The sequence below is a fragment of the Malaclemys terrapin genome, chromosome 13, assembly GCF_027887155.1.
Source record: "Malaclemys terrapin pileata isolate rMalTer1 chromosome 13, rMalTer1.hap1, whole genome shotgun sequence".
NCBI lineage: Eukaryota > Metazoa > Chordata > Testudines > Emydidae > Malaclemys > Malaclemys terrapin.
In genome coordinates this window covers 30,792,787-30,853,734 of record NC_071517.1, presented here as the reverse complement: position 1 = coordinate 30,853,734, position 60,948 = coordinate 30,792,787, and the positions used below count along the sequence as shown (strand labels likewise).

Below are 60,948 nucleotides of genomic sequence, written 5' to 3'. Positions count from 1 at the left end.
GGCACAGTAAGGACCGAGAGACGCTAAACAGGCAGACAGACAAGGAAATAGTGACCCTGGCTACAGGTGTGTGTGTGGTGCAAACGGATGAACACCAGTTGCTGGCTGAAGGCACAACCTTAATTCCCACATCTCCTGTCTGTCAGCTATCGTTCGCTTGGCAGCCTGAGCTCCGATTTCTAACGCAGCGTTTTGCTCTGGCCTATTGTGGTTCTCATGTCCGGGGGCGCCTTGGCCCCTGGTATCAGGAGCGGTGCTAAGGAGGCTGCTTTTCAAAGGTCCTTAAGTAGGGTTGTCAACTTTCTACTTGCACAAAACCAAACGCCCTTGACCCAACCCCTTTCATGCCCTTCCCCAAGGCCCCACCCCTACTCACTCCAGCCCAGCCCACCTCCCTCAGTCGCTCGCTCTCACACCCTCACTCACTTTCACTGGGCTGGAGCTGGGGGTTGGAGTGCAGGGAGGGGTGAGGGCTCCGGTGGGGATGCGGGCTCTGGGATTGGGCTGGAGATTAGGGGTTTGGGGTGCCAGAAGGGGATCCGGGCTGGGGCAGAGGGTTGGAGTGCGGACTCTGGGAGGGAGTTTGGGTGCGGGAGGGGGCTCAGGGCTGGGGTAGGGGATTGGGGTGCGGGTGGGGGTGTGGGGTCTGGGAGGGATTAGGGTACAGGTGGGGGTTCCGACCTGGGGCAGGGGGTTGGGGTGCCGGGTGTGAGGTCTGGGAGGGAATTTGGGTGTGGGAGGGGGTTCCGACCTGGGGCAGGGTTTCTCGGTGCGAGCTCCGGTCAGGCGGCGCTTACCTCAGCCGGCTCCTGGTCAACGGCACACCGGTGCTAATGCAGGCTCCCTGCCTGCCCTGGCTCCGCAGGGCTCCCAGAAGCGGCCAGCACGTCCCTGCAGCCCCTAGGAGGAGGCATGGCCAGGCAGCATTGTGTGCTGCCTGCGCCCACAGGCCCTGCAGCTCCCATTGGCCATGGTTCCCGGCCAATGGGAGCTGCAGAGCCGGCACTCGGGATGAGGCCATCGCGTGGAGCTTCCTGATCGCCCCTGCGCCTAGGGGCTGCAGGGACGTGCCGTCCACTTCCGGGAACCCCGCAGAGCCAGGTCAGGAAGGGAGCCTGCCTTAGCCCCGCTGCGCCACCAACCGGCCAGACTTTTAATGGCCCGGTGGGCGGTGCTGACCAGAGCTGCCAGGGTCCCTTTTCGAGCAGGCGTTCTGGTTGAAAACCCGACACCTGCCAACCCTGTGTCGAAGGCCCTGATTTGTGAGTGAGCTAAACCTCCAGCCTCCTGCGCTAAATGAGCTCCCTTAACCTTTTCCTGCACCCCATCCCGACCCCCCCCCCTTTTACCTGCTTCATCTGCCCGGTGTGGGGTGTTGTGACCCTAGAGCGTGAGTTCCTTGCCACAGGGCCTGTCCTCTTGTCCCTGGGGGTGCAGTGTCCAGTCCTAGGCACCCTGCCTCCAGACTGGGTGTGACGAAGTGGGAATGGTCTTATGTTTTCTCTGAATAATGTGGGTGCCTCAGTTTCCCCTATGCATTTCTTACGTATCTAGGTGATGGGATAATGGTGTGATTGTTGCAGAGCCCGAGAGGGCAGGGCCGTGCAGGGGTCTCCACAGAGAATGGCCGACACCCTGTCTCCTTGCAACTGATGGCCTGGGCCCCTCCCCTGCAAGGTGCCAACTGAAGGTGTTGGAGAACAAAGAGATCAGGTGACCTCCTGGCCCAGGAAAGAGACAAAGGCTGGAGGGTTTCAGTTTGGAGCTGGCTGGGGAAACGGAGGGAGGCCCAGCACCGGGGTCTGGGCCCCCTACCCCCAAGTTGGACCTGACTGAGGGGTCCTGTTCTCTGTACCTACAAGCTCTGTTTTGGACTGTGATCCTGTCGTCTAATAAACCGTCTGTTTTACTGGCTGGCTGAGAGTCCCAGTGAATTGCAGGAAGTGGGGGGTGCAGGGCCCTGGCTCCCCCATCCTCCGTGACAACTGGGGCCTCTGGGTAACGCTGCAGTAGGAAGATGTCACGGGTTGCTGTTATTACTGTCTGAGTCGTGTTATCATTATCTGTCCTCCGGCTTTGGGTGGGTCCATGCTGTGGATTTGCTTGTGTCCCACAGTGTCTAATGGGGTTGGAATCCCGCAGGTTTGTTATCCTGGGGGAGCTCAGCGTCCGTGTGACCAGTGCCAGGGACACATGCGTGTGTGTTCTCCTGGCCACATGGAGCCCACCCGGGCCGCCCTGTTCTGGGCACACCCTGGATCTGACTGTCAGCCGAGGGCCGAGCACTGGGCATATAACCAATGTTCTGACTTGACCCCAGCCTCATGGCCCGGCGATCCTGGCCTGTCCTCCCTCCCACCCCCCCGGGGACAAACACCCACAAAGATGGTTGGCCTGGAGGGGGTTTGGCTCCTGTAAGTTTTCAAGAGATGCTGGCAGGGCCGGACCGCAAACCACAGGCCAAGGGGCCACTGAGCACAATCACACGGTGACCACAGCCACAAGCTCCTCCCCATCCCTGCTGGATGAATGTCGGGTGAGACACAGAGACAGCGCTTGGGAGCCACAAACGCTCTGCCAGCTGGGCAAAGCTGGGAATGTGACAACAAGACAACACACCTGCCTTCAGATGCTTTGGGTGGAAGTTCCTGATTGCATGGGTGGGTCCCGTTAAGACGTTCAGGTTGTGTATTTCCAGGGTGAGAACTGGGGCTGACAGGGCCAGCAGGCCGGTGAGGAGCAGGAGACGAGGGCACCGGGCAGCTGCTAAAGGGAAGAGCCGGTGAGAAGCTGGGAACACAAACCCGTCCTTCAGGAGCCGCGACTCCCAGTTCCCTCTGCCAGGACAGTGTCCCTGGAGCAGCCAGCTAAGAGCACGCTCCGCGGCTCCGTGCTCACAGCAGCCCAGAGCGGAGGGGAGCTGGGGAGCCAGGCGGGGCGATTGGGAACGTGGGGGCAAGGTGGTGACCGGGATAAGGGGAATTATGGGAGAGAAGAGCATTGGGGGAGGAGTGTCTGGAGGACTGGACCAGGGTTGTGGGGGAACCTGTGGTTCTGGGGAGCCCCCTGCATGGTTGCTTGAAGCTGCAGCCTCTGTTCCCTGGCACAGCCCTATGGGAAGCCCTAGTTGCCTTACTGTGGAGACATTTACTGTTGCCCAGCCCAGATTCCCAGCTCAGGCCAATCCCACAGTCAGGCTCCCCCGTCCATCCCCCTACACACAGACATCCTCCCTACAGATTTCCAGAGCCCTGCTTAGCCCTGCCTGCCCCCACCCCTGCTCCGCCCATGGCCTGTCTCCCAGGGCCCAGCCCACACCCCGTGCTGCCCAGCCAGCATCCCTGGCTCACTGTGGCTCTGCAGGGCGCAGTGGGATCAGCCAATGCTGCTGAAGAGGGAAGATGAACATGCCCCTTTTCTGTTGGCAGCTTGCGTGTGAGCTCACGGCCTGGGAATGGGACTGGCATCAGTGCCAGGTGCGGCTCAGGAACAAAGAACAGGGATTTCGCTGGCCAGACCACTGTCTAACGTCCCAGGTCCCCATCCCCCCGTGTGCTCTGAGGGGAGTGTGAGAACCTGCCCGTGGCGACAGGCAGGGGCCGGCCAGGAGCCCCGGATTGGGAGGGAGCCGGGAGATTTCAAAGCATTTTCAAATGTTTCCTATGAAAGGATTGATCGGCACAAGCTGAATGATGGTGTTACACGGAGCAGCTCCACGGTGATGCCGAGGGAGGGGGCACTGATCCCTTCAGAAAACTGGGCCCTGCTGACTGCAGGGGCAGGACGGATGTAGAGATGAAGAGCCAGGCCCTGTGCCAGGTGGCATGGGAGCACCAGGGGCCTCTTTCCTCCCCTCCCCCTGTCTGTGCAGGAGTGGGGCAGGGTTCCTACCTTGGGCCCAGACAGCACTAGGGAAAGGGACCAGTCCTTGCACCAGGCCTGCGGGCCGCCATAGGGGCATTGTCCTCCGCCAAAGGGTGCGGCCAGACTCCTAGCTAACTAGTGTGCAAGCTGCCATGGGACCATGTGCTAGCTGGGGAAACAGGCTGCATTTTACCACACAAGCAGTGGGATGCATTCGGCCCAGTGGTCTGGGGCCTCCCCACCCGGTCCCTGCTGGCACATGGCTCCAGCCAGCAGGGTCCAACCCCACGAAGATGCCCTCGGCCCCAGCCCCTGGGCACCATTCTTTAATTTAAATGAAGTGCTGCAGAATCCAGGGACCTGGCCGCAGCATTTAGGCCCAGCGTGATACCCCATAGATGGGGGCTGCCACAGGATGCCCTGGTATGAGGCACCGCACTCCTGCTCCAGGAGTCTGCACGTGGCCATGCAGAGCTGCGGGCAGAGCCTTCAGTCTCAGGCAAGGAGCGGCTCCGCCTGCAGTGGGAGTGGGATGGACGCTGCCTCCGCCCTACAGGCTCTCTGGATGTGGTCCGGAGGGCAGGGGGCCCAAGGACTCCTCTCTCCCAGCACTAAGGGCCCAAGTCTCTCCTCCCGCTCACATCCCCTCTTTCTCCTCCCCCAGAAAATCCCTCTGGCCCCAGTCTCTCCTCCTCCCTGCCCCAAATGGAAGGGCTGGTGGCCTGGAGATTTACTCTTGCAGACCCATCCCAGCAGCCCCGAATGCTCTGCCTGTGAACCTGGTAACGCCAGGCATGTTCTCCAGCAGCGTGGTGCCCATGGGAGCACCCGGAGAGACAGTGACAGCAGGGCACAGAATTACCATCTGCAGACCTCACTGCTTAGAAGTGTGTGTTTATTTCAAAGCCTGGATCCCGAGGCAGGGCCATGCAGAGGGTGTTTGAGAAGCTCCCGCCATGCTTGGGATTTCACCTTTCCAGTGACCTCTAGGCCTGCTCATCGCATCGCCGAGCTAAAATGACGCGGAAGAGTCACTCCAGCCGAACGCTGGTGCATGGGAGTCAGCCCAGCGGAGAAAGGCCCAGTGGAAAAAAGCTCAGAAAGTCTGCAGGGAGGGAGAGGAGAAGGAAAGTGTCCCCGTTTCCTGGGTAACCCTGATACTTCCCCCAGCAAGGCCTGTGAAAGCGGGCGGGAGGTTTGGCCATGATACACTCTGACCCTTTTCCCTCCCTTCGTGGAGCAGGGGTTGGCCTCACTGCAGACAGGAGGGTGGGGAAGGGGGGACTAACAGTAGGACGCTGGTTTGATGAGGATGACGGAGGCTTGGCAGTTCCCGCTACAGAAACTACCCCAAGTGATGCTCCCTTTGATGTTCAGTCGAACAGAATGACAAGCCGAGTACCACTCGCCCCCACCAGAGCTAGACGCACAGTTCCCACTGGAAGTGTCCTGATCCAGGTCTTTAGCAGAGAACTTCATGTTGTCATGCATGGTGCTAGGATTGTATGAAGCCATGGCGTCCCCTGCAATCCCAGTGTAAGAGCCCAGCCTCAGCCTGTAGCCTTTGGACTCGTCTTCCAGACCGAAGAGGTTGTAGTCTGCGTATTTCATGGTGCCGGATGAATTGTGGATTGACAAACCTGACCTGGTAGACCTTCTGCTTGGCGATCCGATAGATGTACTCCGTTCCCAACCAGTAGTCATCCTGCACGTTGCCAAAGCCGTACTTGTAGGTGCTCCAGGACTCAGCCCAGGTGATCTGTGTGTTGTGCCGGTTCCGCTGGAGAACCGTCCAGCCCTCACTGGTGCTGTTCAGCTTTCAGTAGACCTCGAATTGATGGAGTCCTGTGGGCTGGATGACAAAGACGCCACTGACCCTGTTCCAGGTTATCTCGCTGCAGTCCTTGGGCCAGGCTGTGGGCAAAATGAAACAAGTTGTCAAGAACAAAACCTCATGGAACAAACCCCCCCTAAGAGTTATGATCACAGTGGAGTTTCCATAAAAACTTTCCTTGGCCTCCTTCCCAACTCCTCCACCGAGGAATAGCAGCTGCATCTTGGCCAGATCAGGCTGCGCTGAGGAGTCCTGGAGGTGAGCTCTGGTCTCTAGCCTCGCGCCAGACTGATGTCCCCATAGCTGTGTCTGAGGGAATTCTCACCACTGGCACTCTGCTCCCAGATCTCTGCAGTGTGTGTGTGTGTGTGTGTGTGTGTGTGTGTGTGTGTGTGTGTGTGTGTGTGTGTGTGTGTGTGTGTGTGTGTGTGTGTGTGTGTGTGTGTGTGTGTGTGTGTGTGTGTGTGTGTGTGTGTGTGTGTGTGTGTGTGTGTGTCACCCCTGTGAGGGGGGACAATGCAAGCGGGACACACTTACCACTTACCCTGGGCTACCCGCATGTCACTGGCTCTGCTGCGCCGGAGGCTCCCTTTCCCCTGATCTGTGTGGGGAGGAGAGAGCCGAGTGATGTGAGGGCTTTACAGAGGATATTCCCAGCTCCACAGCTGGGCGTATTCTCAGCACATTCGCCTCCCTGTCCCTCCGCTGGCCCAGCTGTAGGCCTCAGTTATCCGCTGGGCACTGGGGCGCCTCTCCCTGCTGGATTGCTCCAAACTCTGACACCCGCGGGGAGGCAGGAATTCACCCAGAATCCCTCCAGAGCAGAGACCCACCCTGGTACCCTCCTCAGCCTGGCCACAGCCCCGCGTCGCTGCCAAGAACCATCAGCAGGAGGGGGCCGGGCACCAATCCCAGAGGCCTGATAGGCTCTGCTTGCATCGGGCACCAACAGGCTCCTTCCCTCTGGGCCAGGGCCCGTTCGCACATGCGCAGGGCGGCTCCCTGGGCCCAGCTCCCAGCCCTGAGCTCAGGCTCCCCTGGGCCCTGCTGTGTCCCTGCAGGGACAGCACATGTCTCTCCGACAGCCCCTTCTCGAAGGGTGGGAGAAGGGCTGGCAGCAGGCAGGAGAGGCAGGATTTCCTGCCAGCTCTCCAGCCAGCCAGGGCTCTGAGGGACGGGGCGGGAGGTCAGCTTCTCCTGTGTGCCCATCCCCAGCCAATCAGGGCTATGGCGGCAGGGCCAGTCCTCAAAGCACTGCTCCTGATCCATCCAGTGCGGGTGTCATGACTTCAACTAACCCAGACTCCCCTTAGCTGCTCTACCTGGCTCCTGGCCGCTGCCCTCCAGTCTGGCCCAAATGCAGCCACCAACCTCACCGCCCGCTCCCGTGGCTCTGCCCACACCACCCAGAGGCCGATTAAGGTTTATTGGGGAGCTGGGTACAAAGAACATTTGGTCTCCCCAGCTCCCCTCACCATGGGGTCCTGCCTCTTGGTCCTCCTCTTCCCCCACAAGGCTCCACTCCCAGGCCTGGCCGGAAGCTGGCCTGTGGTAAGAGCTGCCCAGGTAGCCCAAGTCACAGTGGGGAGGCCCGGACTCTCCACCTACCCTGGGGATACAGACTGTGGGCTGCTCTCAGGCTCCCTGGCCCCCACCCTGGGCAGGTGAAGGGGCCAGGGCTCCCCACAACTGGCCCCGGCTCCCTGGGCGCCTCTTACCACAGCCAGGCTCCAGCTTCCAGCCTGGCAGGGGACAGAGCCACAGGGGAAGAGGACAAGCGGGGCCACAGTTCTGGAGCCAGTGGCACCCTCACTTCTGCACAGGTTCCGGCGCTCCTGCAGGGGCCCCCAAATTGGCTGGCGCCCCTAGGCACGGGCCCTGTGGGCCTGTGCATTAATCTCCCATTGGTTCTGCCACCCTTTACTCATACGGATAACAGCACTTCAGCACCCCTGCACTCAACACTATCGTGAACTGTACCCAACAGCAGGGCCGGCTCTAGGTTTTTTGCCGCCCCAAGCAAAAAAAATTTTGGCTGCCCCCCGTCCCAGCCCTGGGCTCCTCGCTGCACCCCCCTGCTGTCCCAGCTTTGGGTTCTCCCCACCCCCTGCCGCCCCAGCTCTGGGCTCCCTCATTGCCCCCCACACACACCTCCTGCCGCCCCAGCCCTGGGCTCTCTCCCCTCCTCCCCCACCTGCACCTCCTTCCGCTGCAGCCCTGGGTCACTGGTAACTCGCTCCCACGGCAGGTCATTCAGCATGAATTTTACATGTGCACAGAACACAGACAGGATTGGTTCCCATATGGTTACAGAACTGCAGTAAAGTGGAACGATTTTCAGCTTGTGTGATTGGAGGATATCTGGATGCATATTATAAGACTGACATACATAAATGAGGAAAAGTTGAGGTGCCTTTATTATTCTTTTCTTCCACTCTTTCTTTCTATGGGGAATTTGCCAATGCAATATCACTGTCTTCCTTTTAAACAAACAAACAAACAAACAAACGAACAAACGAACAAAAAGGCAATGGCTGTTGAAAATAGCAATTCCAGTCCTAATAACCACTGGGAAGCATTTCTTGCTCAGTTTTATCCTACTTTTTCTACAGCAAGTTACAGTGGATCAGTAGATTTGATTTGGGAGAAATGAAGTAACAGCCGCCCAAACTGAGCTTGAGCACTCCTGAATTTTGAGGTGTTCAAATCTGGAAGGCAGGTGCGGGGGGGAGCTGTGGCTCCGCAGGGGAGCACGGCAGCATGTATGCAGCAGTGTGTCTGGCGCTGCGCGGAGCCAGACAGGCTGGTCTGAGTGGCATGATAAGGGGGCTGGGGGGTTGGATGGGGCGGAGGTTTGGGGGGGCAGTCAGGGGCAGGGAGAAGGGGGGGTTAGATGGGTCAGGGGTTGGGATGGCAGTCAGGGGACAGGCAGCGGTTGGATAGGCATGGGAGTCCCGGGAGTTTGTCAGGGGACAGGTAGGGGGTGGGGTCCTAGGGGGAAAGTTGGGGCGGTCTCAGGAGGGGGCAGTTGGGGACAAGGAGAAGGGAGGCTTAGATAGGGGGTGGGGTCCTGGGGGGCAGTTAGGGAGAGGGGTCCCGGGAGGGGGTGATCAGGGAACAGGGTGCAGGGGGGGTTGGATGGGTTGGGGTTTCTGTGGGGGGCAGTCGGAGGAGGTGGATGGTGGCGGGGGGGGCTACCCTCCCTGTGGACTGTCCTATTTTTTGAATGTTAAAATATGGTATCCCTACCCTTCAGAGTGCAGCTCTCCATTCATAGCAGGCTGCAGCATGAGGTCTTAGCTACCTCCCTCCCTCCCCCTCTTTCCTGTTGGTAGTGGCCAAAGGAATGCTGGGAAATGTAGTTCTTTCCCTGCTCCAGGGCTGGCTCTATAGGAAGGGAGCTAACCAAGGATCTACAGCTCCTAGGACCCCCTGTTGGTTCTCAGCTCCCAGGCTGGATCCCTGCCGCCCCTGCAAATGGGCTGCCCCAAGCACGTGCTTGCTTTGCTGGTGCCTAGAGCCGCCCCTGCCCAACAGCACCCAAAACAGATCCCTTTGGCAAAACAGCTCCATCGGCTCATTACCTTAGGGTTACCATACGTCCGGATTTTCCCGGACATGTCCGGCTTTTGGGGGCTCAAATCCCCGTCCGGGGGGAAATCCCCAAAAGCCGGACATGTCCGGGAAAATCAGGAGGGACGGAGGGCTCGGCAGTGCTCGGCCGGGGCCTCTGGGGCTGGGGTCGGTGGTGCGGGGCCGGGCCAGGGCCGGCGGTGCTCGGCAGGAGCCGGGGGTGCGGGGCCGGGGCCGGTGCGGTGCCGGGCAGGGGTCGCGGTGCCGTGCCGGGAGCCGGGGTCGCGGTGCCATGCCAGGAGCCGGGCGCGCGGCCGGGCCAGGAGCCCGGGTTGCAGTACTGGGCCGGGGGCCGGGCCAGGAGCCGCGGCTGGGGGCGCGGTGCCGGGCCGGGAGCCGGGCCCGCAGTGCCGGGCGGGGGTCGCGGTGCCGTGCCGGGAGCCGAGGTTGCGAGGCCGTGCCGGGAGCCGGGCGCACGGTGCCGGGCGGGGGTCGCGGTGCCATGCCGGGAGCCGGGGTTGCGGTGCCATGCCGGGAGCCGGGGGCGCGGCCGGGCCAGGAGCCGGGGTTGCGGTATCGGGCCGGGGGCCAGGCCCACGGGGCCGGGCCGGGAGCCGGGCCCGTGGTGCCGGGCGGGGGTCGCGGTGCCGTGCCGGGAGCCGGGGTTCCGAGGCCGTGCCGGGAGCCGGGCGCGCGGTGCCGGGCGGGGGTCGTGGTGCCGTGCCGGGAGCCGGGGTTGCGGTGCCATGCCGGGAGCCGGGGGCGCGGCCGGGCCAGGAGCCGGGGTTGCAGTACCGGGTCGGGGGCCAGGCCCACGGGGCCAGGCCGGGAGCCGGGCCCGCGGTGCCGGGCGGGGGTCGCGTGCCGTGCCGGGAGCCGGGGTTGCGGTGCCATGCCGGGAGCCGGGCGCGCGGCCGGGCCAGGAGCCGGGGTCGCAGTACCGGGCTGGGAGTGGGAAGGGCCTGGCTGCCGGAGAGCACAGGGGACCTGAAGCAGAGCAGGGCTGGGGATGGGCAAGAGGAGCTGGGGAGCTCCAGCTTGGCAATTCCCCAGGCTGAGGCTTGGTAAGGCCCAGGGTGGTACTGGGGCTGCAGAGGTGCCACCTGGGCATAGGCAGAAGCAGCTGATCCAACCCCCTTGGCAGGGATGAGTGGCCATGACAGATGCAGTCTTAGGGTTACCATATTTAAAAAATAAAAAAAGAGGACACTCCACGGGCCCTAGCCCCGCCCCTTTCCCTCCCCCGGCCCCGCCGCAACTCCGCCCCTTCCCCAAAGTCCCCGCCCTAACTCCCCCTCCTCCCTCCCAGCCACGCGAAAAGGGCTGCCCGAGCGCTACCGGCTTTACGGTTTGCCGGGCAGCCTCCAGACCCTGTGCCCCCGGCCGGCGCTTCCCCAGCGCAGCTGGAGCCCGGGAGGGGAAGCGCCCAGCTGGGGGCGCAGGGTCTGGAGGCTGACCGGCCAACCATGAAGCCGGTAGCGCTCTGGCTTTGGGCAGCCCCTATGCCTCCGGACCCTGCGCCCCTGGCCGGGCAGTTCCTCTCCTGGGCTCCAGCTGCTCTGCTCCTCCCTGGACTCAGACTTCGGCTCTGTTTAACAGCCAAGCTGCCCGAGCCAGCGCTACCGGCTTCGGGCAGCCCCATGCCTCCGGACCCCAGCCGCCGGCCGGGCACTTCCCCTCCCCGGCTCCAGCTGCTCTGCTCCGACAGCTGGGGTCCGGAGGCAAGGGGGCTGCCCGAAGCCGGTAGCGCTGGCTCGGGCAGCTTGGCTCTTAAACAGAGCCGAAGTCTGAGTCCGGGGAGGAGCAAAGCAGCCGCGGGAGGGGAAGTGCCCAGCCGGTATTTTTCCTGGACATGTTCAGCTTTTTGGCAATTCCCCCCGGACGGGGGTTTGATTGCCGAAAAGCCAGACATGTCCGGGAAAAACCGGACATGTGGTAACCCTATGCAGTATGCCCCAGAGAAAGGGGGCTAGATGACGACTGGCAGTAGCCACTGAGGCAAGGTGGGCATGGGGGAGAGGGTTCCCCTGGGAAGGGAGAGCCAGAGTGTGGGGGCACTGCTTTGGGACAGCACCCCAAGGTAAGGGGCACTGGGGTCTGTGAGGGACATGGGGGCCTGAAGCAGGAGGCGCTCCTAGTGCTGGAATTGAACTAATTCCTGGATGACCAGCAGGAGGCGCCGCGCCAGTGAGTCAGCGATCTGCTACATGGCCAAATAAACTAGTTCCTTTGAAGCAGTAAAACAAGAATTCTGTGATTAAACCCCTCAGCCCCTTAGAAAGGCACAACGGGGCGGGAGCCTGGAGGGACGAGGGGAGGGTAGTGCACGGAAGGAGGGGTCGTGTGGGCATCAATGCAGAACGGTCTAGTTAACGGCCCCTAAATGCACTTTCTGCACAGAACTACTGCAGCTTCTCAAGCCCCAAACTGCACAAAGTCTGGAAACGGACAATTCAGGGATTCAGCCAGTTCCCCCCGGTCACATCACCGGGGTCACTCCACAGGCTTAGCCTGGCTGCTCTGCCCTCTGGCCAGGCTGCCCTTTGGTCTGTGAACAGCCCTGGAAACGGGGTGGGATGCACAGCTGGACAAGGGACGTTTTTAGGAAGCTCTGCAGTGCAGGTTGCAGAGCAATGGGAGTTGAGGCAAGGAAACTAGTTGGACGTGTTGTCAGTTTCAGGGGACAAAGTTGAGTGGCCAGTGTCAGACTGCTGGAGTGGAAGGTCCTAGACCAGTGGGGCGGTGCTGGGTTCCTTTCATTGTCCGTCTCCAGACTTCCTGACGTTCGGTGTCCAAAGGCCTCATTGTTTTGTCCAGAAAATGTAGCATTGTTTTGGACGGTAGATGGCCCCACTGACACACGTTCAGCATTAACTCTTCTTACGGGTTGTGGGGAGGGATTGCTGAACAGTTTGCATTCCCTTCTCTAGAGAACAAACAAAGCAATTCCCAGCCCGGAGCAGAGCAGATCCGTTCTCCTGTGTTTCTCTCTTGTGCTGTGTGTACATGAGCAAACGGCCTGTTCAGCTCTCATGCTGCCCCCTCTCCTGCCGTATTTGCCATTGCAACAAAGTTGACTTTTTCCCACAGAAAATTTTGCTTTCCCCGAAACCACATTTCTGCTGGAAAAAGTTTTGCCCAGCTGGAGCAATTTCCTTGTGTGATGGTGCCCCCCCCCCCAATGCTTTATGGAATGTGCTTATGAATGTATATATGACATAACTAGAATATGTTTTATGCTACATATGCCATGTAACATATCTCTGTAAAGGTTATGATCTACTGAATCTATTAATCCTCTTGGTGTGAATGTATCATTTTTGTACTTGAAGTTAGGAATATTGGCTGTATACTTGCTTGATTTTAACTAGCCTAGTAGAGCATTTGGTCAGCTTCCTGAGAAAAGTGCAAATTAGGTGCCCAATCAAAAACCACTTCAGCCAACAATGCACTTGAAGATGCCAATCCACATCAGAGCCTTCCCAGGATTGTGGCTTGGCTGGTAAAAACTGACTCATGCATGGACATGTGACTTGCCCATGTGACTCCAGAACTCCATCTTGGAGCTGGACTTTGCATAGAAGAGAGGAGGGGGTCTCCACCCGCAAGAGAAAGTCTATTTAACCCCCTGGGAGACCCCTCCATTTTGTCTTCAGCTGGCTAAAGGGATAGCCTCTCCACCCCCAAGAATACCTGAAAGAGACTGGAACAAAGGACAGTAACTATAGGGAGTGTGAGTGATTGCTGGACCCAGACTAGAAGGAGACTAGTCTGTAAAAAGGAGCATTCTGGAACTGGTGAGGTTTTTATCTGTACTCAGTTGTATTACTGTATTAGACTCAGACATGCGTGTTTTATTTTATTTTACTTGGTAATTCACTCTGTTCTGTCTGTTACTACTTGGAACCACTTAAATCCTACTTTCTGTATTTAATAAAATCACTTTTTCCTTATTAATTAACCCAGAGTATGTATTGATACCTGGGGGGGGGGGCGGGAAACAGCTGTGCATATCTCTCTATCAGTGTTATAGAGGGCAAACAATTTCTGAGTTTACCCTGTATAAGCAGGGGTGTGGAGAGGGGTCGAGGCAGGCAGGGAGAGGGAGCGGGGTGGTTAGATGGGTCGGGGGTTCTGGGGGAGCTGTCAGGGGGGCAGGGGGGTGGAGAGGGGTCAAGGAGGCAGGGAGCAGAGGGGGTTGGATGGGTCAGGAGTTCTGGGGGTCCTGTCAGGGAGCAAGGAGCAGTTGGATAGGGCATGGGAGTCCCGGGGGTCTATCTGGAGGTAGGGATGTGAATATGGGGTGGGGGTGTGGATAAGGGTCAGGGCAGTCAGCGGACAGGTACAGTCCTAGGGGGGCAGTTAGGGTGGGGGGTTCTCAGGAGGGGACAGTCGGGGGACAAGAAGCAGGGAGGCTAGATGGCGGTGGGATCCTAGGGGGCAGTTAGTGGCAGGGGTCCCAGGATGGCGCAGTCAGAGGACAAGGAGTGGTGGGGTTGGGCGTTCTGAGCGGGGCAGTCAGGGAGTGGGAAGTGGGAGGGCGTGGATGGGGGCGGGGCAGGGCGGGGGCAGGGCTAGAGCAGGGCTACCCCCCGTCCTCTTTTTTGATTGTGGAAATATGGTAACCCTAGGTACAGCCTCCCCCAGATAAGGCTCTTCCCTGGACCTGCCACCCATTGGAATCTGGAACGATTCCCTTGGAGGTAACACCCAGGGCAGCCAGGGCAGGGCAGGCCACGGCCTGCTCCGCTGGAGCGTTAGGGCTTTCAGGAGTCAGAGGTGTCAGCGGAGCAGGTTGTGATTGTACGTTAAAGCAGCGAAGGCAGTTGGGGGGCAGAGGAATTGGGTGCTTTGCCATTGCACTTGATCAGCTCAATTTGAAAATTCTTTCAAAGGAAATCCAGATGTATACATCTGACTGAGGTACATGTACACACATACACACGCACACTCACGTGCACACACTCATGTGCACATACACGTACACATATACATACACACATGTTCACATACACATATATACAGACGTACACACACACGCACACACGCTGTCACTGGAGCGCCCCAGGATGCGACTGACGGGGTGGCTGGCTATTATGGAGGCACAAAGGGGCTGGGAGAAAATAATCAAGAAGAACTTTTGCTGAAAATGCAAACCTAAGCTGGAAATCTGTGCAGGGCTGGGCTCAGCAAAAATGATCTTTTGAGCTGCTCTTATTAACCGTGGTCCTGTACTTCCTGGTTTGCGTCGGACCCAGGCAGGAGACTGGGCTGCTCTCAGCTGTAGAAGCCATTGGAATGAGCCAGGTCGGAATGAGCCAGGCCCTCAGAGCCTTCTGCCACCAATCGCCCCAGCAGTCACTGATCCACACCAAACCACGTCCTTCCAGTCAGGCAGTTTCATATGCACATGTCAGACCCTTGGTTTGCCACTCAGACACCACGGTGATGGGCACAGTAAGGACCGAGAGACGCTAAACAGGCAGACAGACAAGGAAATAGTGGCCCTGGCTACAGGTGTGTGTGTGGTGCAAACGGATGAACACCAGTTGCTGGCTGAAGGCACAACCTTAATTCCCGCATCTCATATCAGCTATCGTACGCTTGGCAGCCTGAGCTCCGATTTCTAACGCAGCGTTTTGCTCTGGCCTATTGTGGTTCTCATGTCCGGGGGCGCCTTGGCCCCTCGTATCAGGAGCGGTGCAAAGGAGGCTGCTTTTCAAAGGTCCTTAAGTAGGGTTGTTAACTTTCTCCTTGCACAAAACCAAACGCCCTTGACCCAACCCCTTTCATGCCCTTCCCCAAGGCCCCACCCCCACTCACTCCAGCCCAGCCCACCTCTCTCAGTCGTTCGCTCTCACACCCTCACTCACTTTCACTGGGCTGGAGCTGGGGGTTGGAGTGCAGGGAGGGTTGAGGGCTCCGGTGGGGATGCGGGCTCTGGGATTGGGCTGGAGATTAGGGGTTTGGGGTACCAGAGGCGGATCCGGGCTGGGGCAGAGGGTTGAGGTGCGGACTCTGGGAGGGAGATTGGGTGCGGGAGGGGGCTCAGGGCTGGGGTAGGGGATTGGGGTGCGAGTGGGGGTGTGGGGTCTGGGAGGGATTAGGGTACAGGACGGGGTTCCAACCTGGGGCAGGGGGTTGGGGTGCCGGGTGTGAGGTCTGGGAGGGAATTTGGGTGTGGGAGGGGGTTTCGACCTGGGGCAGGGTTTCTGGGTGCGAGCTCCGGCCAGGCGGCGCTTACCTCAGCCAGCTCCTGGTCAATGGCACACCGGCGCTAATGCAGGCTCCTGACCCCTGGTCTCCCTCCGCTGGCAGGCTCTGAGCAAGGCCTGCCCAGAGAACATGGATGACGAGCTCTCGATCCTGCTGACAGCACCCCCCAGCACAGACAAACTCCAGCACATCCTGGAGGTGAGCAGAATGGGGAGGGGCCGCAGGGGTTTTACCTTAGCCCTGGGGACTCCTAGAAAGAAGAGACTGGAAAATCCATGTTTCTATTGGATCCTTCCGAGTATGCATTCGTGATATAAACTCACTGGGTGACCTTGGGGTAACTCACTTCCCCCTTACGGCATCAGTCTTCTCCACTATCAAATCTACACTGGGGAAGAAGGACAGAAGCCCCGACAATCACCTTCACCTCTGGGTGTCTGGTCCTGGGAGCTGAAACCAACTGGACTATCTGCCCCATCTCCTAAACTGCCCTGTCTTTCCCTCCTAGGGCCTTGTCCTTAGTGCTCAGCCTGGCCCCTTCCCAGCTTGTCCCTGACCTTTCAAGGACTCTCCAAGCCCCTCCCATGCCTGCTTCCCTTGGGGTCTCTCTCCTGGCTGAGCACAGCCTGCCCTTCTATCTCTTAGCAGGCCTGGGTTCTAGTCACAGGCTGCGTCTTGTCACGTGACCCCCACACTTATTCCCTTCATCCTAGGGAGCTGCATCACCTGGACCAGGTGCAGTTGAGCTCCAACCTCTTTCCTGGCCATCTCACCCTGGGACAGGTTGAAACTGGTAACCTGTGGTAACAGTAACTGGTTGCTCACAAAGGTGCTGAAGACACAATGGAAGAGGAAATCCTTTGGCCTGGATTGAAATTATTCCGACTGAAAGTGAATGAGAGAAAATAGGTCCAGAGTTCTCTTCCTAGCAGCAGAAAATGTAGCGAATTGATAGAGGTTCAGGTCAGAAAGGACCATTATGTGCATCTAGTCGCCCCTCCTGTATAACTCAGGACCTAGAATGTCACCAAGTGGTTCCTTCAGCCAACCATCGCATGGGACTGAGCCAGAGCACGTCTTTTGGAACGACATCCACATGCAGGAGAGCCAGCTGGCTACCAGAAAATCTCTCTTCTGCAGTGACGTGGGGTTAAGGGACACGGGGGAAAAGACATGGAGGCTGTGACTAAACTGAGAGCAGCAAGGCCAGGAAAACCAGGGTTAGGTCCCAGGCCTGGCTATCAGATCTGCTGTTTTCTATTCCTGGCTTTGGGACCATGAGCGAGTCTCTGCACCTCTGGGAGCCTCGGTTTCCCCAGCTATCAAATGGAGCTAATCAAGGTTTTGTTTGTTCTCCCCATTTTACAGGGTGGGAAACCGAGACACACTTGGGACCTGTCTACACTACAGGTCTGTCGTGCGTTTGTAATCTGCTGACCCCCACAGAGCCTATGGACAACCCCGCTCCTAAAGGTACGTTTGTTCTGTGCTTATCCCCTATGTACCAGCAGGGCTGGACAGCATTTCTCACTGTGATGTGGGGAGCAGGTCCTGGATACTAAGGGTCTGAAGAAGCTCTCAAGGACTAATTTTTTTAAAATAATTGTTATCAATGAATTAAGAGAAAACATACAATCACTGCGAATAAGATTGGGGGGTGACAAAATACAGGCAGAGTGGTAATTCCTGATGGGGAGAGGGCAGTGATACAGAGCGATCTGGCTCATTCGGCCAGCTGGACCCATTCAAAGAAAACAAATTTGAGCAGAGCCCAATGCAAGGTCCTATACGTGGCAACAAGGCACGCCGGCCACACCTCCAGAATGGGGACGTGTATCCAGGAAAGCAGTGACTCTGAAAAGGATTTAGGGGCCAGAGTGGAGAAGCCACTCAACATGAGCTCCCAGTGCGATGCTGTGGTGAACAGGGCTAAAGCCATCATTAGACGAAGGAGCAGAGCCGTGAGTAGGATAGGGAGGTGACACAGCAGCAGTGAGACTGCTATTGGAATAGTGCCTCCAGTGTTGGTGTCCTCCTTTGAAAAAGATGGTCCTAGAAATTGGAGCTGGGCAGCAAAGAGCCACCAAATGTTCTGAGGGCTGGAGAAAAATGCCTTCTAGTGAGCTATTGAAAGAGCTCAACCTGTTTAGCTTATCAAAAGAAGATTGAAGGGGACTTCACTGAAGTGTTGAAGTACCTTAATGGAGAGAAAATACTGGGTATTAAAGGGCTCTTTAATTGAGCAGAGAAAGGCAGAACAAGACCCAATGGCTGGAAGGTGAAAAAAGACAAATTCCTATGACAAATAAGGCACAAATATTCAACAGCGAGGATGATTGAACCCAGGAAGAAGCTACCACGGAAAGTGGTGGATTCTCCATCTCTTGATGTCATTAATAAAGACTAGATGCCTTTCCGGAATGTGTTTGCCCCAAAAGTAGCTATTGTGGTAGACAGGAGGCCTCTGATATGCAGGGGGTCAGATTAGATGCTCTAACTGTCTCTTCTAGCCATAAAGTCTACTCATTTCTGAGAAACCGAGTGTAGCATTGGGAGCAGCCTCTGCTGTTTTACTCTCTAGCCGGCTTGCTTCCTACCTGTGGTAGGACATTAGCACTGCAGGGGAAGGGTGGGTGTGGCAGTGACATCACAAAGGCCTTTTGCAGGACCTCAGACTATTGGCCAAAGGTGCAGGGGAGGTGGTGACCTCACAGAGAGATGCTGACATCAGCCAGGCAGGACAGGGGCGCAGGGCCAGGGAAACCTCAGAAACCCCTGTGGCTTTGCTTCAGCAAGTCTCCTTCTCGAGATCTCTCTTTGAGGTCTGAGAGAGTATTTGAGTTCATGTATGTGACCACCAGGAGGAACCTCTTTTGAGTTTTCTCCTTTCTTTTTCCTGATTTCACTAGAAAACTGACGTTCCTGTTTAGAAGGTAAGAGCCTCCGAGAGGTTTGGAACCTGTTCAGTCTGCTGCATCTGGCGCCAGCTGAATTTTAGGCATGGAAAACACTAGCTTAAGGTGGTTGAATTTTATTCCCCACCTGGGATTTTGTCCCTTAGAATCTCTGGGGACATTAAGGTTTGTCCTTTTTCTTTTACCTTTTCCTCCATCCCTCCCTCCTTTCTCTTCATCTCTTACTTCTTTTGTCCTTTCCTCTGTTCCCCTCCCACCACCAGGACGGGGGTGTGTGTGTCGTGTGGGGTGTTCTACAACTCCCATTGTGGGAGGTCCACCGAAAAATGTGGGGCTGAAATAGTGCTCAGACAGTGATCCCCAGCGGTGACCTGGGCCATCCTTTGGGCTCTCTGGTGAGAACCCTCATCCTCCCGCCCCTCGGTCTCTACCCTGATTGGCTGAGCGGGGGGTTATTGACAGGGAGGAGACTCAGGTCCCTGTTGTTTTCTTTTAAGACCAAGTAAATAGTCATAACCAGTCATATGTTCGACAAATTTTGCTGCTTCTCTGCAGTTCAATATTTTCTCTACCATTCCAGTTCTCCTAAAATACTTGCTGAATAATTACTATGAACTCTTGCTGGTCTGCAACTCACCTGTTCAGTCTGATGCATCTGGCGCCAGCTGAATTCTAGGCATGGAAAACACTAGCTTAAGGTGGTCGAATTTTATTCCTCACCTGGGATTTTGTCCCTTAGAATCACTGGGGACATTAGGGTTTGTCCTTTTTGTTTTACCTTTTCCTCCATCCCTCCCTCCTTTCTCTTCATCTCTTACATCTTCTGTCCTTTCCTCTGTTCCCCTCCCATCACCAGGAGGACTCTGTGTGTGTGTCGTGGGGGGTGCTCTGCAGTGGGAACAGGGACAATTCTCCAACTTTGGGCAGTCGATAGCCTGGGTGAGATAAGGGGCGTTAAAGCCCTTTGTGAAGGAGAAAGGGGAGTTTCACGGTGTTGAGCACCAAGGAATTCTAAACTTTGCTAAAACATCTAGTCTGCAGAAACCAGAAATGGTCGAGGCCACATTGTAACCATTGTCTTTTTTAAAGCCCATTGAGGGATGTGAGTCCCACCCTTTTAGGTATCTGGGGTGCTGGGAGAAGAAAAGAGGTGCCTGTCTCCATTTTATGGCCTCAACAAACTAAGTGCTGTGCCCCAGTTCTCATCAGAGATCCCTGAAAAAGAACGTCTTCTCATCCATTAACATACCTGGAAAGACACTGGAACTCCTTATTAAACAATCAGTTTGTCAGCACCTACAGGACAATTTGGTTCTTAGGACTAGTGAGCATGGACTTATCAAGAACAAATCATTCCAAACCAATCCTAGCTCCTTCTTTGGCAGGGTTACGGGCCTAGTGGAGGTGGGTAAACAGTAGATGTGATCCATCTTGGTGTTAATAAGGACATTCTCACAAACAAACTAGGGAGATGTGGTCTAGATGCAATTAGTATAATATGTGTGCACAGATGGTTGCAAGCCCATACTCCAACAGCCCAGAACCAAACAGCAGGAAGCAGATCATGCAATGAACTCCTGCCAGTGCGTGTAGATTGCATTACGTACACCCCTGTGGGGGAGGAGGAGCTGCTCTGGCTGGGGCAGGGATGGGGAGGGACCAAACAGGCTGGTTAGTGAGAGGCTGCCTTGACCCCAGACTCACGCCCGCTCCCCGCTCGGTTCCAGGATGGCCAGGCTCCTGAGGATGTTCAGGAAGAAGGCTCTGCAGGTGGCCCCAGAACCTGAGGGAAGCAGCTGCCATCTTCCCCAGGAGCAGAGCGGCTCCTCCGTCCCCACTGGCGGGGAAGGAGCTCCCGGCCAGGCCAGGAGGTGGAAGTGCCCAGCCTTCTGACGGAGAAAACCCGCTCCCAGCGCAGGCGCTGAGGTGGGAGAGGCCAGGTCGAAATGGAGCTGGGCCAGGATGCGGCTGGGCAGGCAGGACCCAGCGCAGGAGGGGAGCTGGGCAGGGTGACTCTGGGCCATGTTGTGTGGGCATCAGCGGCCCCAGAAGCCCAGCCCTGATTCCCAGCAGGAGGCATCGCCCTGCCCCGTCAGTGAGGACCTTCCAGCCTCCCCAGGGCAGGAGGTGGAGGATCCCTGTCCCACCACCAGCAGCTCGGCCCGCTCCCCATGGGACAGCAGCAGTGCCTGGGACTCGGGCAGCAGCGAGGCCGATGGGCGCCGCAGCTTTGTTCCAGGTGAGGAGTCAGGCTGGGCTCAGGGAGAGGTGAGGGCGGGGCTGTGAACACCCGGGGCCCAGGCCCTCGATCAGTGCTATGGGGGTGGGTCCCCAGCCCAGGGGTCTGGCCTGAGCCACATGAACCGCACTGACACTAGATGCTGCCACTTTGGTCCTTGGTGCTCCAGTTCGGGGGAGGCACCTCTCAGGTAGTCCAGGACAGTCTGGGGGGGTCTCTTTGCTATGGGCTCCTGAAGGAGTTGGCTTTGGGAAGAGGCTCACTCCCAGGATCAGATACAGAGGGGCAGCAGGGTCCAGGGAACAGGTGCTATTCCTGCCCTGCCACTGTCTGTCTGAGAAACCTTGGCCTTGTCATTCCCTGGCTCGGTGCCTCAGTTTCCCTTCTTGCCAGCCTGTGCCTATTTCACTGCAGTTTCACCTGCGTGTTGGTGCCAGTCCCATCCCCGCACTGCACAGTCTAATACAGGCTCCTTTCTCTTGCCAGCACCATGACGCCTGCCCTGGAGCCAGAGCTGGAGACCCACCTCCTTCGAACTGCCCTGCACACCGTCTTCACCCTGGGTATGGAGAAGGACACCACCCAAGTGCAGGTAGATCATGCTAAAGTCATGGATAGATGAGCCAGCTGTCATCCTGCCATGAATCCTTGCTAATTGCCTGCAGTGGGATGTGAATGAGAGAGGCCAGGATATGTGTTTGGGGTCTCACCAGTGCTTCCCAGAGACCCCACTTCCCATCCTGTGGCAGATGTAGCCCCAGTTTCCCTAATTCTGACCCATGGCTCTCCCTTGCTTTCAGGATCTGCCTAGGGTCTTGCCAGACCTCCTGGATGCCATGCTGGGGAACCTGCTGGCAGAGTCCCCAGACACCGACAGGCTCCAGTACATCTTGGAGGTGAGCCCGATGAGAGGGATGGGGGCAATTTTACCTTCACTCTTAGATCCATTTTCCAGTCTGTCCTCCTAGCCGGGCCCGCAGTGGGCATCCTTGGTCAGGGCAGTCAGTGCAATGCCTCCTTTCCCCACAGCACATTAACTACTGGATCGTGTCCAGGGGGCCACGAGAGAGAGCCAGGGCCGTTAAGAGCAGCACGGCCCTGCTCAGATCCACCATCACCCTCCCTGAGTTTGACGTAAGTGACCTCTGACCCCAGCTTCCTGACTCCAGGGGTAGGTGGGCTGGCTCCGACGGGCTGTAGGATCTGCTGCTGCAGGGGCTGTGGGTTAGGAGTGTTCCTCTTGGGGAGGCAGAGGCAGAGCAGAGAGTGAGCCTGGCTTGAGTCAAGTTCTTCTTGTCCTAGTTAAGTGGTGACTCTGGGCTTTTAAGGGGGCTGTGCTCCAGGTTCATGCCTCCCTGTCATCCTGGAGCAGCGGGAAGCAAGTCCTCATGGAGGGCCCTGCCCACAGCCCTGTGCTCCAGGCTTCCTTGGGGGCAGAGGAAATTAAGGGTCTGGCTCTAGCTCCTATCCTCTAGCATCTCCTGCAGAGGGGCTGAGGGGAAGAAGAGTCCTGGCCCGGGGGGGACTGGGAGCTGACAGGAAAATGCTGATGGAGTCCCCTTCCCTCTCCCGTCCATTAGAACTCAGCGGAATTCCCCAGGATGGGTCACCACATGGCACAGCTAGCTCTGTCCGTCAGTGACCCAGCCAAGGACATCAGCCGGCAGGCCAGGGAGGGGGTTTACCGGCTCTACCAGCTGCTGCTGCACCAGAGGGGTAAGGAACCCAGCTGGGAAATGGCACCCGCTAGAAGAGTGAGACTGGGACCCCAGCCAATTTCTCTCAGACTGACCCCGGCTGGAGGATGAGTCTCTCTATCTCTCCCTGCAATTCTGTTGGGCCGGGCACGCAGCGAGGACTCTGCCCACTGTGCAGCCACCAATGGGATTGGAAGGACAGAAGCCCTGCAACCAAAAGGACAAATGTGTGTGTGTCTCTCTCCCTGTCACCTACTCCCTCCTGGGGGAAACCCAGCAGCTGATGGGGGACAAGGTGAGCAGCTGCATTAGACTCAGGAGATTGGGGCGGGGCCCAGGCCTCATTCCCATCCTGTGGCCATTCACTGGCCTGGCACAAGGAGCCTGGTGGGGAATGAAAGGGAGAGCAGGTGCTCCTGGGAAGGGAGATGAATTCACCTCCATGAGCAGGAGCGAGCCAGCTTGTCCGTGGAGCAGCTCCACCCAGCTCTTTAGCCAGGCTAATTAACGACAAGCTTTGCCTCATCCCAGACCTATGTTCTTAGGACAGGGTGCTATCGCTCTTGGGAAGGGCAGGAGAGTCCCCCAAGTGCCCTCTGGGAGACTCTCCTGTCCCACAGGGCCGCACCCAATTCCTAGTGGTCTGGTGTCTGTGTCACCCGAGCCACCACCCAGAGTTGCTCCCATCACTGGCAGCCTGGGAGGCCAAGGACTGATGGGTGATGGCGTCTGACCAGGCAGGGCTGAGGCACATGGACAGGGGACGCTTGTCCTGCTGCTGGCAAGGCTGGACCCGTTCTGGAGAGAACAGGAGGATTCAGTCAGCAGTAGGGTTACCATGTCTAATAAATAAAAAAGAGGAACCTCCATGGGCCCTGGCCCCGCCCATTTCCCCACCCTTAGCCCTGCCCCAACTCCGCTCCTTCCCCACCCTAACTCCGCCCCCTCCTCCCTCCCACTCCCAGCTATGGGGAAAGGGCTGCCCCAGTGCTACCAGCTTCACGGTTTGCCGGGCAGCCCCCAGACCCTGCGCCCCCGGCCGGCGCTTCCCCAGCGCAGCTGGAACCTTAAAGTCTGAGAGGGGAGGAGCGGAGCAGCTCAGCTGGAGCCGGGGAGGAGAAGTGCCTGGCCCGTGGCTCGGGGCCCGGAGGCAGGGGGGGCTGCCCGAAGCCAGTAGCGCTGGCTCGGGCAGCTCTGCTCTTAAAGTCTGAGAGGGGAGGAGCGGAGCAGAGCAGCTGCGGGAGGGGAAGTGCCCGGCCGGCATTTTCCCGGACATGTTTGGCTTTTCGGCAATTCCCCCCGGACGGGGGTTTGATTGCCGAAAAGCAGGACATGTCCGGGAAAAACCGGACGTATGGTAACCCTAGTCAGCAGGGGCTGCCGATCCGTCCCATTCACCAGGGCTGCCATCCTGCGGCTTCCGCATTAGTGGCTAGGGAAAGGGAAATGGGATGGGGGTGACTTGGGGAAAGGTCAACCTCCCCACATCCCACTTCACTGCTGCCAGAATCCCTCCTGCCCCGCCCCCGCTACAGTCCGCTCCCTACCCAACCTGGGTGGGGCTGGAGGAGAGGGGTCTGAGAACTTGAGCTGTGGATTGGAAGTGGAACAGCTGTCAGGGGCACTGAGGGGGAAGTGGCAGGAGCTCCCCGTACAAGGAGGGGGGTTGCCACTGGAGGTCACTAGGAAGGACAACAAGACTCCTGGGGGTCAGGAGGGGGAATCCATCCCTCAGAGGTGGGCAGGGGCTGGGTGGAAATGCTGCTGGTTCCAGGGGCCGTTAATCCCCCGTGATTCCTCGGAGGCGTCTGAGTCTCAGACAGGTTCTCGTTCCCTTGCAGCAGGAGGACGTCACGGCCAATGTGATGCGCCAGCTCCGTATCATGCGGCACTTGCGCCAGGTGCCCGAGGCGCTGCAGGGCCTGTGCCTCTGAGGCCACCAGCAACTCCCGCTCCCTGCTGCAGGTACTGCTCTGGCTCTCTGTAAATGGGGAGCTAGTGGAAGGGGAAATGGAGCCCCCTGGCACTCACAGAAACCCTCTCTCCTCTCTGTGGAGCAGGGTCCTTTCCTCTGCCCCCAAATTCCTTCATCTGGGACAGGAGCTCTTTCCCTCACACCCATTCCCCTCCCCCCTTTCCTTGATCTACCCCCATCCCATTCCCCCTGCACCCAGGCAGAGCTCTGCCTGCCCCATATGGTGCAGAAAGGCCTGTGATATGCAGGGGGTCAGATTAGATGCTCTAACTGTCTCTTCTGCCCATAAAGTCTACTCATTTCTGAGAAACCGAGTGTAGCATTGGGAGCAGCCTCTGCTGTTTTCCTGTCTAGCCGGCTTGCTTCCTAGAATGAACACTCATTGAGCGGGGTGATCCACAGGGAGTAGCTCAAACCTCCAAAGGGTCTGGCCTGCGGCAGGACATTAGCACTGCAGGGGAGGGGTGGGTGTGACAGTGACATCACAAAGGCCTTTTGCAGGACCTCACCTATTGGCCAAAGGTGCAGGGGAGGTGGTGACCTCACAGAGGGATGCTGACATCAGCCAGGCAGGACAGGGGCACAGGGCCAGAGAAACCTCTGAGTCCCCTGTAGCTTTCCTTCAGCAAGTCTCTTTCTCGAGGTCTCTCTTTGAGGACTGAGAGAGTATTTAGGTTCACGTACATGAGTGCAAGGAGGAACCTCTTTTGAGTTTTCTCCTTTTTTTTCCTGATTTCACTAGAAAACAGACGTCCCTGTTTAGAAGGTAAGAGCCTCCGAGAGGTTTGGAACCTGTTCAGTCTGATCCATCTGTTCCACAAATCCTTCAGTCCAATCCACTTCCCTAACTAATTTCCTTAATTTTTTAAAGTTAGCCCTTTTGAAAAAAAAACCCTAGTCACAGATCTATTTTTGTTTACCCTTCCATTTAGTTTAAACTGAATTAGCTCTTGATCGCTCAAACCAAGGCTGTCCCCTACAACCATTTCTTCTAAGAGATCCTCACTACTCACCAAAACCAAATCTAAAATGGCATCCCCTCTTGTTGGTTCAGCAACTACTTGGTGAAGGAATCCATCAGCTATCACATCTAGGAAAATCTGAGCCCTAGTATATTAATAGCACTTGTCCTCCAGTCTATATCTAGGAAGTTAAAATCTCCCATGATCACACAATTCCCATTAGTATTTACTTCATTAAAAACATTGAAGAGGTCTCTATCCCTATCCAAATCAGACTCCTGTTCTAACAGACAGCAACCTCCCCCGAAAGGCAGAGATAGAGCCCAGGAATCGACATGGTGGGGAAATTTCATTGAAACCGTTTCTGACCGAAAATCCTATTCAAACTAAACCAGTTTGTTTCTTGAAATCATAACAAGTGGCAATGAAAATTCTTTGTCACAATGTGTTAAATTGTCTCGTCGCACTCAAAGAGGAGACACTTAGATCTCAAAAATTAGATAAGATGCTTCAGTCTGAGCTAAGTAGTTGCTGCTCTTAACAATTGCAAAATAATACAATACAAATAAAATAAACTATTTCAGCCATTCTATTATGTCCTAATCTGATCTGAGTAAACATGATAGGACACCACATCTTATGCACTGCTCCTAGTGACACTCTCCAATAGACCCAGCAGTCCTTATTTCCAGGCACCTTCGCTAACCACTGCTGCACACTCCCTCCCACAGCTGGCAATTACAACCAGGCCCTCATGTCCGGTCCCCCTGCTTTGAGAGGGAGTGTGCTCCGCTGGAGTGATTGGAGCAGGGAACTGGGAGTCAGGACTCCTGGGTTCCATTGCTGGTTTCCTATTGACCTGTGGGACTTGGGGTAAGTTGCTGCCCCCTCTAGGCTCTGTCCCCAGCAGTCAAATGGGGATTTCATACTTTCCCACTATTGGAAAGTGCTGGGAGAATCCCCCAGCAAAAGCTGTTCTGACAGTGCTAAGCAGCATCTGTTTGCTTGTGAGAATGTCCTATGGGACTGTGTCAAAAGCCTTATTAACACCAAGATAGATCACATCTACTGTTTACCCACCTCCACTAGGCCCCTAACCCTGCCAAAGAAGGAGCTAGGATTGGTCTGGAATGATTTGTTCTTGACAAGTCCATGCTCACTAGTCCTAAGAACCAAATTGTCCTGCAGGTGCTGACAAACTGATTGTTTAATAAGCAGAGGCTGCTCCCAATGCTACACTCGGTTTCTCAGAAATGAGTAAACTTTATGGGCAGCAGAGACCGTTAGAGCATCTAATCTGACCCCCTGCATATCACAGGCCTCCTGTCTACCACAATAGCTACTTTTGAGGCAAACACATTCCGCAAAGGCATCTAGTCTTTATTAATGACATCAAGAGATGGAGAATCCACCACTTTCCATGGTAGCTTCTTCCTGTGGTCAATCATCCTCGCTGTTGAATATTTGTGCCTTATTTGTCATAGGAATTTGTCTCTTTTCACCTTCCAGCCAGTGGGTCTTGATCTGCCTTTCTCTGCGCGATTAAAGAGCCCTTTAATACCCAATATTTTCTCTCCATTAAGGCATTTCAACACTTCAGTGAAGTCACCTTTCAATCTTTTTTTGATAAGCTAAACAGGTTGAGCTCTTTCAATAGCTCACTAGAAGGCATTTTTCTCCAGCCCTCAGAACATTTGGTGGCTCTTTGCTGCCCCAGCTCCAATTTCTAGGACCATCTTTTTCAAAGGAGGACACCAACACTGGAGGCACTATTCCAATAGCAGTCTCACTGCTGCTGTGTCACCTCCCTATCCTACTCACGGCTCTGCTCCTTCGTCTAATGATGGCTTTAGCCCTGTTCACCACAGCATCACACCGGGAGCTCATGTTGAGTGGCTTCTCTACTCTGGCCCCTAAATCCTTTTCAGAGTCACTGCTTTCCTGGATACACGTCCCCATTCTGGAGGTGTGGCCGGCGTGCCTTGTGGCTACGTATAGGACCTTGCACTGGACTCTGCTCAAACTTGTTTTCTTTGAATGGGTCCAGCTGGCCTAATGAGCCAGATCGCTGTATATCACTGCCCTCTCCCCATCAGGAATTACCACTCTGCCTGTATTTTGTCACCCCCCAATCTTATCCGCAGTGATTGTATGTTTTCTCCCAAGTCATTGATAACAATTATTTTAAAAAATTAGTCCTTGAGAGCTTCTTCAGACCCTTAGTACCCAGGACCTGCTCCCCACATCACAGTGAGAAATGCTGTCCAGCCCTGCTGGTACATAGGGGATAAGCACAGAACAAACGTACCTTTAGGAGCTGTGTTGTCCATAGGCTCTGAACAACATGTGGGGGTCAGCAGATTACAAATGCACAAGAGACCTGTAGGGTAGACAGGTCCCAACTGTGTCTCGGTTCCCCACCCTGCTCTAAGTTTAGTCACAGCCTCCATGTCTTTTCCCCCGTGTCCCTTAACCCCACGTCACTGCAGAAGAGAGATTTTCTGGTAGCCAGCTGGCTCTCCTGCATGTGGATGTCGTTCCAAAAGACGTGCTCTGGCTCAGTCCCATGCTATAGTTGGCTGAAGGAACCACCTGGTCACATTCTATGCCCTGAGTTATACAGGAGGGGCGACTAGATGCGCATAATGGTCCTTTCTGACCTGAACCTCTATCAATCGCTACATTTTCTGCTGCTAGGAAGAGAACTCTGGACCTATTTTCTCTCATTCGCTTTCAGTCGGAATAATTTCAATCCAGGCCAAAGGATTTCCTCTTCCATTGTGTCTTCAGCACCTTTGCGAGCAAAGAGTTACTGTTACCCACAGCTTACCAGTTTCAACCTGTCCCAGGGTGAGATGGCCAGGAAAGGGGTTGGAGCTCAACTGCACCTGGCCCAGGTGATGCAGCTCCCTAGGGTGAAGGGAATAAGTGTGGGTGTCACGTGACAAGACGCAGCCTGTGACTAGGACCCAGGCCTGCTGAGAGATAGAAGGGCAGCCTGTGCTCAGCCAGGAGAGAGAACCCAAGGGAAGCAGGCATGGGAGGGGCTTGGAGCGTCCTTTAAAGGTCAGGGACAAGCTGGGAAGGGGCCAGGCTGAGCACTAAGGACCAGGCCCTAGGAGGGAAAGACAGGGCAGTTTAGGAGATGGGGCAGATAGTCCAGTTGGTTTCAGTTCCCAGGACCAGACACCCAGAGGTGAAGGTGATTGTCGGGGCTTCTGTCCTTCTTCCCCAGTGTAGATTTGATAGTGGAGAAGACTGATGCCGTAAGGGGGAAGTGAGTTACCCCAAGGTCACCCAGTGAGTTTATATCACAAATGCATACTCGGAAGGATCGAATAGAAAAGTGGATTTTCCAGTCTCTTCTTTCTAGGAGTCCCCAGGGCTAAGGTAAAACCCCTGCTGCCCCTCCCCATTCTGCTCACCTCCAAGATGTGCTGGAGTTTGTCTGTGCTGGGGGTTGCTGTCAGCAGGATCGAGAGCTCGTCATCCATGTTCTCTGGGCAGGCCTTGTTCAGAGCCTGCCAGCAGAGGGAGACCAGGGGTCAGGATTATGGAACCTGTTGTGACACCTGCCAGGATGACAGCAGGCTCTGTAGTCCTTGCCCAGAGCAGCTCTCTGCAGAGGGCCTGGTGCACAGCAGTGTAGGGAACAGCCAAGCTGCTAGGGATGGGAGCTGGGCTTCCTGGCAGAGTCCAGCACCCAAAGCCCAGCATCTGCAAGGAAGGGATTCCCCACAGAGGGGCAACATCATCTCCCACACACAGGGAGTCTTCCCCTGACACTTGATTCATCCTATGGCCTGTTCCCATCTCTGCCCACCACACTCCCAACTCAGCAGCTCCAGCTACCGAAGGGAGCACGAACCAGACGCCTTCCTGCTCCTGGGACAGAGGAGTAGGTTGATGATCTACCTGGATGTGAGCGTTGGCCTTCCCCATGCCCAGGGTCTAGACTCCATTCAGGGCAGCGCACAGGAACTGCGATTCCTATTCTGGATCTAGTGGCAGCTTCAGTTTGCTGGCAGGAGACTGTACATGAGACCTTGCAGTTGTGGGGGTGACACAGGCACTAACATGTGCATGGGAGTTTGAGCAACAGGGCAGAGGCCTGTGTGGGGCAAGGAGGGCAGGGATTTGGGAAGCAAGAGCAGAGGATCAAACCCTTTCTTAATGTGGGTCGGGATGATCCCCATTTCAAAGATAGAGAAAGTGAGGCACGAGGTGGGAGAGTGACCTGGCCAGGATCACGTTACCGCTCAGTGGCAGGACTGCAGACAACCCGTTCCCTGATCTCCTCACTGGACGCTGCTGCCCCTCCTGTATGACCCCTCCAGCCATCCTCGCCCACAGGCCATCCCCACCACTCTCCAATACCAGGCTGTTTCCACAATGGAAGCAGGCTTGTAACAGAGTTCACTCACTGATAGGTGCCCCTTCCTTCAAGGCCTGGGGTCACAGATTTCTTGGGCTAGCACGCTTGCCAGCAGGTTTTTGGCTGGGAACTCAGCCCTTCGGCCAGGCGACCATCTTTTAGTCCACTCCTTCCTGGGTCACGCTCATCCCAAACGAAAAGTCAAAAAATGTCTTGAACTGAAACAAGATCCTCTATCCCTTGGGGGCTTTTCCTCAGCCTGACTTTGGCTCGGCCTGCCCTTGCTGGCCTTGGTAGTCCTTTCTATGGCCCTGTACATCCCCTTCCTTAGAGACCGTGGGAGAACCAGTCCTACCCTGGATTCTAGGCTCTGCCCCAAGGCCCTGTACCGAACAGCTAGGCCTGCTCCTGTACCTTTGTTGCGGTTTTCCCCTGGATTCCCCTCAGCTGGAGCTCACTCTGTAATCCATTTGGCCTAGCTCCAGGCTTTATAGCCCACAGGCCAAGCCCCCCGTTATATACCCTCCTCCTTAGAACCTGGCCCACGCGGGGGCAAGTTCTATTCTTCTCCAAGCTTCATCCCTCCTCATCTCATCGCTGTCACCGGCTGCGCGCTTGTACAGCCTGTGCGCAGTGTCTGCAGCTCCACTGCCAGCTCGCTCAGGGCAAACCTTCTCTTCTGCAGTATCCTGACGCTCTTCCTGCAGCCACTCAGTCTCATGAACAGCTGCTTGCAAAGCCTCTTCTGAAGCCTTTAGCGTCTTCTGTTGCCTTTTTGCTACTGCCGCTGCATATGCCAAAACCTTTTCGGTCAGGGTCTGAGAACCCCCCATGGACTGCTCCACCCTTGTGTTTGTTCCTCCTCCAGTCTGCTTCATCTCTGGGCCAATCATTTCGTCCTTCATCTCCCTGCAGCACCCGACAGGGTGTGTTGGTGGAGGGTCTGCAAGGTCCATGGCCACCCCAGCCACCTCCACCTTGCCTGCCTCATGGGGGTTTGTGTCAGAGGACACCTTCTCCTTTCTTTCTAACTTCTTAGGGCCCTGGCCCCTCGTTCAGCCACTCAGCAATTTCCTAAGCAGGCCGTGTCTTTTGATATGGCCTGCTTCTCTGCCCCCAAAACAAAGAACTCTTGCTCCCATCTTGGCATTAGGCCACGCTTGTACACTTTCTCATGCCCTTCTCCCTGGGCTAACCTTCTCAGCACAGCCCAGGCATGCTCTCCTTCTCTGCTCTTTTTGTCCATGGGCATAGCAGACCCTGGGTTGATTTCCCTTTGCAGGATCTCTCACAGGTATTGCTGCTGCTGCGTCTGTAGCTGCACCTGCACTTCCTTCTGCGTCTGTTGGTTTTCTAGGAGCTGCTGGAGAAACCCCTAGATCTGCTTTGGCTGCTTAGCCAGTCCCTGGAACTGAAGTGGGAAATCCAGCGACCAGCTTGGTCCCTTGATACACCTGCTTGGGGGAGGGATAGCTCAGTGGTTTGAGCATTGGCCTGCTAAACCCGGGGTTGTGAGCTTAATCCTTGAGGGGGCCATTTAGGGATCAGGGCAAAAAACTGTCTGGGGATTGGTCCTGCTTTGAGCAGGGGGGTGGACTAGATGACCTCCGGAGGTCCCTTCCAACCCTGATATTCTATGATTCCTTCAGCAACCAAGACTTCCCTCACGGATCACAGGGGGAACTCAATCCTGCCAACTATGCCAATCATAAATGAATCTACTCATCGTTAGGTGCCCCCCGGCGGCCAGGCATGGCATCACAGCCCTCTCGCTGGGCTAGCGTCCCCCATCCATGGTCGCTCCAGCACCACAGCAGTTTCTCTTCCTGGTAACTCCGGCCAGGTCACCACCTTTAGTCCACCCTTCTGGGGCCCAGCTTGCCTCACACTAAAAGTCCAAAGAGGTCTTTCCACAGACAGAAGTCCTTCTGCCATCGCTGGGGCACTTCCTCAGCCTGTAGCCCCCTTACTGGGGTTGGGAACCCTCTCCAGGTGCGTGTACGCCGCCTCCTCTGGGGCCGGTAGGGGAACCCAGTCCCACCCTGACATTGATAGCAGCTCAGGGCCCTGGACCCAACAGCTAGATCTGCACCTTTCTCTTTGCTGCACTTTTCCAACCTCTCTTCTCAAGTTCCCCTCCAGGCTTTCCTTGCTGCTCTGAACTTCCTACCTCGTTCTCAATCCTGTTGCTACCCCAGCTGGGGTGTATCACCACTGAAGTCTGGCTCTTTAGGGGGGCGGATATGGTGCCTCTCAGTTCGGGCTCATTCTGTAATCAGCTTTCTGTGAGTGCCAGGGGGCTCCATTTCCCCTTCCACTAGCTCCCCATTTACAGAGAGCCAGAGCAGTACCTGCAGCAGGGAGCGGGAGTTGCTGGTGGCCTCAGAGGCACAGGCCCTGCAGCGCCTCAGGCACCTGGCGCAAGTGCCGCATGATACGGAGCTGGCGCATCACATTGGCCGTGACGTCCTCCTGCTGCAAGGGAACGAGAACCTGTCTGAGACTCAGACGCCTCAGAGGAATCAGGGGGGATTAACGGCCCCTGGAACCAGCAGCATTTCCACCCAGCCCCTGCCCACCTCTGAGGGATGGATTCCCCCTCGTGACCTCCAGGATGGAGTTTTGTTGTCCTTCCTAGTGACCTCCAGTGGCAACCCCCCTCCTTGTACGGGGCGCTCCTGCTACCTCCCCCTCAGTGCCCCTGACAGCTGTTCCACCTCCAATCCACAGCTCAAGTTCTCAGACCCCTCTCCTACAGCCCCACCGGGGTTGGGTAGGGAGGGGACTGTAGCGGGGGCGGGGCAGGAGGGATTCTGGCAGCAGTGAAGTGGGATGTGGGGAGGTTGAGACCTTTCCCCAAGTCACCCCAGCCACCAATGTTGAAGCCGCAGGATGGCAGCCCTGGTGAATGGGACAGATCGACAGCCCCTGCTGACTGAATCCTCCTGTTCTCTCCAGCAGGGCCGGCTTTAGGAAGGGCGGGGCCCAATTCGAACATTTTTGGCGGGGCCCCGGCAGGGATGACTAACAAAAAAAATAATGTAAAAAAAAGCCTTTCATTTCTTCCATGTATTATTTACTTTCCATAACTATATAAATAATAAAATTATATATTATGTACATTGCTTCATATATGCTGTTGATCGGTTATTAATGAGCTCCGTTTCACGTGTGTGGGCCCTGCCACTCCGTAGGGGTGTGCTAGGGTGACCAGATGTCCTGATTTTATAGGGACAGTCCCGTTTTTTCGGTCTTTTTCTTATAGGATCCTATTATCCCCCATCCCCTGTCCCGATTTTTCACACTTGCTGTCTGGTCACCCTAGTGGTGTGCACATGTGTGGGTCCCAGCTGCTCCCTGCCCCCCTCATTGAAGCAGGTGTGCAGGGTTACTGCCCTGGGAACTGCAGGGCACCAGTGGACATGTGGCTGGCTGGAGGCAGGGCAGGGGCTCACTGGAGATAGGGTCTGGCTGCAGGCAGAGCAAGGGGTGCGGGGCTGGCTGGAGACAGTGGTGTGTGGGGCTGGCTGGCTTTGGGCAGGGCCGCAGGGGGGTGCGGCAGGGGTTGCCTGGAGACAGGGCAAGGGGTGCGGCAGAGGCTGGCATTGGGCAGGGGGTGCAGAGCTGGCTGCAGGCAGGGCAGGGGGGCGGGGCTGGTGCGGGCAGAACAGGGGGGGCGGGGCTGGAGGTAGGGCAGGGGTGCAGCAGGGGCTGGCTGTGGACAGGGGGTGCAGGGCTGGCTGGAGACGGGGCTGGCTGCGGGCAGGGCAGGGGGTGCGGGGCTGGTGCGGGGACGGGGTGCAGCAGAGGCAGCTGCAGCCCCAGCCCTTTAAATAGCCTCCGAGCCCCCCGCTATCCCAGGGCTCTGGGGGCTATTTAAAGGGCCCAGGGCTCCCCTGCTTCTACCACCCCGGCCCTTTAAATAGCCGCGGGAGCCCTGGGGAAGCAGCGGGGCTCCAGTGGCTATTTAAAGGGCCGGGGCGGTAGAGGCAGCGGGAGCCCCGGACTTTTTAAATAGCCCCCAGAGCCCTGCAACCCTACACCAGGGCTGCAGCAGTGGGGGTCTGGTGGCAATTTAAAGGGCCTGGGGCTCCGGCCCCTGCTGGGAGCCCTAGGTCCTTTAAATTGCCCCCTGGGGAAGCCGGGCCACCCTGGTACAGCGCACAGGCTCTTGCCGGTACACCGTACCGGGGCTTGGGCACGGGGCCCGATTCAGGGGAATTGGTTGAATTGGCCTAAAGCCGGCCCTGGTGCGGGGATGGCCACAGAGCCGCAGGGAGGGGAACCCTGAGGTGTGGGGGCTGGGTGGGTACTGGGAGTTCCTCCTGAAGGGATGTGGGTTGGCCAAGGTCACTCAGCCCCGGGGTGTGGGAGGGGGACAGGCTGAGGGCACTCAGAGCTCCAGGAAGTGGGGGGGGCCGAGGGGAGGGACTGGCCAGGGGCACTCAGAGCTCGGGGGGAGGGGCTATCCGGGGGGGGCACTCACAGCCCCAGGAGGTGGGTGGGGGAGGGGCACACAGGATTTCAGGAATTCCCTGGCAGTGAAGAGCTGCTGGCGGCAGGGAGGAGCCAGCCATGACAATCCCCACTTGGGATCCCTGGCTGGGCTAGTGGCTATGGGGGCCCGTGGCCCAGCTGCAGCGGAAGGTTACCTGAAGGAAATGCCTCGGCCTCGGCCTCCGGCTAGGAAGGGCCTGGGCCAGACAATGACCCACCGCGCAGTGTCCCAGCTCCCTGCCCCACACCTGCGGGGCACGGCCCCTCCTCTGTAGGGAGGTTGGCATGAACCTTAGTGCTGCTTACTCCATCCCCAAAGGCCTCTCCCAGCCAGTCTCTGGTAACCCCGGCCGTTCAATACGCACATTACCCTGCTGTGACATACCGGGGGGGGGACCCCTCGGGGATGGGGGGGCTGTCACACAGCTGGGCAATTTAACCCGGCTGGGCAGGGGTGACTGTCTCCCTGGAGCTGGGGTCTCAGCCCAGGTGTCTCTCTGCCCTTCCCCCCAGTCGCCCCCGGGCGAGGTGGGAGCGCCCCACGTTGCATTCCAGCCCCACATTCGCACCCACAAGTGCTGGTGGGTTCCAATCCCAGCTGAACACGCCCACCCGGCCCTAGTGCGGAGCAGAAGGGCCCAGTGCTGCCCCACAGACCCTCTGGCTCTCTGAGCCCACTCTTACCCATCACCGCAGCACGTCTGGCCCAGGCTGAACGCTGCTGCTCTGTGCAGAGAGGCTGGCACTTCTCGCTCCTGCGTACGAGGGGCAGGTGCTGCTACCGACTGCTCCTTCTAACCCCCGCCCTGCTGCGCTCTGGGGATGCTGCCCTGCTGTGGAGCTCTCAGGTGTCTTGAACTGGAATTTGTTTGGAGAGAAACTGCTAAGGAGCCTTATCAGCCCCGAGCAGAGAGTACCTGGGAGCCTGCCTGGGTCGGGCGGGTCTGGTACAGCCTCCCCCCAGATAAGGCTCTTCCCTGGACCTGCCACCCATTGGAATCTGGAACGATTCCCTCCGAGGTAACACCCGGGGCAGCCAGGGCAGGGCAGGGCAGGGCCTGCTCCCCTGGAGCCTTAGGGCTTTCAGGAGTCAGAGGTGTCAGCGGAGCAGGTTGTGATTGTACGTTAAAGCAGCGAAGGCAGTTGGGGGGGCAGAGGAATTGGGTGCTGTGGCCCCCCCATGCCTGGGGCCTATTTGAAAGGCAGCTGTCACACTGTCCCCTTTATCGGGAGTGCCCACTACACCCATCTCATGTAGTCCTCGGCACGAGAAGGGGGAGCATGTTCCCAGCTGAACGGCGTTCGTCCAGGACTCACCAACCCCTATTCCAGGATGGGGGAGTGACCTGAGAGAGAGGTCACCATGTAGCCTGCAATTATCAGTGGCTTCTGGATTCCTCTGGGAAAGGGTTAACCAGGGGCTTAGTTTAGTCCACACTTGGCTTTCTCGGCAGTGCTGGACTCTGGTGGCAGGGAGGGGTCCAGCTCGCACCCTTTCACCTGGCAGGGAGAGTGACCTAAAGCTTAGGATGTTTTCACAGGCTATCGTAGTTACTGGGACCTTGGCAGGGAGGATTGGTGGCTTGTGGGGCATCGGATACCTCCCCTCCTCCTAGAGCTGTGCAGTAACCAGAACATTACCCCTGCGAGGAGAGGGTTTCGGGGACCCTGGGATCTTGGGAGCCAGGGCTTCTCTCAGCAGCCTGGAAGCCCAGGCCCCCCATCAGCCTGTCAAGCAGGTGGGCAGGCGGGCGAGCTGGCAGGGAGCCAAGCAGCTTTCCATGCGAAACCTTCCTGCTTTCTGTCTGAAGGTTTGTCCACATCGACGTGTTCCCACGAAACGTTTGGATTTTGACAAGCTGGCAATTTCTGATGGAAAAACAGTTCCACTGGCAAATTCTGACCAGCGCCTCTCCTGACCGCACAGCTCCCTGCATCTTTGCTGAGCGTGGAAACAGAATGGACTTGACACAGGTGGTTGTGCCCTGGGATGCCATCTCAGCCCAGCTCCCCCAGTGCTCCGGCGCTCACATTCTCCTAGTGGTGACGTCTGACCCTGGGGAGATGAAAGGCCTCTGCAGGTTGTTTCCTGCAGTGTGAGCTTTGGCTGCAGGCTTCTGTCCCCAGCCATGCCAGGAAGGAATCTGTCTAGCCAGGCTGGGCGTCCTCCCTCATCTGTGGTCAGAGGTCACACGCGTCCTTCCAGTGACAAGGTGGCAGCATCTGGCCATGGGAAAACAGACATCTGCTGTGTGCTCACCCCAGAGATTTCTTTCTTTCTGCAAACTGAAGAGGCCTCTCTCCTGTAGCCTCAGCAGAGGCTGCGAGGAGGCCAGCAGGCCCTGTGGCCCCCCGCAGACTGGGGGAGGCCCTGACCAGTAGCTCTAAAGGCCAGAAGACCCCACAGGACAGGTGGGGAACGGGACTGTGACGTTACGTTGCTGTTCCATGGTTCCTTTCTCCTCAGCTGAAGAAGAAACTGAGCCCTGAAGCAAGGCACCAGACTGGCTTGTCCGTGCGGCTGACCCAGTATTCACCAGAGGGGGGAGAAGGAACAGTGAGGCTGGTGGGTTCCTTCTTCTAAAAAGAAAACAAATCAGAGCATGTTTTTACATCCGGCTTTTGACTCCCCGGCCAATGGGTGTGATCATCCCAGGTAGAAAAGTCAGCCTGTAATGCCCGGCTCCTGCTGGCTGCTCCGATGGAGACTCCACTTCCCCTCTCCTCCCCGTAAGGCAGGGGAACTGCCAGCCACTGCCTGGTACTGTCTGCACCCAGCAGCAACACTCCTCTACCTCCCACTGCCCTCTCCTCTGCTGAGGTCCCCCGTGCCCTGCCCTGGCACCCTCTCTGCTATGGGGTCAGACACGCGGGGAGAGCAGGGCAGGTCTGTGCCCTCAGCCCCGGGGCTCTCGCACAGAGCTCTGCCCTCAGGCCCAGCCCTGAACATCACGGCGTCAAAGGAGCTTCTCCCACTATCATGGCAGCTCCTCCTGTTGGTGCCCAAAGCCCGGGACTCGCACTCAGCCCCTGAAAGCAGGGGCGGCCCCAGGCACCAGCCGACCAAGCACATGCTTGGGGCGGCACCTGATAAGGGGCGGCCAATCTTGGGGTGGTGGGGTTTTTTTTTGGGGGGGGGGGAGTTTGGTCGCTGGGGGTGGGGTGGGTTGTTTTTGTTTCGTCGGCTGGGCGTGTAGGGGGCACTGGGGGGTGGGATTCGGCAGCAGTGCTCCCGGGGGGGGGGGTGGCGGCAAAGCGGGGTGCTCCGCGGGGGCGGGGGCGGTGTTTGGCAGCACGGCTCGGCGGTGGGGTGTTCGGCTCCGCGGCGCTCCACGTTGGTGGGGTGGCGTCGCGGTGCTGAGGGCGTGTGTTATGGCGGCGCTATGGAGGGCGGCACTCTTTTTTTTTGCTTGGGGCGGCAAAAAAATTAGAGCCAGCCCTGCCTGAGAGTTGGGAACGTTGCAGCACGGCCCAGCCTCGGCTGCTGGGAGAAGGTAAAACTCCTGTGAAAGGTGCGCTAGTAATGTTCAAAGCCGGCCGGCAATGCAGGTACTGCCACCAGGCTGCACGGTGATTCATCTCAGAGACATCTCATTAATTTAGCAAATACTGCCTGAAAGGAAGAGAGCGTCGGCCACCCAAACTGTTCACACAAATAAAATCCATATCAGACGCCGCTCACCTTTCCGAGGCGGCTTTGCCTTCCCCTCCCCTCTCCTCTGAAATGTGCGTGGATATAGGTGAGTAAGCAAAGGTGCACTCACACACAAACACACAGTGACACATCTATAATCATACAGTGCATCACTCTGTTCCTAGGATCTCAACAAAGTTCACCTCTGCTCATTAAAGGTGACATGCTAAACAATTGGGTTTGAGCTCTTATTTTTTTCTTCTTTATGGTGGATAAAGAAAGCATGAAAAGGCTTTTTTTTTTAAATTGTTTCTTTCTTGTTTTTCACTTTAGACATACCCAGTCTTAGCTTCCCTGTTTCTGCTGGTGGGCTCCAGAGGGAGTTTTCTAATCCCTCAAACCAAAGGAGCATGACCACTGAATATTTAGCAAAGAGAGCTTTTCTCCCTACTGTGTGTTCGGCATTTGAGTGAAATGGGTGCCAACCAGAACAACCGACCTCCTCCCCATGCACCTGTTTCAAGCAGCCTGACCAAAACCCCCTTCCTTCCTCCCTTGATCACTCAGGTTTCATATCCTTGGTACTTGTGAGAAAGCTGTGCAAATCTGTGATCACACTGAGTGTACTGTGCACGTCTTAGTATACTTCTCTGTCACCCTGTTTGGACTGTAAGTTCTCTGGGGCACAGACTGGGTGATAGTTTTGCTTCTCTGGCACAGTAGGACGCTATAACAAGAGACAGGTTTCAGTGTGGTAGCCATGTTAGTCTGTATCAGCAAAAACAACGAGGAGTCCTTGTGGCACCTTAGAGATTAACAAATATATTTGGGCATAAGCTTTCGTGGGCTAGAACCCACTTCATCAGATGACTTCATTAGACTGACCTCCCACTTGGTAAGACAACTCCCATCTTTTCATGTGCTGTGTATATACCTGTTAGTCTCTAAGGTGCCACTAAGGACCATCCCAAACTGCCCCACCATCCGCTCCAATGCAAGGCATTTCTTTACAGCGCCTTCTCTGATATACACACACACACACACACGTTGCTATGTGTATGTATTATTAAAAAGCCCTCTTGATCGCACACACTTCTCACCCTTGGGAGAGGACAAGGGAACAAATACGTGACGGGTGTTAGTCATGTAGTGTAATGCACCACTGGAAGGTGCTGTGATACTGTGGTGGTGAACGTGGTATAATGACCTGCACAGAACAGAATAGCACGGGAGTGACACTTGAGGTATGACTGTACAGGCCCAGCAAAAGTAGGGCCCAGCTGATAATGGTCTTTCAGCACTACCACGAGAGAAACGTTAAATAATAATAAACCGACCTCGTCAACCCAGTAGTTCTGTCGTCACCCATAGAGCCAGCCACGAAAAAAGAAGGGTGGACAAGATCTGCATTTCTAATGTAAAAGCAAATCAAACCCCACAGGGCTTTAACAACAACTACCCTTTATTCATCAGAAAGAAGCCAAAAGGAACGTGCCCTGTATTTGGTTCCGAGCACAGGTCCCCGTTTGAAGGATGTGCTGACCTCAGGATAGCCGTAGAGGTTTGGTTGAGGGCACAGGCCTGGGTGTCAGGACACCTGGGTTCTATTCCTGACCTGCTCTTTAGCTTTGGTCACTTCATTTCTCCGTGCCTCTGTTTCCCCACCCACTTTTTGTCTGTGTAGACTGTAGGCTCTCTGGGGTGGGGCCAATCTCTTATCATGTGTTTGGACAGCGCCTAGCACCAGGGGGCCCTGGTCTCGTTTGTGGCCCCTAAGCCCTACCAAAATGCATTACCTAGGGAGGTGGTGGAGTCTCCTTCCTTGGAGGTTTTTAAGTCCCGGCTTGACAAAGCCCTGGCTGGGATGATTTAGTTGGGAATTGGTCCTGCTTTGAGCAGGGGGTTGGACTAGATGACCTCCTGAGGTCCCTTCCAACCCTGATATTCTATGATTCTATGACTCTATGACTGTCCTCTGTGCACAAACCCTAGCCTCTCCCCTGCCCCCCACATCTCCCTGAGCCTCCCTCCTGCCTCCCTTAGCCTCCCTCCTGTCCCCATCCCCCTGTACCCCCCTCAGCCTCCCTCGGCTCCCCACACCCCGGCCCCCTTAACCTTCCCCCACATTCTTCTGCCCCCTGCCCCCACATGCCCCTGCACCTCCCTCAGCCGCTCTTATATCCCACATGATCACCTCCAACCCCCTCAGCCTCCCCTCTGCCCCATCCCCATGCCCCCCTCAGCCTTCCCCCTGCCCCCCACACTCCCTGGCCCCCTCAGCCTTCTCCCTGCCCCCCACACCTACTACCCCTTTCAGCGTTCCCCCTGCACACTCTGTCTCCTTCATGCCCATATCCCTCTGTCCCCCTGTGACGATGCGGTTCTGGCGGAACCCAACTGAGAGTGCCAACTCAGGACAAATTGCTCAAATAGGGCAGTTACAGCCCAAGGCTGGGTTTTTTTCCACCTCTAAGGCAAACCAAACCAGCCAGACTAAGAGGACTTCGGTCTCACCCCACTGGCTAACCGCAAGTCTCACAAGCAATCTCCTTAGACACTCCAGTTTCCCAGTATTACCACCAGTGCCACTCATTATGGGGACAAATGGTTATGAAAACCAATACCCCAGTAAAAGAAAAAGGTTCTCCTGATCCCAAAGGACCAAGCCCCAGACCCAGGTCAATATACAAATCAGATCTTACCCACAAATCACGCTGTTGCCAATCCTTCAGAATCTAAAATCTAAAGGTTTATTCATAAAAGGAAAAAGATAGAGATGAGAGTTAGAATTGGTTAAATGGAATCAATAACATACAGTAATGGCAAAGTTCTTGGTTCAGGCTTGCAGCAGCGATGGAATAAACTGCAGGTTCAAATCAAGTCTCTGGAATACATCCCCCGCTGGGATGGGTCATTCAGTCCTTTGTTCAGAGCTTCGGTTTGTAGCCAAGTTCCTCCAGAGGTAAGAAGCAGGATTGAAGACAAGATGGAGATCAGGCATCAGCCTTATATAGTCTTTTCCAGGTGTAAGAACACCTCTTTGTTCTTACTGTGGAAAATTACAGCAAAATGGAGTCTGGAGTCACATGGGCAAGTTCCTGCATTCTTTGCTGAGACTCAAGGCATATTTGCCTTCTCTCAATGGGTCCATTGTATAGCTGATGGTCCTTAATGGGCCATCAAGCAGGCTAGGCAGAGCTAACACCAGTTTGTCTGGGATGTCACCCAGCAGCATAGCATAAGTTTGAAATACAGACAGTATAGAGCCAATATTTATAACTTCAATTACAAAATTGATACACACATATAGACAGCTTAATCATAACCAGTAAACCATAACCTTGTCTTAGACACCCCATTTGACCCCCTTTATACAAGATTTGCATGCCACTACAGGACCTTGGTTGCAACAATGATCTATATGGTCCCAGATTATATCAATAACGTCACACCCCCAACGCAAAATTGATGCAGGAAGGGATGACACAAACATCACTGACTGCATCCCAAGAGCTCCCCGTCCTTGAGTTTATCTCACTACGGCTAGTATTGGGGTTAGAAGCCATATCAGAGTATAACAGAAATGGTTTATCAAAATTGTGTTCAACAACATGATTGAACCTCTTTACAAACTCAAGGTAAAACTTGGTTAGAACAATAGTGGATTGGATCTTCTCTTGCAGCATGGTTCCTGGGTATGTCTCATGTGACCTTGCCAAGAGCTAAAGAAAACCGCTACTTTATTCATACAAGCTTGGGCAAATGTTTGGAACCCAATTAACATCAAATAAATGCAGATATTAATGATGTTTATAGTACAGGAATCTTGGCATTTAGCCGTGAAAGCAATATGGTAGTGTGCCTTAGTTTCCCTTCTCATACAGCACATTAGGTCTGGAATGTCTTTTCTCCTGTGAAAAGTTCCAATACTGTTTATAGGCATCAACTGAAACATCAGTATAACAAGGCCTTTTAACATAAAGTGTGTTTTCATGTATTCCTTTTAACATGTTCAAGGGATTTTCCAACAGATTAGGAACATTGTACATTCTTACAGTTCTTGGTAATAGCAACACATTAGTTTCAAAATCACCATTAGCATTAACAACAAATCCATTGCAAGTGTCCATCTACAATTATGGTTGTCATGCCACACCTTTGGCTCAATACCATTGGAGTTTGGGCATTTTAGGGTTAACCTGTTGCTTCCCTTTGCAAAATTCAGTTTTCTCTTTCCTCCTTGTCCTGCAGGATCAAACCCTGATTTTTCTTGCTTACCAGAATTCACTGGCTGATGGGGTGGGCTCTCTGTGCTAACAGCTATTAGCAAGTCCTTCCCCTCCCAGCTAGACAAGTAATTTGCATTACCACAGACAGAAGCCAGTCCACCAGTTTTCATATCCTTAACTGCTATCATTTCCAAGGTTGGACTCTGTCTTAAAGAGATACCACACAAATCCAACGAGTTTGAGGGTGAGAGTTTGCTTGCTCTCCCCTGCATCCTCAAGCATTTAGCCATAAAACTGTTCTGCTTTGAAACACCAGTAACCAAATCTGTCCTCAGACCCTGAAGCACAGACTGCTCACTTAAAGAATTAGCATGGAGACAGTCCTGTCCCAACACCATTGTCTTCCCAACAAGCTGGCCAAACACAGCCACTTGGTTATAGGGTTGCTCAACTTTCTTAACAGCTTTTGCTCCATCTGAGACCTTCTCAAAGCTACCCACACTGGATCTTTCGAAAGGAAAGTCAGTGGATCCATTCACAACAGAAAATTTCTGGCCGTTAGGAACCGAAACTTCCTTTATTAAATCACTCTCACACCCTTCAGTTTCAGGGAACTGCTTGCACAGATTACCATGAGGATTCCTTTCCCCAGGAGCTTTTCTAAGCAGCAAATCACCCCTCACAGAAATTTTGCCCTTACCCTCTTCACCTGGGGCTTGCTCTAAAGGAACACTTTTCTGAGCAACAACAGACTTTTTCTGCGTCTTACTTACATCCAGGATCACCTTTGGCCCATCAGGCAGATTTCTACACAATCCCCTTTCAGGCAAACCCATAGATTTCCTAGATAAAAGGTTAGAAACATTTCCCTTCCCTTTGCCACACACAAGTTCAGGAATCCTTTCCTTCTTGCTACAAGTTTCCACACCATCAGTAGATAACACAACCAAATCACCTTCATGCTCTCCTTGTGCCCTGGCTAGGGTATTACCCGGATTAGACAGAGTTGCTACACCCTTTACCAACCACACACTAGCAATAGGCAAAATATAAGCACCAGAATTGTCTGGTCTCTGGGATTTTGCTAAGACACTAACTGGATGCAACTTAGTTACAGTGCCATTCTCCCCAGCAGACACAGACTTAGGACCATTCCCTTCCTGGGCTTTAGTTGAATTCAGAACCAATTCTGAGACAATTGCACTACTCTCAACCATCACAGGCTGAAAGGCACCTTCTGTCTGCTCCACAGACAAAGAAGAGCTGGAGACACCTTTTTTACCAGACACACAGCTCGGGATTTCATTTCCCTTGTCCCAGCACACAGGGCTGTTCACAGACAACTGCTTGGAGACTGAGGTAGCTTCCTCCATAGGCAAGTCAATACCCCTGACAGAAACAGGCACATTTCCTTCACTATCACTATTCTCCACACAGGAAACAGGTAAGGTATAGGGACATTCATCTTCCACTATCCCTGCCTTCCCAAACTGCTGACTAGACAAAGCCATCAGCTCACAAGGCTGCCCAGGCTCCTCCAAACTTTTCCTGCCTTCCTCTCCTTTGTCCCAGCACACAGGGCTGATTACAGACAAAGACTGGGGGAGTGGGGCAGCTTCCTTACCAGGCACCTTGCCACTCCCAACAGATAAACTGCTCTTCTTATGACACTGAGCCACTGCCAGCAAATCACAGTTACCCTTTTCAGGTTCACTTTTACAAGCTGTACTAGCCACCAATGCATCACCCATCCAAAATCCACCCTTTCCTTCCTCAGTTAGGGCTTCCACCTGACCATCCACTTTAATCTGCTCCAGAGAAACATTTTCCTGCCCAATAAGATTTTGCTGCTCTTGATTTAACTCCAGATTCACTTCTGAGACACTAGACCAACATTCAGAAACTTCATTTACAGACAAATAGCTCTTCTCAGACAAACCTTTGGAGCAACCCTCCCCAGGCAAATCATTGCCCACAATAGACACAGGTTTAAGATCATTCCTGTCCTGTGACTGACTACCTGGACTGAACAGAGCTTTAACATTTTCCCCAATCAAAAGATCCTTAGGCAATAACTTTTTTACACCAGCTATAACTTCATGCTTAGCACCATTCCATTCAAGGTGGATTCTGGCTAAAGGCACACGGACAGTAAACTCATAGAGGACTACAACATTCACACTCTGATTTGGTAAATAATCTTCCTCTTTGACAAGATCTGCTTTAACCAGAGTGATGTTAGAAGCCATAATTTGCCCTAAACAGCTTTTACCATTGACTTTTACATTCTCTGTGAATTTTTCATTACCACTCCCATACAGAGCATTGGCACAAGTTATGGAGCCACTCTTTACTGAACACACAGTAAAAGCATTTACATAAAAGGTGGCAGAATTGGGGTACATTTGGTTACACCCAGACAACTGCTCAGAGTTATACAACATACCAACATTGTTATAAACTGGACTTTCAAGAGGATACAATTTCTGCTTTTCTTCCCTTGCTTTTCTGACTGGGAGCTGAAATCTTTGCACTTTTGCCTCAGCTTCTAGTTCCTGCAATCGAATTTCTGCCAGTCTTTGTTCATGCTCAAGTTGCAGTTTACTTGCTGCCTTTTGCATTTCAATTGCTTCTGCCTTCTGATCACTGGCCATTAACAGATCTCTCAGTTCTTGATTTGTAGCTTTCTTTCTAAAGCTTATCCCCTTTTCTGAACACAAATCTTTCAGGGCTTTTTTGTCAAGGCCCTCATATGCTCTTTGCTCAGCCATTGCAACTGCTCTTTAACCAACCAAACTCTCAATCCCAAAATTCAAATTTGGATAATGTGGGGTTTTGACCCAAAGCTTAATTGACCTGGTTCTGTGGATCCAAGCACGACTACGCCACTGTGACGATGCGGTTCTGGCGGAACCCAACTGAGAGTGCCAACTCAGGACAAATTGCTCAAATAGGGCAGTTACAGCCCAAGGCTGGGGTTTTTTCCACCTCTAAGGCAAACCAAACCAGCCAGACTAAGAGGACTTCGGTCTCACCCCACTGGCTAACCGCAAGTCTCACAAGCAATCTCCTTAGACACTCCAGTTTCCCAGTATTACCACCAGTGCCACTCGTTATGGGGACAAATGGTTATGAAAACCAATACCCCAGTAAAAGAAAAAGGTTCTCCTGATCCCAAAGGACCAAGCCCCAGACCCAGGTCAATATACAAATCAGATCTTACCCACAAATCACGCTGTTGCCAATCCTTCAGAATCTAAAATCTAAAGGTTTATTCATAAAAGGAAAAAGATAGAGATGAGAGTTAGAATTGGTTAAATGGAATCAATAACATACAGTAATGGCAAAGTTCTTGGTTCAGGCTTGCAGCAGCGATGGAATAAACTGCAGGTTCAAATCAAGTCTCTGGAATACATCCCCTGCTGGGATGGGTCCTCAGTCCTTTGTTCAAAGCTTCAGCTTGTAGCAAAGTTCCTCCAGAGGTATGAAGCAGGATTGAAGACAAGATGGAGATGAGGCATTAGCCTTATATAGTCTTTTCCAGGTGTAAGAACACCTCTTTGTTCTTACTGTGGAAAATTACAGCAAAATGGAGTCTGGAGTCACATGGGCAAGTTCCTGCATTCTTTGCTGAGACTCAAGGCATATTTGCCTTCTCTCAATGGGTCCATTGTATAGCTGATGGTCCTTAATGGGCCATCAAGCAGGCTAGGCAGAGCTAACACCAGTTTGTCTGGGATGTCACCCAGCAGCATAGCATAAGTTTGAAATACAGACAGTATAGAGCCAATATTTATAACTTCAATTACAAAATTGATACACACATATAGACAGCATAATCATAACCAGTAAACCATAACCTTGTCTTAGACACCCCATTTGACCCCCTTTATACAAGATTTGCATGCCACTACAGGACCTTGGTTGCAACAATGATCTATATGGTCCCAGATTATATCAATAACGTCACACCCCCTCAGCCTGCCCCCTATCCCTGCCCCCACACCCCCCTGCAACCCGCTCAGCCTTCCCCCCACATCCCCTCACAGTCCCCATGCGCTGTCCAGGCCCTGAACCATGGCCTCAGCCAGTCTGCCTGTGGGCTCGGCTTCAGCCTCCTGGAGCCCAGCGGGAGGTGGCAGCCAGCGTCAGGAGGGCAGCCTGCCTGCCACATGCAGACAGAGCGTGGGGACGGGGCGGCCCTCGCGCAGGCCTCAGCCCCGCTGGCAGCAGTGGGAGATAGCGCCATTTTGATGAAGGGACAATTGGCGCCTTTGGCCACGTTTCCATGGGACAGGTGAGAAGCCCCCACAATCCCGAGTCACAATCAGAGCGTCAGGGTGGCCGCGCTGATGCCCCTGTTGTGCATGGGGTCGGCCCAGCACGCCCAGCTGATGGGGGTGATCCTGTCACGGAGTGTGGGGGGACTCAGGGCCCTGCACCCCCAGCTTCCTGCCATTCACCATGACTCTCAGCCAGCCAGTAAAGCAGAAGGTTTATTTAGACGACAGGGACACAGTTCAAGACAGGTCCCGCAGGCACAGAAAACAGGACCCCCTCAGTTAGGTCCATCTTGGGGTCCTCGGGCACCCCAGCCCCCTTGGGAGGTCAGAGCCCTGTCTGCCTCCCAGCCATTCCACCAGCCAGCTCCTGAAACTCTCCCTTCAGCGACCCCTCCCACAGCCTTTGTTCAGTTTCCTGGGCAAAGGTGTCACCTGGCCTCTAACCCCTTCCTGGGTTCTCATGTTACACGCTCAGGTATTCTCCGGTCAGTCTCCCATCCCCCAATGCAGACTATCCCAGCCACACTCCGCTGTCAGCATTCAAAGACCACAGTAAGAACAGTCACAGTTCCTCACAGATGTGTAGCCAGAATCAGCCAGAATCCACTGGAAGCTGCTTTACCAGTTTGTTGGGGCAGCCAGACTTATGGGGCCGGCTGCAGCTGGCATTCGGGGTGTGCGGGCGGGGGGGGGAGGCAGCATGAATTGCATGTGGGAAATTCATTCGTTGTTTGTGTGACAGCACAAACTCCCCCTCATCCCAAAACCTGGTCCCCAAATGAGCAGACTGGAGCACATCACACTAAACAAACTGGTGCCACGTGCAACAAAATAAACAGGTCCCATCTCGTGTCCTTTGTTGCACATTTCAATGGCGTGTGCCAGGTGCTGGCAGGTTGCAGGGTCGAGAAGCGTGCATGCGGGTGAACCGCCTGGGTGCTCTTTTCCAGAACTATACGGACGTGGAGCTGTTCCCTCTAATGCACCAGTTCCTGCCCCCTGTATCCCAGCCAGAGAGCTGGGACACAGAGAGCAGCTGCCTTGACAGTCGCTGAATGAATCCAGTTTGATCCTCTTCCCTGTGGGACAGATGCAGCAGCAGCGCAGTGTCGCTCCAGCTCATCCCACTCAGGTATCTCCTCACCCGGCCGTGACCTGTCGGGACAATGGCGGGAGAGGGGGTTCAGTCTCTGTAACCCCACGTGCTAAGCAGGGGTTAGTGATACCAAATGGAACTGAAAGTCCGAGGGCGGTGGGGAGAGTGGTTCCCACCGGGTGTGTGGGTTTGGTGAAAGGCGCCTACAAAACGTTGGGTCTGCCCAGTGCTTAAAGACAGAGCTGACTGGACTCAGCTGGAAGTCCTGGTTTCTTCTCAGTGATCCCTAGAGCTGAAAACACTGTGAAGCCGGTTGACCTGGGCACCATAGAGCCGGTGCTGTGGTGAAAGACAGTACAGGGGGGAGCAGCAGCGAGGTTCCCCCTAGCCAGGGAAGTCACTAAGAGCTGGACTCACTCCGGGCTGGAGGCCCCTCAGAGCATGGCATCGCAGCTCCAGGCAGAGACGGCAGCATGGAGCAGCAGCGGTGCAGAGCAGAGGCAGAGGCATCCCTGGCCCACCCCTTCTCTCCCTGGGGCAGGAGGCCAACCCCCCCCCCCCGCCGAACATCCCCTGAACTCTCAAACTCTGCTGAGCTGGGCCCGTAAACTGGGTACGGGGACAGCAGAGGGAAAATGGGAGGGGTGTGCCAAAGGGACATTCGTCCATTGGACTCTCTCATCGCAAGCTGGGAAACTGAGGCAAGGGGCTGCTGCCCAATGGATTGTAGGGCGGGCGTTTCACTCACAGTTCACGTACTGCTGAGTCACTCTTGTGGTGGTTTCCCCAGTTCATACTGCGTTTCTTTCTCCTCTGAATAAAAGTTCTCGTGTGTTGGACACAGACTCAGTGCTCGCAACGGGGCAACAGCTGCCTGTTAGGGGCGTGCTGGTCAGTTTCCCAGATTCCTGGGAGGGGCGCTCCAGCTGGTTCTGCTTTGCAATGCTAAGAGGAACCCCGAGATCCTGATTCTCGTCCTTGTCACTGCCAATACCACCTGGCACAAGTGTTACACCCCCATCACGTTCTGCACAACCCCCGTTCCTGCCATCTCCTCTGGCTTGATCCTCTCCATTTAGTGCGTCCTTCGTCTGGAAGGCCGATGATACGGTAATGCCGCAGAGTCCCACTGAGAAATTAAATCCCTGGCTCACACCTGCCCGGCTTCAGAAACGTTGGCATTCTCGGGGAGGAGGGAGGGAGCCCAAGAAATCTGGTATCTGCGGTAAATAAAGGCTGGGCAGACGTTCCGGTGGGGGCTCCTTCCCTACCCACAGGCCAGGCTTGAGGCCAGCAGTTGAGAAAGCAAGATAAGCTGGATGTGGAGTGGCGCTTTCCCCATAAAGGCATGGAGCCCTGGCTCTGGTTTCTGATGTGGAAGTGGGACACTTCAGGTTGCTAACTCGCCCGCTCAGCTGCAGCGTCGGGATAGGTGAGTTTTATTGAAATGCCCAGTATTTCACACAGCCTGGAGATGTAGGGCCAGAGCCTGGTGGTGGGCACCAGAGCCCCAGGCAGTGTGGGCACGTGGGGGAGGTGCAGTGGCAGGGCATGCTATGTGGCCCCTGTGGGACACCATGTGCCCTGAGTGCCCGGGCACAGGAAGGAACGTGCCCAGACAGACGCAGTAACTACCGCATAGAGAGGGGCAGCCTGCACTCCTCTCAGTGCCGCCCCTCAGCCCGGGCAGGTGCACAAGGGGGAGGGGAGCCCTGGTGCATCCTCTGCTTTCCCGACCCTGCCTGGCCGAGGCACAAGGGATGGGGGCGCAGTGAGGTACATGCTGCTTTTCCTTTGAAACGGAGCAGCATTTCCCCCAGCAAGTGCATGCTGCAGCATGAGCCTGGCTAGCTAGGAGTCTGGCAGTGCCTCCTGGTGGGTAAAGAGTGCCCCGGGGCCATGGGGTACCAGGAGCCTGGCGGGGATCCCCTGCCCAGCGCTCTGCTGGACCCTAGGCAGGAATCCTCCCTCCCTGCCCCAGGTACCTCTGGGCATTGGGGCCAAAGTACTTTAGAACACAAAGGAACTAGGATAAGCCATGTTTTAAAAATGGGGAAACTGAGGTATGGTGCAGTGTAATGAGTTTTCCAAGGTCACAGGTCAAACTCAGGCCCTCTGTGTCTTAGACTATTACAGTGTGTGAACGGCTGCTAGCTGGCAGCGTCCCCGCTCCTCTGGGGCGTCCGGAGAAGGGGAGGCGTGTTTTCAAGGATGAGTGACTCCAGATTGTTATTTCACTTCAGTTCCAAACATTGTAGTTCTGGCTTGTTAGACTTACTGAAATCCTTCTCCTTTAAAGCGTTAACCCTTTGCCTGCCATGGGTTATGCCTCTCTCCTCCCTCTCACAGGGATACCTGAGATTGCTGGCAGCATGTCACAGTTACTTGGGCTGTGACATTGTCTGAAGAATTTGGGGTCCAGGCAGCTCCAAAAAGAAGGTGTTTCCAATGAAATCTGTCTGTGGATGATGTCTGGGCAAAGTGTTTCCATTGCAACAGTGTGTTTCGGTGTGTCGTTTACACGGTGTTCTCTCTCTCTCTCTCTAATTCATTTGCACGTTTGTATCACGGTCACTTTTGGGGTTAGTTGTGGACTTTCTAACTTTGCAACACCACATGAATACACTGATGGCTGACAGAAAGCACGGTGCCGGACTCCAGTGCGGCTTTAGCCTGTTCTGGTTTGACACACACACACACACCCTGCCCGGCGCATCCCGCCCCGCCCCGCAAAAAGCTGCCATTTTGCAACTGTCATGGGCCGGCAGCAGCTATAATCAAACTTGGGACCTCTGGAGCTTCACACGTGAGCCTCTGCTGTAGGGTTCTCAACCTATTTACCATTCGGGGCTGCATATGCCGTGCTCTGCGTTATGTGGGCTGTAGCTACACAAGATGTAATACCAGGGCCGTGATAGATATACCTGGGGGTGGGGGGGAGGGCGGGGGGTGAATGAGCCGGTTTCTGTCCAAGAGTCTGGATTGCTCTGGGCTGCTGATCCCGGCAAGGTCATTGTGAATCCCTGCGCTGAGTGCTGAAGGTGGCCTGGGAAAAGCATGTGTGGGGAGGGGGAGGGGTGTCTATGTTAATCCCGGCTGAAATAAATGGCCATGCCCTTGCTAGGGCAGCGCTTACAGTGCACCCCTCGGGGACCTGGCTCCATTTTGAACTCTTTTTGGCCAGGACTGTGGCCCCTGGCGACTCTGCCCACTTTAAGCCTGGCCTGAGCTGGGCCCACAGAACAGCTGCAGTGTCAGCAGCGTGTCCCCCTCTGGGCTGCTGGGCTGCAGTGCAGGGGGCAGCATGCCTGGCGTGGGGCACACAGCAGCTCTGTGCCCTGGGCCCCTCTCACCTGGCGCTCATCTGAGGGGGGCAGAGCCCTGCCGGAGGCTGCCCAGCTGCTGTCTCTGTGTGGGTGAGCGGGCACTGCCCTCCGGCTGGTGGTAGTGACTGTGGACGGGGGGAGCTGGGACAGAGGGGGTTACTCTGAGCAGCAGTCCCCTTGCAGCGGTGCAGCGCGGGGAGAGAGGAGGCAGCTCCTTCCCCACCACAGGGAGTGCTCCAGCCGGCCCTGACCCACCCGGGACCCGGGAGCCAGGACATCGGAGCCGCAATCTTTGAATGGTTTTTACCATGCAGCTGGGTCCCAGCTGTGTGCTAATCGGGCCGGCTGCAGAGACGGAGACAGTGGCCGGGCCGGGGGAGAGGTGAATGGTGGGCTTCACCCTGTCTCCACAGCCTTGGGCCCACCCCCCCATGCTGAGCCTCTTTGAACATCCAGCCATGTCCTGCAGTGCCTACCTGGGAGCTGAGCTCTTCTGAAAATCTGGCCCAGTAGTTGAGCCCTCTAAAAACTCTGGCCTTAGCGTCTAAGGGTAACATTTTCAAGAGTGGCTAAGTCACTTAAGTGCCTAAATCCCAGTGACTTCTAGTGGGATTTAGGCACTTGTGAAACTCTCTCCTGGTCTCATGTCCAGTGGTTTCTGTCCCCTGCAGGGTTCCAGTCCAGCTCTCTCATGCTTCTGTCTGCGCTGTCCATGATGGCACTCCTTTGCGTAGCCCCGTGCAGGGCAACGGGGCCCTGGCCCACAAGAAGGTCGAGAGGGGTGAGTAGAGAACCCGTCGGAGGGCTTCTATCATCTGCCATATCCGAGATCAGGGCATCGTGGGCCTGATTCTGCTCCTCTCCCCCATGCCGGGGTCACCCCTAGATCCACTTATCCACTGAATGCACCTTCCAGCTCCCCCGCCAGCGCTGGGCCCAAAGAAAGGCTGAGTTCTCCGAAGGGATCGCAAGGCCAGCCTGCGCTAGTGAGCCCACTACTCCCATTCGCAGGCCTCCAGCGCCTGGGAATGGGCCAGCCGGGGTGGGGGAGGTGCTGCTCGACTGGCTGTTTGCTTTACACAGCTTCGTTATCCCTTTCTCCGGTAACGGCTGCCAAGCCCCCGGCAGTGACTGAAGAGCGCTGGTGCCAACCGCAGGGCAGCGTGTGGGAACCAGGCACCCCCCCCAAATTGGCTGGGAGTTCTACCCTTCCATCTCACCAACTCCTATACTAGGGCTAGCCCCGGCTAACAGCTGGGGATCTCTCGCTCATGCCTAGAAGCCTTGCCCCCAGAGTCCAGGCAGCAGGGAGAGCCAGTTCCTCCTTGTCAGGGGTTTTCATTCCCTTCTCCCCACACCTCCAGCGGCTCTGGGAGCTGCTCAGGGTCTTGCCCAGGCAGGCCAGGGGCCGAACCAGCTCCAGAGGTGGCCCTGAGCCCCTGCCCCCGCAGAGCTCAGCAGCTCCTCCCCCTCGGCTCAGCTATGGGGGAGGGGCACACAGGGGGATTGTCTGGGGGGTAGGGGAGCTGGGGGGGGCTCAGGCTCGAGGGAGGACCCTGGGGAGGGGAGGGGCAGTATAACCACAGTGCTCTCATTCTACCAGGATAGTTCGGGACAATTTCCGCCCCAAAGACAAGCCCCTCGATAGGATGTCTGGAATTTTCAAAGGCTCCACAGGGAGTTGGGTGCCTAAATCCCACTGAATTCCAATCACAGTCGGGTGTCAAACTCCCTTAAGCTCTTTGAAAACTCCCATTTAAATTGTCACTGATGGTTTTCATAATTAACATTCGCTGAGATGGATCTGGCAGCGTCTCCCCCACCCTCCCCAAACGATTTCTTCAGCAGTACGGACTCAGGAAGGATACAGAGCCTTGGTTTACACTTGATTCATCTCTTTAAGGTTTCTTCAAAACCAGCAGAGCAAGAAACTATTCTTATTTTATTTTATTGGTAAAATGAAAGTGTAAGATCTGGAGCCGGATTCTGTGGCCAGGAATGGCCGGGGTGGATTCTGTGGCTGTAGTATTGTGAAATACACAGGACCTGCCTCTAAAACCCAGCCTCCAGTTATCCCAGGCTGATTTGATCGAGCTAGCTAGCGCTCTCTCCCGCCCCCCCCCCCGCACCTGCCCCCTTAACCTGATGTTCGTGGCATTTCAGGGTTCCCCAAAGACTGCAGCAACATTCCCAGGGACAGCCCCAGCGGGGTCCATGTCATCCAGCCGGCAGGCTCTCCCCCTCGAGTGGTGTGGTGTGACATGGACACCGAAGGCAAAGGCTGGACCGTTGTCCAGAGAAATTCTTACAACACAGAGATCACCTGGAAGGAGTCCTGGAGCACCTACAAGTACGGCTTTGGGAACGTGCAGCAGGATTACTGGCTGGGCAACGAGTACCTGTCCCTGCTCACGCGGCAGAACATCTACAAGGTCCGCTTTGTCGTGGAGGACAAATTCAACAACACCCGCTACGCAGAGTTCGACATCTTCAGTGTCGAGGATGAGCCCAGCGGGTACCCTCTGAGGCTGGGCAGGTACTCTGGGGACGGTGAGGACTATCTCACCACCTATCACTCCGGCCTGGGGGGCATACACGACAACATGAAGTTCAGCACGACTGACAAGGATCAGGACCAGGCCAGTGGGAATTGCGCAAGTAGCTATGGAGGTTGGTGGTACGACAAGTGTCAGAACGTCCTGCTCAATGGGAAAGGCTACATCTACTGGGCAGGGTTCTGTAAGAGTGGGGAGTGCAAGTCTTCCCTCATCCTGGTTAAGCCAACAGACGTGTGCTGTGTCCGGCAGGAGGAGCCCATCCTCCTTGGGAGCCGGCGCCGCTAAGAAGGGGAGACAATATTAAATCAGACACGGCGCGCCATCCCCCACCTAATCAGTGCAGTCCCTGCAATGCCTCCACTCTGCTCACCCCCTTCCCTGTTGGCTTCTGCACGGTAAATTCGCTGGAATAAATGCTGAGAGCTGACCCAGCTGGTGCGTTCGAAGGACACGAAGAGTGTGATTGGTGTGTATAACTGGAGCCCCACTTCCACTCTGCCTCGCTGGAAGCCATGTCACTCACTACAACTTTAGACCCACATTAACCTCTGCTTCTCCCAGCCCTGCCACTGCCCCTTGGCATTAGTGATCAATGAATCATGACACTGGATTTCTAACAACTGTAATTGAGCATTTAAATGGGAAGATGACTCAAACCCAGGACTTTACATCTTAATCCTTCATGTATTAGCAGTGGTGAGTTTGGGTTCAAAAACCTGGCCTCTGTGTTTTTAATAAATATGGTTATTACATGAGAAAACATTGCAACAGTAATTAGTTGCTGATGAACCATTGAGATTAGATAGACGTGCAACGAAACCGCACAATAAAGATATTGGTGTCCCTCTTCAACCCAAGGGGCTAGTCAAAGTTTGGGGCCCTGGGGATGTTCCAGTGGGGATCAGAAATTGGCAATGGAGTCTGGGGGCTAGTTTCTGGGCACACGCCATCATGGCTTGTTCTACATGAGGCCCCCTTACCTGTTGCTTCCAGCTGTCTTAAATGAAGAGTGCATCCTCACAGCTGTGTCAATGAGATTTTAACTCCACCCATCACAAGGTATAATCCAGCTCCTAGCAGTGTATTTATCTGTCAGGCTGACGTCCTCTGAGCATCTCTGAGCATTTCCTGCCTGTTTGGCTTCAGTCACTTCAATCAAAGTTCATTGTGACCAGATGCTGAACACCATTAATGCTAACAGCCAGGGGCAGGAGCACCCCCCGAACAGGGAACGAACAGGCTAAAGAATAACGCCATGGATTCAAGTCAGCTGGGCCTGATGAAGTTCACCCTCGGGCAGGGCTCCCAAATCGTGGGCTATAGCCCAAAGATGGGCCATGACGTAGCCCTGGCTGGTCCACTGGCAGGGGTGAAGATGGGGGGGAATGTGAAGGGGTGTTGCCCCCCCCCCCCCAAACTGCATCTTTCCATTCCCCTCCTGACCATGGCCCTTCAGTGCACCCCCAGGACACAAGGCCCTGTCTAATTGGCCTTCCTGACAGAGCCTGCATGGAGAGCGTGCGTAGGAGGGAGTTTGGGGGGGCAGGTTTGGAAAGAGGGATATTTTCAGGGGGAGGGAAGCTGGGAGCCGCTGAGGTGCAGCTGGAAGGTTTCCTCCTCCCTCCTCAGCATCTGGGGTGCAGACAGGGGGGAGGGGGTTGCTATTTTCCAGTTGGGAGTATCAGGGACCCCTGCCCCCCCGTGCACTGAGCTGTCCCCTCCATCTCGGTTGCTGGTGGTGAGGTGGGGGTGTGCTGTTTTGCAGTGGGGGAGCGGGGGATCCCCCTGCCCAGGGCACTGACCTCTCCCCTTCCTGCCTCCCATCTCCGCTGTCCGTGGTGGGAGCCACCCCCACCCCCCACTCTGCCCATTGCAGGCTGCGCTTGGTGCCCTCCCCAGCCAGCCATCCCTCGCCAGGCTGGAGCATGACGCTGCAAGCGGGGACATCCTCAGCCTGTCCCGGGCAACCAGCTCGCTCAGCCGTTTTGCTGACTGGCGGCTCCTTGCCAAACCCAGGGTTCCCCTGCACTATTCCCCCCAACTTGGGGTCCCACCCACACCCCAACTCCCCCCTGAACATGGCTACCCCTCCCCTTCCAAAACAACCTGAACTCTTCATACGCCACAGCCCACCCCCGCCCCTCCCCATGAGCCACCTGGCAGCAGTGCCCTCCATCGGACCAAACTGCTCTCCGTGTCGCCCTCCCACCCCCACCCCCCAGGGCCAGGCTGGCGCTCTCTGAGGCTGGACCCCGTCTGTGACTGGGGTTTCAGCACTCCTGCTTCACAGATGTATACAGAGCACTGTATAACCAGAGTTGTCATAACTATAAAGGGAAGGGTAACAGCTCTCCTGTGTACAGTACTATAAAATCCCTCCTGGCCAGAGACTCCAAAATCCTTTTACCTGTAAAGGGTTAAGAAGCTCAGGTAACCTGGCTGACACCTGACCCAAAGGACCAATAAGGGGACAAGATACTTTCAAATCTTGGTGGGGGGAAGGCTTTTGTTTGTGCTCTTTGTTTGGGAAGTCATTCGCTCTTGGGACTGAGAGGGACCAGACATCAATCCACGTTCTCCACATCTTTCTGAACAAGTCTCTCAGATTTCAAACTTGTAAATAAACAGCCAGGCAAGGCGTGTTAGTTTTTACTTTGTTTTCTCAACATGTAAATGTACCTTTTACTAGAGTGTTTACCTCTGTTTGCTGTACTTTGAATCCGATTTCTAACGCAGCGTTTTGCTCTGGCCTATTGCTCTTTAAGTTTGATTACCCTGTAAAGTTATTTTCCATCCTGATTTTACAGAGATGTTTTTTACCTTTTTTCTTTAAATAAAGCCTTCTTTTTAAGAACCTGATTGATTTCTCCTTGTTTTTAGATCCAAGGGGGTTGGATCTGTATTCACCAGGGAATTGGTGAAAGGTTTCTCAAGGCTTCCCAGGGAAGGGAATCCACTTGGGAATGGTGGCAGTGGACCAGATCTAAGCTGGTAGTTAAGCTTAGCAGTTTTCATGCAGGCCCCCACATTTGTACCCTAAAGTTCAGAGTGGGGAAGCAGCCTTGACAAGAGTCTAGTGACTCTCTCACCCTGGGCTCTCCCCAGTATAGACTCTTGTTCACACTAGTCGAATGATGTTCAAATGCTGAGAAGGAGCAGGGAAGAGGCACAGAAATGACTTGTGGCCTGGCCAGCAAACCTTAGAGCAGGCAACCCGAGGGGCTGCAGCTAGTCAGCTTGACTAAGCAGTTCCGAGGTCTGTCATTAAGGTCTATAGTCACCAAGCAGGAGGAGGTAGCTGCATTTCAGGTTTTTGCTCAGGCAGACAAAGGTGTAAGGAGAGCTGGCAAAGCTGATGTTAGAAACATTGACATTGGAAATCCATGTAAGTGTAGAAGAGTGACGGAACCAATCATGCGGGGACGTGGGAATTCACTCTCACCTGGCCTCTGGGGATGGAGGCAGCACGTGGCTGGCACTTCTCGCTCCTGCCGTACGAGGGGCAGGTGCTGCTACTGACCGCTCCCCCTAACCCCGCCCTGCTGCGCTCTGGGGATGCTGCCCTGCTGTGGAGCTCTCAGGTGTCTTGAACTGGAATTTGTTTGGAGAGAAACTGCTAAGGAGCCTTATCAGCCCCGAGCAGAGAGTACCTGGGAGCCTGCCTGGGTCGGGCGGGTCTGGTACAGCCTCCCCCCAGATAAGGCTCTTCCCTGGACCTGCCACCCATTGGAATCTGGAACGATTCCCTCCGAGGTAACACCCGGGGCAGCCAGGGAAGGGCAGGGCACGGCCTGCTCCCCTGGAGCGTTAGGGCTTTCAGGAGTCAGAGGTGTCACTGGAGCAGGTTGTACGTTAAAGCAGCGAAGGCAGTTGGGGGGCAGAGGAATTGGGTGCTTTGCCATTGCACTTGATCAGCTCAATTTGAAAATTCTTGCAAAGGAAATCCAGATGTATACATTTGACTGGGGTACATGTACACACATACACATGCACACTCACATGTGCACACACTCATGTGCACATACACATACGTACACACATACATACCCACATGTACACATACACATATATACAGACGTACACATACATGCACACACGCTCTCCCTGGAGCGCCCCAGGATGGGACTGACGGGGTGGCTGGCTATTATGGAGGCAGAAGGGGGTTGGGAGAAAATAATCAAGAACTTTTGCTGAAAATGCAAACCTAAGCTGGAAATCTGTGCAGGTCTGGGCTCAGCGAAAATGATCTTTTGAGCTGCTCTTATTAACCGTGGTACTGTACTTCCTGGTTTGCGTCGGACCCAGGCAGGAGACCGGGCTGCTCTCAGCTGTAGAAGCCATTGGAATGAGCCAGGTTGGAATGAGCCAGGACCTCAGAGCCTTCTGCCACCAATCGCCCCAGCAGTCACTGATCCACACCAAACCACGTCCTTCCAGTTAGGCAGTTTCATATGCACACGTCAAACCCTTGGTTTGCCACTCAGACACCACGGTGATGGGCACAGTAAGGACCGAGAGACGCTAAACAGGCAGACAGACAAGGAAATAGCGGCCCTGCATACAGGTGTGTGTGTGGTGCAAACGGATGAACACCAGTTGCTGGCTGAAGGCACAACCTTAATTCCCACATCTCCTGTCTGTCAGCTATCGTACGCTTGGCAGCCTGAGCTCCGATTTCTAACGCAGCGTTTTGCTCTGGCCTATTGTGGTTCTCATGTCCGGGGGCGCCTTGGCCCCTCGTATCAGGAGCGGTGCAAAGGAGGCTGCTTTTCAAAGGTCCTTAAGTAGGGTTGTCAACTTTCTACTTGCACAAAACCAAACGCCCTTAACCCAACCCCTTTCATGCCCTTCCCCAAGGCCCCACCCCGACTCACTCCAGCCCAGCCCACCTCCCTCAGTCGCTCACTCTCACACCCTCACTCACTTTCACTGGGCTGGGGCTGGGGGTTGGAGTGCAGGGAGGGGTGAGAGCTCCGGTGGGGATGCGGGCTCTGGGATTGGGCCGGAAATTAGGGGTTTGGGGTGCCAGAGGGGGATCCGGGCTGGGGCAGAGGGTTGGGGTGCGGACTCTGGGGGGAGTTTGGGTGCGGGAGTGGTCTCAGGGCTGGGGTAGGGGATTGGGGTGCGGGTGGGGGTGTGGGCTCTGGGAGGGATTAGGGTACAGGTGGGGGTTCCGACCTGGGGCAGGGGGTTGGGGTGCCGGGTGTGAGGTCTGGGATGGAATTTGGGTGTGGGAGGGGGTTCCGACCTGGGGCAGGGTTTCTGGGTGCGAGCTCCGGCCAGGCGGCGCTTACCTCAGCCGGCTCCTGGTCAATGGCACACCGGTGCTAATGCAGGCTCCTGACCCCTGGTCTCCCTCCGCTGGCAGGCTCTGAGCAAGGCCTGCCCAGAGAACATGGATGACAAGCTCTCGATCCTGCTGACAGCACCCCCCAGCACAGACAAACTCCAGCACATCCTGGAGGTGAGCAGAATGGGGAGGGGCCACAGGGGTTTTACCTTAGCCCTGGGGACTCCTAGAAAGAAGAGACTGGAAAATCCATGTTTCTATTGGATCCTTCCGAGTATGCATTCGTGATATAAACTCACTGGGTGACCTTGGGGTAACTCACTTCCCCCTTACGGCATCAGTCTTCTCCACTATCAAATCTACACTGGGGAAGAAGGACAGAAGCCCCGACAATCACCTTCACCTCTGGGTGTCTGGTCCTGGGAGCCGAAACCAACAGGACTATCTGCCCCATCTCCTAAACTGCCCTGTCTTTCCCTCCTAGGGCCTTGTCCTTAGTGCTCAGCCTGGCCCCTTCCCAGCTTGTCCCTGACCTTTCAAGGACTCTCCAAGCCCCTCCCATGCCTGCTTCCTTTGGGGTCTCTCTCCTGGCTGAGCACAGCCTGCCCTTCTATCTCTCAGCAGGCCTGGTTCTAGTCACAGGCTGCGTCTTGTCACGTGACCCCCACACTTATTCCCTTCACCCTAGGGAGCTGCATCACCTGGACCAGGTGCAGTTGAGCTCCAACCCCTTTCCTGGCCATCTCACCCTGGGACAGGTTGAAACTGGTAACCTGTGGTAACAGTAACTGGTTGCTCGCAAAGGTGCTGAAGACACAATGGAAAAGGAAATCCTTTGGCCTGGATTGAAATTATTCCGACTGAAAGTGAATGAGAGAAAATAGGTCCAGAGTTCTCTTCCTAGCAGCAGAAAATGTAGCGATTGATAGAGGTTCAGGTCAGAAAGGACCATTATGTGCATCTAGTCGCCCCTCGTGTATAACTCAGGGCCTAGAATGTCACCAAGTGGTTCCTTCAGCCAACCATAGCATGGGACTGTTTGAGCAGAGCCCAATGCAAGGTCCTATACGTGGCAACAAAGCACGCCGGCCACACCTCCAGAATGGGGACGTGTATCCAGGAAAGCAGTGACTCTGAAAAGGATTTAGGGCCAGAGTGGAGAAGCCACTCAACATGAGCTCCCAGTGTGATGCTGTGGTGAACAGGGCTAAAGCCATCATTAGACGAAGGAGCAGAGCCGTGAGTAGGATAGGGAGGTGACACAGCAGCAGTGAGACTGCTATTGGAATACTGCCTCCAGTGTTGGTGTCCTCCTTTGAAAAAGATGGTCCTAGAAATTGGAGCTGGGCAGCAAAGAGCCACCAAATGTTCTGAGGGCTGGAGAAAAATGCCTTGTAGTGAGCTATTGAAAGAGCTCAACCTGTTTAGCTTATCAAAAGAAGATTGAAGGGGACTTCACTGAAGTGTTGAAGTGCCTTAATGGAGAAAAAATACTGGGTATTAAAGGGCTCTTTAATTGAGCAGAGAAAGGCAGAACAAGACCCAATGGCTGGAAGGTGAAAAAAGACAAATTCCTATGACAAATAAGGCACAAATATTCAACAGCGAGGATGATTGAACCCAGGAAGAAGCTACCAAGGAAAGTGGTGGATTCTCCATCTCTTGATGTCATTAATAAAGACTAGATGCCTTTCCGGAATGTGTTTGCCCCAAAAGTAGCTATTGTGGTAGACAGGAGGCCTGTGATATGCAGGGGGTCAGATTAGATGCTCTAACTGTCTCTTCTAGCCATAAAGTCTACTCATTTCTGAGAAACCGAGTGTAGCATTGGGAGCAGCCTCTGCTGTTTTCCTGTCTAGCCGGCTTGCTTCCTAGAATGAACACTCATTGAGCGGGGTGATCCACAGGGAGTTGCTCAAACCTCCAAAGGGTCTGCCCTGTGGTAGGACATTAGCACTGCAGGGGAGGGGTGGGTGTGACAGTGATATCACAAAGGCCTTTTGCAGGACCTCAGACTATTGGCCAAAGGTGCAGGGGAGGTGGTGACCTCACAGAGAGATGCTGACATCAGCCAGGCAGGACAGGGGCGCAGGGCCAGGGAAACCTCAGAAACCCCTGTGGCTTTGCTTCAGCAAGTCTCCTTCTCGAGATCTCTCTTTGAGGTCTGAGAGAGTATTTGAGTTCATGTATGTGACCACCAGGAGGAACCTCTTTTGAGTTTTCTCCTTTCTTTTTCCTGATTTCACTAGAAAACTGACGTTCCTGTTTAGAAGGTAAGAGCCTCCGAGAGGTTTGGAACCTGTTCGGTCTGCTGCATCTGGCGCCAGCTGAATTTTAGGCATGGAAAACACTAGCTTAAGGTGGTCAAATTTTATTCCCCACCTG

General features: G+C 55.1%; 1 protein-coding gene and 1 long non-coding RNA gene across 2 annotated transcripts; one reads left to right on the top strand and one right to left on the bottom strand.

Moving 5' to 3' along the window:
* Positions 1 to 4,742: 4,742 nt before the first annotated feature.
* On the bottom strand, positions 4,743 to 7,647 carry LOC128848376 (uncharacterized). The gene is made up of 2 exons (XR_008447017.1): positions 6,243 to 7,647; positions 4,743 to 5,778 (listed from the first exon to the last, which is right to left on the bottom strand). It is a non-coding gene; the product is annotated as an uncharacterized LOC128848376 (long non-coding RNA).
* Positions 7,648 to 48,491: 40,844 nt separating this feature from the next.
* On the top strand, positions 48,492 to 53,883 carry LOC128847911 (fibrinogen-like protein 1-like protein). Its single transcript, XM_054047643.1, has 3 exons — positions 48,492 to 48,499; positions 51,387 to 51,496; positions 52,879 to 53,883. Exons 1-3 carry the CDS (start codon positions 48,492 to 48,494, stop codon positions 53,556 to 53,558), a joined length of 798 nt encoding a protein of 265 aa, XP_053903618.1. The 3' UTR covers positions 53,559 to 53,883.
* The last annotated feature ends 7,065 nt before the right edge of the window (positions 53,884 to 60,948 follow it).

Bases quoted from the DNA above. Each gene is read 5' to 3' on its own strand.
- LOC128847911 (XM_054047643.1), top strand. The intron at 51,497-52,878 runs GTGAGTAGAGAA...GTGGCATTTCAG, and splicing joins CCACAAGAAGGTCGAGAGGG to GGTTCCCCAAAGACTGCAGC.